Raw genomic sequence first — 72,089 nt, 5'->3', positions numbered from 1 at the left:
CCTTACCAGAGGCCCGAGACAAAAGCAATTAAACATGAGACCTGCAGTTAGTTTTTGTAAATGACAACAAGGAAAATCAAGTGAGTCTCAAACAGCAATTTCATTCATTAATAAACTATAGAGATGAGCATGTCAGGACTGTAGGAATTAGAAATGGAAAAATCCTACCTCAGTCAGTCATCTAGTCCATTCCCTTGCAAGTGCAGGGTATAACTCCCCAGACAGAAAATGCAATGCCTAACAGATTTTATGCTGGCTCTTAACCAGACTATCAGGAAACTGTAAGTTGCTGAAGGGATGAGAAGGGAAAAAATCTTTTCTTCAGTCTTCTTTTCCCCCATCCTCCTCCCAAAAGCTCCGGGCATTCTTCATGAAGCTTCTACCTCTTTCAACTTCTAATAAAAAGTCAAAATCTTCCTTTGTTGCTTCTGTGCTGTACCTAATGATTTGACTGCTGAGGGTGCTTTGTTGTCATGGAGCCTTAGGTGACTGCTCAGTGTCTCTAAATCCCTATATATCTCCGTGATAAGAGGCACTAATTATTCATTTTGAAATATCAGACTGATGATATCATGACCATGAGCTTTCTTGGCAGATTCTTCGCGCTTCCACCTTTTTGGTTGGTTGCTAATATGACGCAAATAACACTTTTCTCACACCCCCTTTGTCCTTACCAATTATCCCAAAGGCACAGAGCAACACGGCATTAATAAATGGGACAAAATATGTAATCCAGTCTCTTTCTGAATCTCAAAAGTTTTCATGATAATTTTGTCAGTGCTTAGATTGTTCTTTGTAAAGAATAGATTTTGTTCATGCCAGTAACAGAAAGTAATACAGAGGTTCTAAAAGCGCTGGCCTGATCCACCTAGGCTGGCATAATGACATTCAGATTTCACCTACCTGTGTCAGAAAGACACCCAGTCTCCTTTGTTGGATGGAATAAGCAATGTTGCTGTAAGAGCTCTTCTAGTGGAAGGCTCCTGATGAGACATGCTGGCTACCACACCAGTGGCTGACCTGTGAGACCTACCTTCAGGTTATGATGGCCTTTGGAAACAAAAAGGGGAGGTTACAGCCATTCTCTGTCATTGCAATTTCCTCCGTTGTGGGACTTTCCATTGCTATGAGGGGTGGGGGGATCCTGTGCTTTGGTTGAAGCCAGTAGAAGCCCCTATAAGCTGCCATGGGAATAGGACCCACTTATTAGCAGTTTTTATTTATTATTTAATATTTATATTAGGGTAGCCTTCAAATCAGGGTGATAAATAATCACTAGTGAATTTGCAACATATTGGGAAATTTAGAAAAAGATTTCTGCTGGCTCTAACTTGTTTTAGTGTTCAAGTAATTTACAGTATTTAAAGTTTTAAAGTATATTCCTTCAGTGATCCTAAGCATAAAAAAGCTTATTTTTATATGAAAATCATTATGTGAAATGTCCCCTTCCTAACACAGATTTGTCTAATTACAAAGGAAATGTTGAAGGTGGCGGGTGACTGACATCTCTTTGTTTCTACAAGTATTTTCTTTTCTTTACGTGCCATTTTAGTTATTTATTAAATGTTGAGATCTGTGAATGCCTCATAAAAGGTGTAATCAGTTTTCTGAATGGCTGAATAGAACAATAAGATTTTGTAACAACTGAGGCATCCTAGACCGCGTCAGTGACTAATGTAAGCTATAGAAAATCCTTTTAATCTTTTAGCAAGGGTCCATTATTTCTATGTATCTCTCTTCTCTGCTTTATGAAAAGGTTTCCAGTAAATAATGACTGACTATGTAGTAGTCCTTTCTTCTTTTGCCAAGCTCTTTTTAGCTTTGGCAACAATTCTGTTTTCCTTGTCATCATCTAATGTCTATTTATTTTACATTGCTACAAAGCCAGTGAAATTCCCTCATAAATCCCAGGTCCTGAAGATGAAGAAGCTATTCAATTTCTTTTAATAAAACACTCAGTGTCCTCTCTCCTTTCCCTCCACCCCCTACTCAGGTTCAGAGAGGCCATGGATTTGAAAACCCTCTGGAAAGGAAGCAACTGAGTTAACAGATTGCATACTGAATGCCTTGCATTTTTTGAGTATTGAAGATGGAGAGGTAATTCTACATCTAAGGGTATGTCTACACTGCAGAGTTTTTCTGGAAAAATGGACATTTTTCTGGAAAAACTACACTTAGGGTGTATCTAGACTACAGAGTTTTGTCGACAAAAGTGGACTTTTGTCGACAAAACTATACCTGCGTCTACAATACCGCTGAGTTCTGTCGACATAACATCGACAGAACTCAGCAGTTTTGTCGACGCTGGTAAACCTAATTTTACGAGGCATAACGCCTTCTGCTTACAGAGTTCTGTCAACAGAAGGTGTTATTGCATGTAGGGTTGTGTCTAGACTACAGAGTTTTGTCGACAAAGCAGCTTGCTTTGTCGACAGAACTGAATGTAGTCTAGACGCTCTTTGTTGACAGAAGCTTTGTCGACAGTATCTGTCGACAAAACTTCTGTCGTCAAAACCCTGTAGTCTAGACGTACCCTTACATCCACACTGCTATTGCATTCTTTTGACAGAAAGTTGAAAGAATGGTGGGGGTTTTCCACAGAGGTAAACCTCTTTCTATGAGGAAGAAGTCTTTTTCTGAGAAAGTTTTTCAGAAAAAGGCATGTGTGGATGTGGAAGAGAGTGTTTTTTCTAAAGAAGGGGCCTCCAGGAAAAAGCACAGGTGCCCTGGTTGCCACTCCATCCACAGTAATCACAACTGAAATGTGAGATAGTGTCCAATAACTGTGGATGTTATATTTCGGAAAAGCATATTGCTTTTTTGTTGCGCTTTTGCTGTGTAGATGCTTTCTTTCAAAAAAAGTTTTTCTAGAAGTTCTCTTCTGAAAAGCTTCTTCTGAAAGAAGCTTGCAGTCTAAATGAAGCCAAACTGATCTGGGTAGCCAGATGTGCCACTAAATGCTTTTTACTCACTCTTTATTCAAGCAACCTTATAACCTCTCTTCCCTTTCTCTCTCTTACATATATATATAAAACACACACATCCCTCCTTCTATTTCTTTATACCCACACAGAGATATCTACGAACAAGTGTCTTCCAGGATGATTTTCTAGGATGCACAATTTTGGCTCATTAGCATTGACAAACCTCTGCCAAAACACGAAGGTGAAAATAACAATACAGAAATATTGAGAGAGATTTGGGGTGTGGGATGCTGTTTCTGCTGCTCTGTGGAATTAATGGAGTAGATTCCTAAATGTGAAGTGGTTAAAAAGTAGCCTGTTCTGGAGATATTTCAGCAGTGGTTCCCAATGTGAACAAAAACATCTGATATTGCACTTTGAGGCCTATGTGCAGTTTTAGAGGTTTCAAGGGGTTGTTGCTGCAGCTTTTCAAGAAAGCTGGAAATTCATTGGCTCTTATACCACCTCATAATGCAATTCTGCTACTCTCATGGCTTTGGGCTCTTTAAAAAAGGGAAGAAGGACAATCCAGGAAACTATAGACCAGTCAGCCTTACCTCAGTCCCCAGAAAAATCATGGAAGGGATCCTCAAGGAATCCATTTTGAAGCACTTGAAAGAGGGGAAAGTGATCAGGAATTGTCAACATAGATTCACCAAGAGCAACCTGATTAGCTTCTATGACGAGGTAACCGGCTCTGTGGACATGGGGAAGTCAGTGGAAGTGATACACCTTGACTTCAGCAAACTACTTGATATGGTCTCCTCTAATATTCTTGCCAGAAAGTTAAGGGAGTATGGATTGGATAAATGGACTGTAAGGTGGATAGAAACTGGCTAGATTGTTGGGCCCAATGGATAGTGATCAATGGCTCGATGTCTGGTTGGCGATCAGTTTCAAGCGGAGTGCCCCAAGGATCTGTTCTAGGACCGGTTTTGTTCAACATCTTTATTAATGACCTGGATGAGGGGATGGATTGCACCCTCAGCAAGTTTGCGGATGACACTAAGCTAGGGCGAGAGGTAGATACATTGGAGGGTAGGGATAGGATCCAGAGTCACCTAGACAAATTAGAGGATTGGGCTAAGACAAATCTGATGAGGTTCAGCAAGGATAAGTGCAGAGTCCTGCAGTTGGTATGGAAGAATCCCAAGCATTGTTACAGGCTGGGGACCGACTGGCTAAGCAGCAGTTTGGCAGGGGACCACGGGATTACAGTGGATGAGAAGCTGGATATGAGTCAACAGTGTGTCCTTGTAGCCAGGAAGGCTAATGGCATATTAGGATGCATTAGGAGGAGCATATCCAGCAGACCTAGAGAAGTTACTATTCCCCTTTATTTGGCACTGGTGAGGCATCATCTGGAGTACTGCGTCCAGTTCTGGGTCCCCCACTATAGAAAGGATGTGGATGCATTGGAGAGGGTCCAGCGGAGGACAGCTAAAGTGATTGGGGGGGCTGAAGCACTTGACCTATGAGGAGAAGCCTAGTTATTTGGGTTTGTTTAGTTTGCAGATGAGAAGAGTGAGGGGGGATTTGATAGCAGCTTTCAACTTCTTGAAGGGAGGTTCCAAAGGGGCTGGAGAGAGGCTGTTCTCAGTAGTGACAGATGGCAGAACGAGGAACAATGGTCTGAAATTACAGTGGGAAAGATCTAGGTTGGATATTAGGAAAAACTATTTCACTAGGAGGGTGGTGAAGCACTGGAATGGGTTACCTAGGGAGGGAGTAGAATCCCTGGAGGTTTTAAAATCTTGACTTGACAAAGTCCTGGCTGGGATGATTGAGTTGGGATTGGTCCTGCTTTGGGCAAGGGGATGGACCTGATGACTCCTGAAGTCTTTTCCAGCCCTTGGATTCTAGGATTCTATGAATACTGTTTCCTGCCCTAGGTTGAAAGCAGGCCAGCTGACAGGAGAGGGAGGGGAAAAAAGGGTTCCTGGCCTCTGCTATTGTAGCAGTGGTGATGGCCAGAGCCCTGTGATCTTTAGCATTGCCACCATAGTGCTGCATGGAATGTTCCAGAGCCCCATGCTGTGCACTCTGGCCAGCTCTGAATTTCCTGGTAGAGGGGGACCAGGCAGTGCTGGGGTACTCCTCTGCCCGAGGCCCTGCCCCTTCCATAAGCACAGAGCTTTCCCCTCCATATTGTCCAGGGGCCCAATGATCCTGCTGGCTCCCCTGGTTGAAAATTTGACATAGATGGCCAGAGATCCTGCCACAGTGCTCCTAGATAGCATGAAGAATAGCCAATGTAGTAGCTACTGAATCACTGATGTACTGTTTGGGGCTCTCTTCTGATGTGTTTTAATAACACAGTGTGAATAAGCACTGTACAATCTTGGTTGGTGCTTTTTGGTGCTAGAGCTACTATTACTAATATGACTTATTTGTAATTAAGTCTGACGCATCTGGTACTGACTGCTGTCGGCAGACAGGATGCTGTGCTAGGGGGACCACTGATCTGACCTAGTATGGCCATTCTCATGTTCTCATGTAATATCTGAGGCCAAGTCTATCATGACTTATCAGGAAAACTCAAAACACATGTTTCTTTCTGGGAGCCTTGAGAGAGATCATATGCCACAAGAGCAAGAGAGCCATAACAATTTAAACCAGCTGAAAATCAGCAGTCCTGGGGGGTGGGGACTACCTGCCATCAACATCGGGGCCAATCCAGTGTGGAGTGGAATCTCATACAAGTATCCAAAGTACTCCATCTTTCTACAGGGAGTGTAGTGAGTGGCCAAGAGGCTAGAGAACTGGGACGCAGGAAATCTAGGTGTTCTTTAAGGCTCTGCCACTAGTCTGCTGAATTATTATCGGCAGGCTGCTTTGCCGCCCTGTGCCTCAGTTTTCCCATCTGTAAAATAATGATAATGATACTTCCTTCCTTTCTAAAGTGCTTTGAGATCCCTTGATGAGCTCCATGTAAAAGCTGAGTCATTTACATTTTTTTAATTTCTATCTTCCATCTAGACATAGAAACACTTTATTTATGAAATACAGATTGGAGTTTTTCTGAACTGGTGAATTTCTGAGCTTTAAAAAGTATGGGTTTTTGTAATATTTGGTGTGTGTTGACCTTTAAAGAGTGGGTTTGGATTTCTTCACTAAATTGCTTCATCTTACTACTAATTCTATAAAGATGAACTCTGCATGCCCTCTTTGAATTAATGAGTCACTTATGAAAGAGATGCCATCACAAAAAGCGAGGCCACTCAAAAGAAAAATAGAGGTTACTTTACACTAAATGTTTATTAGGTTGGGGTATTGTGACTATCTAGTTACAATGCGTAAACATAGAGTTATTCAGAAAAGAATATTAAATCAGATGAACAATATCATAAAGAAGGATAAAAGGACTCACCATATCCTGTTGCATAAGATAAAATCACTACAAAATAACTATACATAGCTCAGTTTTGCTCTCCTCTATAGCAGTCTATATAACAGTAGTAATTCTACTGAAGTCAGTGGAGACCAAGTTCATAATTATGTAACCAAGATCAAACCTCCAGTGCTATATGCATTAAGCTTATTTCAAGACTGAACACTACATTTTGCCTTTAGCTATATTCTCATTCATACACCTTCCAGTGAAGTCAATAGGAGCTGCAGTATTTTGCCCTTCGCCTGCTTAGGAACTGCCTGCAATCATTTGGGCATTATTTTTGTGTTATGATTGGCACAGTTTTTATATGCACCTTTCCTTTGGAAAAACAGTCATTGATCTTGTCTTTCTCCTTGTGATAATGTTTAACAACCAGCCTGAAGCAATTCAGGCATTGTGCCCTTTCTAGTTAAGAATTTTGTAGGATGTGAGCAAAAATACTGAATGGGCAGATTGTCTCTTTATGGAGAAGTGCTGCAATAGTTCTGTTCCATTAAAAGCTCATTCTTCAGTAAACAATAGTCTATGTTGTGGTCCTATAAGATAATGTAATGATCCAGCTCCTCTGTGAATATAGTTTAAATAGTTTTTCTAAACTTTCCGTCTATTTAACAGTTTAAAGAACCAACCCCCAATGAAATCATATTTATGGGGCATTAAACAAATATTTCAGGATTATCTACTCCATAAAAGGGACTTTTAAACCTAAAGTTATATTTCTTCCAGCCTAATACTTTAGTTTATCTTTAATCATTATATATTATTCTTTGCAAAGAGTAGTTGTTAGGAAAGTATCTGGCAGAATGTGTCACTAGGGTTTAAATGGCCTAATTTATTGAAAAATACTAAAATGTAAAATTCTAAAATGTTTCATCTACCCTTCCCCTCCCCCCCCAAGATAGCTGCTTGTAATGGTCTGTGTAAACTTATGATCAGAGAGGAGGGACCACCTCTGATTCCATAATAAATTTTCCATGAATCTCGGTGCCAGATGCATTTGTTTACTCAGATTTTCATTGAAATTATCATTTTTTTGGAAGGGAGCATTTCCACTGTGTGAAACTTTTGGAGGAGAAAGGAAGTGAAGACAGTGAATTCTTCTCATCTTAGGAGGCAACATTTCATACAAACAAGGAACACAGACTAAACCTTTTGAACAGGTCATTGTTTTTATTGCTGGTGACACCAGTAGCAAATGAATCCATATATAGTGACACAATGCAGATGAATTCCCAAGACAGACTCCTTTGATCCAAGAAAACTGACTTCCTTTGTTAAGGTCTTAGAACCCCAGCAGTAGGACCATAGTAAGCAGTATAGCTGTGAACTTTATTGACCTATCAAGAATGAAATCCAGGCCTCTCTCCATATTATTAGAGGTGGAAAAGACCTGTTAACTATTGTGGGTCTGATCAAAAGTCATAAGTAATAGATAAGCATAACCCACTGGTCAGTGTGTGCTCAGTATGGATCAAAACACTTCCTTATCTCAATGGCGTACAGTGGTTTTGAACTCTTCATACCACGTTTTCACTTAGCAAATGTTACACTTCTGGCTTCTCTTACAATGTTTCAAGTAGTAAAGGCCTATCTGCTGATCGCAAACAGGAGGTAGAAGCTGCAAGCAGCTTCCAAGCAGCTCCTCTTTGTCTAGAACTTGGAGTGATTGATAGCAAAGAGCAGCTCATTCACAGGCACTACTTGGGCTGTTTCTGAAGCCAGTGGCTTCAAGGCACGGTGCATTAAACCAAATATTAGTACCTGACTGGTGCTGAAGCAGAGAATTTGCCAGACCATGAGAAGTCAATATTGTCTAGCAGCATTACCAACATTTCCTCTGCTTACTGGGTTCTTAGAAGACTTTTAGGGGTAAATTAGAGCTAAATAGCAGCACAGAACAGTGAGAGCCAGGCCTGGGGGGCTGTAAACTAACTTTATGGGACCACAGGAAACTTGGCCAACCCCATGATAAGTGGACATCCAGTGAACTAAAATCATGCCAGACCACAGATGATGCTGGACCAGAGAGTGCCAGATTATAGAGGTTCAACCTGTACAGTAAATAAATAGGGCCTGTCCCAGTGTCTGTTAAAGTCTATGTAAAGCTTCTCATTGACTTTGGTGGACTTTGGATAGGTTCATAATTAAAAAAAAGTATTTTCTGAATGTGACTGTAGTAATAATCATTAGACAAAAATAAATATGACTTATTTAGAAAGGTTAATTAAGACTGAGGTTTTTGGGGAAAATCTTCTCTTCTGTTTACAGTGTGGGTCACCAGGACTTGACAGGCTGCTCTTAGAACTCTCATGCCAGTGTCACCTCTACTCATGCAACTCCTACAGATTGCTTCATGTCATTGTCATGCCATAACTAAACTTGCCCCCTACTTCGAAGTAGGGAGGCAAATGAAGCATACCGAAGTTGCAAATCAAGCCTAGGATTTAAATATTCCACGCTTGATTTAAATGTTCCCGGCCGGTCGCCATTTTAGAAATTCACTAGCCCGGAGTAACTGCCTGCGTCTACACGCGGCAGTGAAACAGGAGTCCGATGTAAAGCCCTAACTCGAATTAGCTGGTATTCCTCCTGCAATGAGGTTTACCAGCTAATTCAAATTAGGGGCTTTAACATTTCACTGCCGTGTGTAGACGCGGGCAGTTACTCCGGGCTAGTGAATTTCTAAAATGGCGACCGGCCAGGAACATGCAAATCAAGCACGGGATATTTAAATCCTGGGCTTGATTTGCAACTTTGGTATGCTTCATTTGCCTCCCTACTTCGAAGTAGGGGGAAAGTGTAGACATACCCTATGGGATTTCAATGGTCTGGACAAATACAGAGTATGCCATGGAGATCCACTGGGAAAATTGGAACAAGGCATTTTTCTGAAGTGATGGAAAATAATCCTCATTAACTGGTGTTAAAACTGTGAGGGTGATATTCTGACACACAATTATTAATCAAATCTACCATTGGTTTTCAGTTACTAAACTGAAACACATACTTCAGTGTTCTCTAACTCAGTTCATTAAGTTTTGTTTGGATTCTCATGGCATTACCGATTCCATGATGCTTTTAAAAAGAACAAGCCCTTTAAATAATTAGTAGATTCCGTCTTCCACAGCAGCATTTCTTGTAAGGGAAAATCATTTTAAAAATTATTTTAGGATGAAAAGGTTCTATGTGACTGCTGTTTATCCCAAAGGTCAGTGCTTTCTTAATAAATGCTTTCTTACCTATCTCATTAAGGCTTTGGCCTTTAGAGAAGGGTGTGAGTCATAAAGTTTGGATCAGGATACAATTGCTGATTAAGGGATTTGGTATGATGGTACTTGAGTGATACTTCAATTTACCCCTTCTTAGATGGTAAAATAATCACAGATCAATTTTGATTTCCTCTGTGTATATTATCATGGGCAAGTATTTTCTGATTATGAGAGAGAACTAATTTTGGGGTGTTTCTGAACTGTGTACTTGGATTGTTTGCTATTTGTTTCTCTTGGTGTGTGGCTGGTATTCTACATCACATATTGTTTCAGCTGTCTCTTAGGATGACAATCTTTTAAAACAAGAGTAGTATGACTTTCAGATGAATTTTCATTTGTGAAATGTTTGAGATCCAAACACATTTTCAGGAATACCTAGCATTTGTTACAGAAGTATCACCTCTTTGTGTTATGTAAATAGGCCTTATGAATATGCTTATCTCAAAGGCACTTTATGCAAAACAGTGAGTGGTCCTGTAGCAGCTTAGAGACTAACCTATATACAGTAAAATTCCAATAGTCCGGCATCCAATAGTCCGGCACTCCTGATAGTCCAGCATCAAAATGGCAAGAGCCTAGTGAGTGAGCTTCAGCAAAAAATAAGTCACAAGGTAACAGCAGCAGCAGCTGAACTGAGCAAAAAGGGTAAAAAAGGCTTAAAAAAACTAAAACATTACAGTATACTGTATACAGTATGTACAATAAAAAGGGTTAAGAACACTTTATATACAGTATATAATGTATACAGTATATATATAACCATCTTATAGTACCTTCTGATAGTCCGGCATATCTGATAATCCGGCACCACCTAAATCACATAGGTTCCGGATTATCGAAAGTCTACTGTGTATAATAATCGGCTTTTGAGGAAAAACCCCACTTAATCAGATTAATTGGAGTGAAAATAACAGAAACCAATATATATAGTAGCAGGAGAAGTACCTATTAATTGTAAGACCCATATTAATGAGGCTAATTAAGTGGTCTGGATGTGTCCCATACATAGCTTTTGATGTGGAGATGCAGTTGTTAATGGCAGGAGAAACTGGCTTTGTAATGCACCAATAGGTTAATGTCTTTGATAAGGCCCAGGGTAAGAGTGTCAAATCTGAAGATAAATTCCAGTTCTGCAGACTCTCTCTGTAACTGGTTAGTAAAATTCCTTTGTACAATAATACTTTTAAATCCATGGTACTTTGTAGAAGCTACTTTTAAATCCATAATTGAGTGCAAAACAGGTCATGTAGCATGTCATTTTGAAAGTTATAATCTGCACGTATGTGAAGTTAGAAACATGAAGTGTGACTCTGTTTTTAATTCTAAATGTGCTAATGAAGGCCATTAGAGATACTTCAGGAACTTCATGACTCAGTACTCATACCAACAACCTGTGAATGGTTTTATTTTTCTGTCTCAAAGGGGCAGCCATGTTAGTCTGTAACTTTAAAAACAAGTAGTCCTGTGTCACTTTAGAGACTAACAAAAATATATAGCATCATGAGCGTTCATGGGCAAAACCCACTTCTTCAGATGAGCTTTTTTTCCTGTAAATCCAAACTGTGGTTGGTCCTAGAAAGACCATGCCATGAACATTTCACCTGGTAGTGGAATCCATTTTAAATCTTGTATTTTCCCACTGGGACTCAGAGACTGAGCAAAGGGTTCCCACTCTTGAAAAAGTTAATTTAAGGAATGGACAACAATCATTCTTTTGCAGGATCTTCAGCAGGCTTTTGAAATTTCCTCACCATCTTAAGGGGATGCACATGAAGAGACCTGGAAACAAAAAACTGTAGCAAAAGGGTAAAGGCAAAGCTGCTGGGTCCAGGTCAGAAAAAAAATCAATTTTGGCCTGAGATAAGAACAACTGCTTAAGGTAAGAATTTGCATGTAACAAGTTTCTTTGTGGATTAGAATTAGTTGGTGTGTTTTGTTTATTTTGGTTTAGTAATTTACTTTGATCTGTTTTCACTTGCAATCACTTAAATGCTACTTTTATACTTAATAAAAACATGTTTGTTTATTATCAAGCCCAATGTAAATAATTGTTACCTGGGAAGAAGCAACCACTAAGCAACTCTCTTTCATAGATAAAGGGGGTGAACATCTTTATGAGCTTTCTGTGTGCAAAACTTTTATACAGAGTCTGACCAATTTATTTGGGGTTTTGATCCTCTTTGGAGTCTGTGTTTCTGACTGTGGTCAAAGGTCTCATAGCTGAGTCCTCCCAGAGTTGGTTGTGTCTGTATGGCTCTGCTGGGGGTGGTTACTCCAACTCTGTGCCTTGGCTGGGGGAGACAAGAGCTTCTGCCCCAGCAGGACAGAGTGGTTGGGAGCCCCAAAGGGCAGGAAGGCAGGCTCTGTGGCTTGATCAGTACACAAGTTGATAAGTCCAAGGAACTTCTGTGACTCAATCCATCACAAGCAGGAAGAAAGGAGTCCTGGAGTCTGAAAGCTCCTTTCTTGGGATGAAATCCTTCAAGGGAGAGACTCCCAGTCATAGTTCTGATTCTGGTATTGGGTGGATTGTCCAGCTCTACAGACTCAGTTTGTTTAATTTTAGGAGACTGTACCCTAAATACTAACGTAACCCTTCTGCCGGATAGGGCTGGCAGCAACCAGGGCTGGGTTCAACATCTAGGAGTCCATCTCACACAGAACCGGCTCAAGCTTCCCCTCCCCCCCAGTAGCCTGGGAAATTCACACACCCCTGGGTGCCTCTGAGAGGCAATGCTTTCCCACTCGCCAGCACAGAGTCTGAGTGAAGAAAAGAAACTTTTAATGAAAGAGAGAGAGAGAAGTGACATGGCATTATCTTGGGAAAATACCATGAACAGAGTTCATAATTCCCCACTTACAGCTCTGCCTAGTCAGTGCAGACCCAGACACATCACCCTGATGACTTCTTTCATAGAGCCTGATGTGATGCCACCTCTGTGCTGCCCCTGCTGCCCGCTTGTCGATCCCACCAGCCACTCCGCTGGCTGCCTGCCGCTGCTCCTACTGGCCGCCCGCTGGTCGTTCCCGCCAACTGCTCTACTGGCCGCCTGCCGCCGCTCCTACCAGCCGCCCGCCAGTCATTCCCGCCAGCCACTCCACTGGCTGCAATGGATCTGGCTCCAGGCCAAACCAGTGACTTCAGCTCTTAGTGTTTTCAACTCTTTAGCCACCAGCTAATCAGGCAAAAGATTCCAGCTTCCACTAGACTAGCAAAAAGACTCCTCATGGAGTCTGCTTTAGGTTTATCCTTAAAACAAGGGGGAAAGAGGCAGGTTGAGCCAGTCTTACAGCTCACTCCTGGCAGGCATGAAGCAGGCGGACTCAAGCCCTTTAGTCCCCCCTCCCCTCCCCCAACTCAGTTCACTCAACTCTGGAAGTGGGGAGGCTTGTTCCTCTTAGACCTCTTACAATGAGGGTGTCTCTCCTGCAAGCACTGTCATATTTTACAGTTCCCACATTTAGGGGTAGCATGATTTGTGACCACACACAACAGTTGCAATACACCACACTCCATTCCAACACTGATCCTCCATCAGCCTGGCTGAATTGGATTTATATAACCACACCTCGGATTCCTTCCCCCTCCTGGCATGAGCTGTATGTACATATCAACAGTTAATTATCTTGCAGAACTAAGCAATTGGAGTAAGCATGCCCACCCCCAGGGCAGCTCTCTCCTTTTAGCTGGCTGATAGCAAGCAGTAATTCAGCCCCTGCTTACACTATAAGTGAATGAGTTCGCAGATCCTTGCTGCATTTTATCTCTTTAATATTTCTAACCAATGGACGTTTATGCATTTGCCCTTATATCCCTGTCTGTGTACCTTTATATAGCCATCGTTGGCCAAATATATCATTTTTGAGCCATGTTAATTAAATGTTTCTCAATCTGAGGGGAATCTACTACATGGCTAATGATCAGGGATTGTGCCTACTCACACATTTTATCTCTTGTTGTCAGTTGGCGCTAGAGTGATTGCTTTCAGAAATGTCCAAATGTGTGGAGTGGAATGAGCAGCCATTGTCCTGACGCTTTGGGGCATTTTCTCCTGATACTCATTTGCACATCTGTAAGTCTATACGGAAGAGTTCATGCCTCTAGCTTTCCAGGGCTTAAGCATGGCTCTGCTTGCAGAGAGTGAGGGCAGACATAGTTTAGATTTCATTACAAACTCATCAGATTTGCTGGATCTGAAACCACTGCTGCCTTTGGCCAGCTGGAAAATACCTGCTTGTTGCAAGGAAACTCTAACCCACTAATTATCTTAAAAAAAATTGGAGGAACTCTCTCTTGACCCACTTTTTTCTGCTTCCTTTTTTCCCTTGAATTCATGGATCAATTACTTTCTTAGAAAATGAAGCGTTTCCCCCCCCCAAATATCTTTTGTTGAGGTTCAGTCATCACAAAGTTAACAATGTAGCATGACTATCACAAATTAACAAAGCAATAAGGAACTGTATACCCTGCTTGTATGGGTGTATGTGTCTGTCTGGAAAAAAGTAAATGCTCACTAAGCCTTTGCCTCATTTTTAAGTACGACTTTGAACCAAACTTTTAGGATCTGAAATATTCAGTTAATTATGTTTTTTATATTTTTCAATTTCACATGCCTCTGCGCTTTTGGTTTCCAGCAGGGACAGAAACCACGAGAAGCCAAAATGCCTAGACAGAAACAAAAAGTAGCCAAAATACTGAGACAGGAACTGATCAAGGTCAAAATACTGAGACAGGAACAGAGAGAAGCCAAATATTAACCAGAAGCAGGAAGTTCTGACATCTCACAAGACAGCCTCCATGTTCTTGTGAGAGTTCCAACCAGTGGTTCCGATTAAAGAGGCTCGACTTGGTTGGATAAACTTGTTAATACACATCTAAATAGATACTTGAAATTTGCCTCTCATTCACAGAAATGGTCATTTCTTAGAGATTAAAAGGGTTCTTGGAGAAAAGAGGAAACATAGCAAATGCTATCATTCTGATTTCTAGAATACTAGGACAAATAGGTGAAATAGGTGGGAACCTGCCATTAATTCAAAAATAACATTCTATAATAACGAATTAAAATATGGCCTAAAATCGTATTAATTCTGTGAATTTGAATCCATGTCAAGGTTTCTTGATGAACTTAAAGAGCCTGTACATTTTTCTAGTCGGGGACTTAGGCCCAGATTCTCAAAGGTATTTAGGTTTCTAACTTCTACTAGAAGATACAAGCTTAAATACTTTTGAGGATCAGAGCCTCTTAGCTCTTCTTTCTCATTTACACTAGTTATACTGGTGTAATTTCATGAAACTCCATTTAAGGCAATGAATCACAGTGGCATATAAGTGAGAATACAGTCAGTACCTTCCTCTTTTAATTTATTCAATAAACTTCTTACAACACTTTTAAGTGATGTAAAAATAAATAATAAGAATAATAATTTATTGAGTTGTGCACCACGGTCATACCAGTAAAATTATTGGAGATGAACTGGGTACCTCTATTTGCATTATATTATAATGACTTTGTAGCGAATTTCAATGTATGAAAAAGAATGTATCAAGAAAGTTTCTTAGCTTTAATGGACGGATTGTAAGGTTTGGTTTCTTTTGTATTTTGATGCATTTTTTTCCTCTTAGGACATGTCTACATAGCATTATTATTTTGGCATAACTAACGTTATTCCAAAATAACATAGTGCGTGTCTACAATACAAGCCTTTATTTTGAAATAATGGAGGACTTCTTACTCCAACTCAAGGTAACCCTCATTTTATGAGAGGTAAGAGAAGTTGAAGGAAGAGTATTCTTCCTTTGACTTCCTACTGCTAGAAAGCACCAAAAGCAGAAATAAGCTATTTTGAGTTAAGCTACACAATTGGGCTACGTCTACACTGGCCCCTTTTCCGGAAGGGGCATGTAAATTTCACGAGTCGTCGTAGGGAAATCCGCGGGGGATTTAAATATCCCCCGCGGCATTTAAATAAAAATGTCCGCCGCTTTTTTCCGGCTTTTAAAAGGCTTTTTTCTGGCTTTGAAGTAAGAATAAGAGCCTCCGGAAAAGGGCACTTTTTCCGGAGGATCGGGGCCAGTCTAGACGCTCTTTTCCGGCTTTTTTAAAAGCTGGAAAAAAGCGGCGGACATTTTTATTTAAATGCCGCGGGGGATATTTAAATCCCCCGCGGATTTCCCTACGACGACTCGTGAAATTTACATGCCCCTTCCGGAAGAGGGGCCAGTGTAGACGTAGCCTTGATGTAGCTGAAGTTGCATAGCTTATTCCGACTATAGTCCTGTGGTATAGATGCACCCTGAGAGAACACCAAATATCTGGAATGAACTTTTGCACAACAGAAAGAAGTATTTAGAGGCTGTCCCAGGACAAACCATGTATTAGACAAGAATGGGCTAGCTGACCTTCTCTTGTTTCCAGTGTTCCTTGCATTTGTATGAATGATGAGTGGATATCAAATCTCTGTACACAGCGGAATAGCTCATGCTGATCTGTGTTTTTCATTTGCTGTCTCCATATGACATAATTATGCTCAAACATTTAAGTGTCAGGCCAACATCTCATTTTGGTGAGGGAGTACAATGGGTTTAGGTAACTAAAGGTCTGTGAAATGGTCTGACAATTCATTTCCTTAAAAAATCTGAAATGGAGCTCAGAGTTCCCTTCAAGATTTTCTATCCATGAGTGGAGTGAGTTTTGGTTTGTACACCAGTATTGAGGTCATGTGTACTGGTTTGGATGTGCGCACAGTGTATTAGAACACACGTTCCCAACTGCCAAAGCTGATCCCACTCCCCCATCCTCAGCCATGAAGCATTTCCCATTCCCGGCCATTGGAAAAGATCCCAGCCCCACCCCTGCCATTCAGCATGTCCCATTCCCAGCCACCGGAGCAGACTCCGCCCCCCCCCCAGCAATGCGTCATGTCCTGTTCCCGGCCCTAGCTGCTACAACAGACTCCAGCCCCCCCGCCTGGTGACTGGAGCAGGCCTTCACCCCCACATGGCTGCAGAAGGCCTCCCTCCCCCACATGGCTGCAGCAGGTCCCCGCCCCAGCAGCTCCCTCACCACGCCATCCCAGCTGGCCCTACCCACTGGAGCAGCCACCTGTCGTGCGAGTGCTGCTGCACAGCTCTCCAGTGGAGGTGGGCAGGGGAAGAATTTTTTTGTGCGCAGCTGCGCAGGCACACACCATAGCAGGAACTATCATGGGGCTCACCAAACAACCTAGGTTTTAAAGACCAGTCTTCAAGTCCCTTCACTTCCACAGATTTCCTATGTGTCCTTGGAGAAGTCACTCCGCCGCTCTGTGTCTTGATTTCTACATCCATAAATGAGGGTAATAATACTTCCCTACCTTGCAGATGTGATAAGAAAGTAAATGCAATGAAACATTTTTTTAATGCCCAAATATGTAAGCTGAGTCATATAAGTACCTCTGACAGATAAATAAGTAGGGCCACGTAAATACCTTAAACAGATACACATGGGCTACGTCTAGACTACATCCCTCTGTCGGAAGTTGGATATAAATGAAGCACTTCAAAAGTGCAAATGAAGTGGGGATTTAAATATCCTGTGCTTCATTTGCATAATCAGGTAATGGCGCTCTTTCGAAAAAGCGCTATTTTGAAATTGAAACAGCAGTGTAGACACGGTTCTTAATGAGGTTTACAGGATCTTTTGAAAAAGCGCCCCATTTTTTGAAAGAACCGCATCTAGACTGTGGTTTCAATTTCAAAATAGTGCTTTTTTGAAAGAGCGCCATTATGTGATTATGCAAATGAAGCATGGGATATTTAAATCCCGGTTTCATTTGCATTTTCGAAGTGCTTCATTTACATCCCTCTGCTGACAGAGGGATTTAGTCTAGACATAGCCATGGTGTGGAAAAAGTAGTAATGGCACTTGGCTGTGTAGAAGACGGAAGCTGGTAATGCTTCCATCTTGTTAAAATCTGGTGAAACACTAACCTTAGAAATAAGCTCAACCAAACTCTGGATCCAAGCAGGGAAGGAGGAGTGGAATGTTGACCTCTGCCTGAATTTTTCAGCTGGATCTTGTACATGTGGTGGACCACAGTCCTCCATTTCTGAACTCTGAGGTGTTTGGGAATCTGAGTTTGTGGCTTAGACCCATGTCTACTTCAAATGATGTTTTATTACTGTAACAATTTCTACCTCACCCAACCAGTGTGGTAGACTTAGCATTGCTGAACCATTTGGCTTTCAACAGGAGTATAAAAAAAAACCTGAGGAGATAACATGCCACCTGAAAAACCATCATCCTTAGTGTGCACAAAACAGACACTTCCCTAAAGTGTTTCAATATTGTAACACCAGGGGTAACTGAAGGAATGAGGCCAGACCACATTGTGTCAACATTAGTTGTCAAGGGAGGCCTTGCATTTCTGTCCTAGTCACTAAAATGCACATGGAATAACTTGGTGGGATGGAGGCAACAGGTATGAGGCAACAGTATTGCTGTTACAATATGGGAACAATGAGGAAGAGACCCTTTGGCAACAGGTCAGTGCACATTGTTCTCAAAGTGATTACTCCATTTCAAAATGTTTTGGAAAAAAAATTAGGGGAAACATTTTCAAAGGAGCCTAGATGGTCTATGGACATAAATCCCCTGCAACTCAGTACAGAGTTAGGTTTGAAACAATGATTGAAAACACGAACCCTACACATTCTTCTCTTCTTTGTTGTTTACAAGAGTCCATGGGTAACATAGTACTCATGTGGTGAGTTATAATAGATGCCTAGTTTATACATACATTAGAACTACAGTACTTCGAACAATAGAAGTTCATTGAGTTTCTATTTAAATGGAACGGCTTGTGCAAGTAAAACTAAGTAGCGGGAGGTAAGTCAGGGTATAGATGTGCACTCTCATTGTCTTCAGAGTTGAAAAGTTTAATATAAACTAAAAAGTCTGAGGCAATTTTCAAAGCTGGTTTCATTAGCTAACTCCTATTCATTTCAAGTATTCCCAGTCGCCTTTGATAATCTCAAACACTTTCTTCCACTGTGTACGCTGGTCAATGAGAAGTCTCTCTGGAGTTTCCTTGGTTTCCGAACCATTTCTAGTTTTGGAGAGTATTACATTTTAATAGCTCATGTGAATAGTCCAGTAGCTCAGAGCAGAGATCTGGAATAGTCTAAAGCATGGCACTATGGCTTCCTTGGATCCCTGTGGATGATTTGAAAGAGATAAGATCTGAGAAAATAATATATTCAACAAGACAGGTGATGTGATCAAAATTACATTCTAATGGGTCTGTGTTTTTTGGCTGAATACCTCAAACTGAAGAATAGTGCATTTAAAAACCGTTATTTCCAATGCCTAGCACATTAGGAAAGGAACCTCTAGAGATGCTACTTAATTTTTACTTTGTTTTGATAAACTCAGGAATGTTACAACATTCATTTAATGTAATGGCACATCAAAACATTTGCTTTTTTGGTTCTTCATAATTTTTTATAGCAGTGGATTGTAATAAATGTCAATTATGTGCCAATATTCCTAAAATAATCATTGCTAAAACAGTACAGTTGAAATAATACATTTGTCCAGTAAATTGAAACGGTTGGTGAATATCCCAATTTTTAAAATAGACATATGCATTCCCTGTGCTTGATGGCACATTTAACTTGACTAGCTATAGAGAGTAGGCATTTGAGGACTGCACATGGAGGAGGGAGGAGAGATCAACAATGAGAATAGTTCCCCTAAAAACATTTCAATTGTATAGCCAGATGCTGTTTTCTTGAGATGGATCTGATCCAAAGCCCATTCACTTCAGTGGACTATTGATCACACCCTACTTGCAGTATTTGATCACACCCTACTTAGTATCCTTTTGGGAAAGGAGAACCCCTAAATCAAACCATGGGTAGCAGTATTGTATAGTGGCTTAAGAAATACTCAGTATAGGAATAAGTCAATTCATGTGCTGAGTTGGAAGAAGAAGAACATTTTTTTAAATTCTCCATGAAATAGAGTGGCAGCTCCAGGGCAGCTTACCTGGTGGGCTGTCCCGGAGCCAAGAAACATGGGAGCTGTGGATGCTGAGCAACTGAGTGCCTGGGAACTGGGTACCAGGCTTACAGGCTTTTGGCACCCCGTCAGCCCACTAAGCCTACAGAATGGCCCTGGCAGCCGTGTTCTGTTGAAATCCTTCCCTAATTTCTGTCACAGTTTCAACAAATTCAGCACATCTCCCCGGAATGTTTCATTTTTTAAGAATTGTTGAATTTCAACAAAAAATATATTTGTCCAAACTTTTCTGACCAGCTCCATTGATTATTTTCATCACTCAGCCACAGGGGCGGTTGGTTTGTATAATTTTTTATGGTGTCCAGAACAAGTCAAAATCTTGCTTTGTGACACTTGCCTTCCAAGTATATGTGTGTGTGTGTGTGTGTATGTATACATACATATATTAGAAATGTGCATTTGTCTGTGCAGCCTTCTGTGAGTCTGTTTGTTCATAAGTACACAAGAATGGCCATACTTGGTCAGACCAAATGATCCCTCTCCTGTCACCCATTTCCATCCTCTGACAAACAGAGGCTAGGGACACCATTCCTACACATCCTAGCTAATAGCCATTGATGGACCTAACCTCCATGAATTGATCTAGTTCTTTTTTAACCCTGTTCACAAAATCCTCCTAATGGTATGCAGCTTCCTCTTCTTAAAGCAAGGTCAGGGTTTGGTTTTACCAGGAAAATGGGAAGTGCATGGAATAGAATTGTTTTCCATAACAGGGAAATGGGAGGGGGCTAACACCAGTGCAGTGTGGCTACTGGGGGCAGCCGCACCATCAAGAGCAATTATTTTTGAAGCGGGGGGAGTCACTTCATGAATTTTGGAGTGCTCACGGGCTGCCTGGCAGGCCTCTAGTGGAAGGGGGCAGTTCCCTCTAGGTGCGGCCCACCCCAGATGGGGGGAGGAGACTGTGTATGCTCTCCCATCTCCAGACCCTGATTGGCCTGGGGATAGGGGAGTGCTTGAAGTCTTTGCAGTGTTTTGAACAGCTGGAAGTTCCCTCTAGGCATTGCGTACCCCTAGCAGGGGGAGAAGACTTTGCATGCTCCTCATGCCAATCAGGTCCTGGAGGTGGGGAAGCACATAAAGTCTCTCGCGCCCCTGCCCGAGGTGTTCGGTGTCTTGAACAGCTGGTGGTTTCCTCTAGTGCTGCGCATCCCTGGCAACAGGAGGAGACTTTGTGTGCTATCCCTGCCCCCAGGCCTAACAGGGCCTGGATACAGGCAAGCATGAAGTCTCTTGCCCCCTCCCATTCCATCCTGCCAGGAGCGCAGGGCACGGGGTGTTCAGAGGAAACCACCAGCCATTTTGAACAGCTGGCACTTCCAGGCACTGTGTGCCCTTGGCAGTGGGAAGAAACTTTGCATGCTCCCCCGTCCCCAGGCCTTGATTGGCTTGGTGCAGAGGGAGCATCAGGGTGGCCACAGGCTGGATCAGACAGGTTAATGGCCAGATTCAGCCCATGGACCCTATCTTGCCTACCCCTGACCAAGAGAGTGGCCAGCTGGGATTGCTGCTCACCCTTTTGCTGGCCACTGGACCAGGTAAATGACCCTCCTGCCCCAAACCTCACCCCATCCCAAAGTGCTTGGTTGTAGTGCCAAAGTGTGTGTGGGGAGTGGTAGCCAGCTGGGTGGAAGGGGGAAGCCCCAGCAGCTACCCCCTTGCCAGCCTACGTTAAGCCCCCTCTACGTTCTGGCCTGTTCCCAGGGAACACCTGCCATGAATCTCCCTCCCCAACCAACCCCTTTCCCTGATTCATGCACCCTCTACCCTTTGCCCCCTGCTCTGAGCTTCTCTTCACCCCCTTCCCTGACTCTTGCACCCTTTACCCCCTGCCCTGAGCCCCTCCTCATTTCCCCAAACTTCATTCTTGCCCCCACAGTCCCAGTCCCTTGCTAGGAGCCCCTCTTCAACCTCCCATTCCCCCACCCCTGACTCCTTCACCCCCCCCATGCCTCCAGCCTCCTGCCCTGAATCCCCATGTCCTCAAGGCCCTGCCCTGACTCCTGTACTCCTCCCTCCCTCTACATCCAGTCCCTATACAATATTTAAATGGATTAGCAACAGTACATTTTTAAGAGTTTCTCTATATTGCACAATGTGCGGTATGTGGGGGATGAGGACTCTGGAGAGTGGGAGGGGGATCAGAGATAGGGCAGAGGATTGGAGTGTGGGGGGATAATTGCTCTGACTGGGAGTGCTGGCTCTGAGGTAGGGCAGGACTGGGTTTGAGGAGTTTAGGATGCAGGCAGGCTGCCCTGGGTTGGGGCCAGAGAAGACTGGCAGCAGCAGCAAGCTCTGGTGGAGGCCCCCTGTTTCTTCCCCAGAAATACACTCACTTTGCACCACCATCACTACATGTGTCCCTCTCAGGTCTGCGGGTTGGTGGTGGGGTGAGGGAGCAAGAAGTCCTTATTGGAAAAAAAAGTGAAACAAACTTTACCCTACCCTCATTTCTGGAGAGAGATTACTGGCAGGGTATGTGTGTGTGTGAGACTTCATGCTGAACCCTGGGAGAAGCCCTAAAAGGAGTTGCTGATGTCCAGGAGGTGCAGCGAGATGTCCTGCTGGGCATGGGGGAGCAGAGAGCTACATTGACCCAGAGAGGAAGACGCTAACTTAGCAGAAGCGGGGAGGAGGAAAGGTGGTGAGGTTTGCAGCAAGGAATCAGGAAAACAGCCCGAATTTCTCACCCCAAAGTGGAGATGGGGAGGAGAAAACATGTGTGTGTGGAGTCAGAGTGTGTGTGGAGTTTTTGTGGCTATAGCCATAAAGAAGTGACACTAGCAAAAGAGAAGGAAACCTGAGGAGAGGAAGGGAAAGACGAATCCCAAAGCAGGCTGAGCAGCCACATGGGGCCCCCGGAGTGGCTGCCGTCAATCTCCCCCTCGCCCCCCATGCCTCTGAACCTCCACTCAAGCTCCTGAAACTGCTGCTGGGGCTAGAGCCACTCCCTTTTGTAGCTGGCAGCAGCAGCTGAGAGAGCCCAGAGGAGCTACAGGGCAGTCACCTGCTCTCCAAGGTGTAGGTGGAACACTCTGGGTGGGGCAGGTTGGGGTGGCAGGCAGGGACATGGGAGAGAGACCTGGCCCCAAATATTTGGTGGACCCCTGTGCCCGGATTATTCCTGTAGGCTAGGCACCACGGGCCCATAAAACTCGCTGCCTCCACTACTATGCCCACACTCCATCATTTATTTATTTTTGAGATGGAGTGATCAGAACCAAGCATAATATTCTAAATAAGTGTGATGAAGTGGTATCAGTCAGAGCATCACAAAGTCAGCATCATTCTGTTTTTCATCCCTTATTCATGTCACCATTTTGTTTATTTTTTACCTCTGTTGCACATCGAGGAGAGGTCGTTGTTGAGTTGTCTACAATGATGCCCAGATCCATTTTTTTGATTGCTACTGTTAACGTAGAACCCATTAACTTACTTATATTGCAAACCACAAATCATATGTTCTTTAGGCAATAGTCTGATTGGAATTCCCATTGGAACTTCATATATGATGTAGGTGCAGAAAATGAAATGGAAAACCAGATTGTGGCTTAGTTACAAAATTACTTTTCTGAATAGTAGAGAGATTTTCCACAGGCAATACATTATATTAATGAAAGAACCCAACGATCTGAGTGTTAAGATTCAGTATTTGCAAGGTTTTCTAACAAGGACAATGCAGAATACTCCTTTATATGGGATGGCAAATTACCATGGAAGAGTGAATTTGTAAACTTAAATTGAATTCTTAAGGGTAAAGCACTGATTTCAGATCCTCTGGCAAGAGTGAGGAAATAACAGGAGTCTTTATGTTTTACAGGTTATCAAGAATATTGTTTTAACCTTCTGAGTAATGGTCTTTTCAACACTGAAAATGTGCATGACAAATTCACACTAGCAATGAATTATGATGGTTCTTTGGCATATCACTATCCACTATGGTACAATCATATTAATTTAAGGGGGCTAGTGAGATGAGCTAAAATGGATCATTGAGGTTGTTCCCCCGATGTAGATTAAGATATAAAGTGAAATAAGGTTGTCTCTTGCCTCTGCTTTTATTTCTCACACTCAAATCAGATTGAAAGAGATGTTGTTCCTTTGTATGAAGCACATATGGGGACTGAAAATTTAAAGTAACCCAGTGGTCATTTAGGCCATGTCTTGACTTGCTGTGCCGGAAATCCATCTTCTGGTATTTGATTTAGAGGGTCTAGTAAAGACCCGCTAAATCAAATGCTGAGAGCGCCCCCGGTTGGTGCCAGTACTCCTCGCAGTCGCAAGGAGTAAGGGAAATCAACGGGAGCATTTCCTCCCATCGACTTCCCACTGTGAAGATGGCGCCAAGCTTGGATTAAGATATGTCGACTCCAGCTATGTTATTTACATAGCTGAAGTTGCGTACTTTAACCAACCTTCTGGGTCTAGTACTGACCTGGCCTTAGATACCGTAGAAATCAGATGGTGGATGTTCTTTCTGTTTCCTGTCTGGAAATATAATTCCCCTTTATTTGTTTTTTATGGTGCTTTCTCATATTAATTCTCCATGTGATCACTACATGGCCTCTCCAAGAAGACCAGAAATTCAAGCAGTCGTTCAGAGAATGCATGTGTCTTGGCAGCTGTGATCTGTGTCTATTAATATATAATGTGTTTGCTCGAAAGTCCATTTTGGTAAGAGTTATGTAGTTTATACTGCAGGCCTTATGGCCTTTTCTGGAAGTCCTATGTGAATCCTTAATCACAGAATGTCCATTCCAAATAATGGACTCTGCACCAGGAAAATTCAGCTCCCAGAGCCATGTGGTTAACTTCCCTCAGCCCATCTCTGCTCTCCAAAAATTCAGCAGTGACTCTTTGCAAGTGACATTTTAAATGATAACTCTGGGGGGAGTGTTTAATTTTTAATGGAAGAGGTGCAGGGGCTCAATCTATGTTTTTAACTGAGGCAGTAAGTCCAGAGGTGCTGGGGCTATGAACTGTCAAGCTTGGAGGTGCTGGACTCATCTCTGGCAAGCCCTCGTACAAATTCAGCATTGACCTGGGGAAGTAAAAGCAGGAGAAAACATCTGTTTATGTTCTTGTACAAAAGTAAACAGTACCAGACTGAAGCCAGAGGGAAAGAAAGGCTTTCTGATCAGTTAGTATATTGCTTACTTCACTACTCTGTTTGGAGCAGACTGCATTAGTACTGATGTGTGGGTTGAAGCATTGTTCCTTCCTCTGTAATAACATGACTACCCACAAGTAATTACTTAGAGATTTTCAGTGAGACCTCCTCTACCAATTAATACTAGTTAGCATGTACAATTCCACAACCACTTAGTCTAATTCTAATCTCAGTTATAGCAGTGACAAAATCACATTATCTCCCTAGTTGCACAAGAGTTAACATCCTTGTAAATGAATTCTGGATGTAACCCAATATATCTATTACCTACATTTAGGGTGGTAATAATTTAATAGCCTCAAGATTAATGCAGACATCATGCCAGACAGAGAATGTTTTTCATTTATATTAGATCTGAAACATCAAGAGTTCGTAGTAGACTAGAAACACAGCTGACGAAATTAGAAGTGAAAGGGCAGAATTAGTATTACATGGAATTAGTTTAAAAGTAACGGGTCACTGTTAGCAGCAGCAAATGTACTACTATCTCTTTGAACAGATTGTAGAAGTTCTGCATGTTCGGCCTTTTTGGTACAGGACAAGCCCATGAAACCAAGACCCATGCTAACAGATCACTCTTGGGAGAGGCTTTCTTTTTGAGTCACCTCTTTCTCTCTCCTCAGGCATGCATTGCAGATGTGTGCTCTAGTTTTAAGGCCTATCGTCTTAAAAATTACTCTCAGAGGGTTTAATTTTAGCAGTTCTCTCTAGAAACATGGGCAGCCAGATTGGCTTGAGGAACAACATATTACTGATCATAATAAATAAGCTGAGTTGAAGGCTTATTTGTAAATGGTATGTTTTTAATGATTGTGTGGTTTCAAAGCAGGGAAATGTATTGTTAAGGAAGGATATAAAACTGAACTTTGCTGGTTTTAGTTGCAGGGTTGTTCTTATTCAGGTTTCAGAAAACAATATTATTGAAAATACTGTATCTGTTTTTTCTGCATAAATTTTGTGGGATATAGTGTCATGTCTTCCAACATGCAGAGTACAGCATTACAATTGCCTTCAGGGGGATTTTTACAAAAAAAGTTAGAGAGTTCCTAACTATGAAACCTCTAGATTATTCCTTGTCCAAGAACATACTGAATGTGTATTAGTCAAGTATGATAATAAAACACAGATTATCCTTGGCCTTCATGGTAATACACTGAGTTGAGAGGCTAGCCTTTGTTTCCACTGGCAATACACTGCATACCTTCCCCTGCATTAGACAACTAAGTAGTAAATTTGTTTGGAAGAGATAATAAGTAAAATGATAAATTTTGGCTTGAATTTAGAATTAGTGCTATTCAATTAATCAGATTACGGGAACATGCCATTGCTGAGGGGGAAATATATGAAGCCAACAAACCATTGTGCTATTTAAGTGACAGCTTTTGAGGCAAGAACCTTAAAAAAAAAAAAAAAAGATTGGAGTGACGCTGAGGCTGTGAGAATTATATGTGGCTTAGTACACTCATTTTTCTAGCTTAGTTCAGTCTTGGTTGGCTCGTGGTTCCTACTTGCTGCTGATTTAGAAAAGAAGATGGCCAATCGTTTCCATCAGCAAGGTAAATAAAAAGAACTTTAGAGACACAGAAAAAACTCCATTATGCTTTTCCAGTACTTTTGTAGGGATCCCAGGATGATAAATAAGTTTATGCAACAGACTGGGAAAATTATGATCCACTTCACTTAATAGCCCTTTTTAAAAACATGCCATAGAAACAAGGGCTGATATGAAAGATTTAACCAGAAGAGAGCTGCTGTTTCTTAAATCAGTCTGTCTGTCATGGCCGCTAACTTCTTTCTTTCTTTCTTTCTTTCTTTCTTTCTTTCTTTCTTTCTTTCTTTCTTTCTTTCTTTCTTTCTTTCTTTCTTTCTTTCTTTCTTTCTTTCTTTCTTTCTTTCTTTCTTTCTTTCTTTCTGGAACTACATAACCACAGAGTTCCTGTTTACTGTATTTCTTAAGGATAAAGTTTGCAATGGTAAAAGACACCTAAGACCATTAGGCACGCAGACTACAGATCTAAAGGAAGTCTGTTTACCAAAGATTCCAGGAAAAATATTGACTGGGCAGTAAAAATACTTTCCTTGATCACTCAGGCTCATATTTTAAACCTGAAATTACAGGAACTTTTTTCTTTTAGGAATTTATTTTTAGCTTCTGTATTTTTTTTCTTTTTCTTTTTTTTTCTCACCTTTTAAAACATGGCACATTTCCATTGATTTTGCAAACCAGAGTGTTTGGGGATGAGGCTTCTAAAGTGTTTTTATCACTGTTTTCCAATAGTTTTTTTTCTAGTCATTAGGAAATAAAGGAGAGAGTAAATTACCTTTCTTTAGGCACTCTCCCAATAGAGACAGAGATCAAAGTATTATGGTGTATTTTAAAAAAAATGTTCTGTGCTGTACTCCTGCTTCAAGGTATATATTTATACCAAATAGTTGGTGATGAGATCCATGTGGGGCATTTCTTTATATCTGCCGCTTAACCTATCTGATTTTGGATATCCACATTTAAAGAATGAGCTGCCTCCCACCCTGGAGATACACCGCTATGAAATTCCAATTGTAATGGATCTATGGAGAGTAGCACAACTAATAGGAAAGTGTATCTGTGCTTATTGTACATTTTCTTTTCTTCAAAAAATAAGATTCATGCATCCTGGTCACCCTGGAAACAAATGGAACATCCTGGTGGAAACTGACATTTAAGGAAAGGGACGCTGGAAAATACTTTGTAGTACAGGCAGTCCCTGACTTACGCAGATCCGACTTATGTCGGATCCGCACTTACGAACGGGGCTTTTCTCGCCCCGGAGCTCACGGGCGGCGGGTCGCCACCCGTGTCCTCCAGGGCGAGAAAAGCTTCTCCCTGTCTCCCTGGTCTGCTGGGGGGGTCCAGCAAAGCCGCTGGACCCCCCCAGCAGACCAGGGACACCCGAGCAAAGCCGCCGCCGTTTGCTTCCGGGCAAACGAGCAAAGCCTCCCAGGCGGCGGCTTTGCTCTGGTGTCCCTGGTCTGCTGGGCGGGGGTCCAGCGGCTTTGCTGGACCCCCCCCCAGCAGACCAGGGGGACAGGAGCAAAGCCTTGGAGCACGCCCGCAGCGGGCGTGCTCCGTGGCTTTGCTCCCCATCTCCCTGGTCTGACCAGCAGACCAGGCAGATGGGGAGCAAAGCCTCGGAGCACGCCAGCAGTGGGACAGCTGCGGCGCGCCTGGACTGTCCCGCTGCCCTCGTGCTCTGCGGCTTTGCTCCGCGTCTCCCAGGTCAGCAGACCAGGGAGACGGAGCAAAGCCGTGGAGGACTTGGGCGGTCCCGCCACCCCCGTCTCCCTGGTCTGCTGGAGGGGGGTGCAGCTAGTGCCCCCCCCAGCAGACCAGGCTTTTCTTGCCTACCCCTGGGGTAGAGCAGCTGGGGGCTGCCGGGTTGGTCCCGCAGCGCCACTCCGGACCAACCCGGCAGCACCCCAGCTGCTCTGCCCCAGGCGTCCTGATTCAGCCGCTGCTGGTCAGTTTCAGCAGCGGCTGAATCAGGACGCCTGGGGCAGAGCAGCTGGGGTGCTGCTGGGTTGCTCCAGTAGCGCCGAGGAGCCGCGCTACTGGAGCACCCCAGCAGCACCCCAGCTGCTCTGCCCCAGGCGTCCCCAAGTCAGCTGCTGCTGAAACTGACCAGCGGCTGACTATAGGAAGCCCGAGGCAGAGTTGCTCTGCCCCAGGCTTCCTGGAATCAGCCGCTGATCAATTTCAGCAGCAGCTGACTTGGGGACGCCTGGGTTTCTTAAGTTGAATCTGTATGTAAGTCAGAACTGGCGTCCAGATTCAGCCGCGGTTGAAACTGATCAGTTTCAGCAGCGGCTGACGCCAGTTCCGACTTACATACAGATTCAAATTAAGAACAAACCTACAGTCCCTATCTTGTACGTAACCCGGGGACTGCCTGTACAAGTGCTGAAAGCCATGAATAAAACTGTAAACCCTGCGTATAATGGAAACCAGTTTAAGCCAGGAAGTGTGGTAGCACCTCTAATTCCAGAACCTCTGTCTAAGAATGTGTTTTTTGTCATGAGGTGGAATTTACCATGCTTTGCACTTCAAGAAACGGTGGGGCTTTTCCTTCAAAGTAAGTACTCTGTAATTCAGGAAAGTAGATTTGAATGGTCTTGTCTGTGTAAAATGTATCTTCCAGAGCTGGGATATTCCTATGCTGCCAGTGACCAATGGGTCTGATTCTGCCCCCAAGCGGCAAGCAGGCTGAAGTGTTCATGGTAAAAGATCTGTGAATCTCATCCCTCGAAGGATGGACTTGATGAGGTAAACGTAGATACGCTTTACTATTATTCTAATTTCCCAGAAGGGAAATTAGGACACAGAGAGTAAGGGTGAAATCCTGGGCCAACTGAAGTCAAAGCAACATTTCATACTTTAGTAGGGCCAAGATTTCACCATAAATGACTTGTCCAAAGTCATATAGGAAGTATGTGGCACAGATGGGGACAGAATCCAATCTTTTATGTTCCAGTCCAGAGCCCTAAAAACAACTCCATCCTTCCTTTCTCACGTGTACAATCGTGTGAGAAATTTTTGCATATTTAACAACCTTGCCTGCCTTCTTTCTACTAATCAATATACAGTACATTAAGACAATTTTGAACACTCCAAACCTTGGATCATCTTCATATAGCTGTAATTAAAAAAAAATACTACAAAAATGTTCTTTCCCAATGGGAATTCCCCATTTCAATGCACAAGGCCCAGGGTGCACAATATTCTCTCTTGGAACAGTGTCACTTTTAAGGGCCTTATCTTGCAACCTACAAGGCTAAACATGGAAGATTTATACTGTTGGAAAGGGGGTATTCTCATGTGAGATACAAAACTCCAGCTGTGGAAAGTCCAGAGAGAAAGAATCTTAATTTTTGGATGTGTAGGGAAGCTATTCAAAGTACATTTTTAGAGTGTTGTTGTAGCCATTTTGGTCCCAGGATATTTGAAAGACGAGGTGGGTGAGTTAATATCTTTTATTGAACTAAATTCTATTGGGGAAAGAGACAAGCGATTGAGCTTACAAAGAGCTCTCCTTCAGGTCAAGTCAGGTCAGAGCTCTGTGTAAGTTTAAAAGCTTTTCTCTTGCACCTACAGACCTTGGCACAATAAAAGATATTACTTCACCCTCATCGTCATTTTTAGACTTTTAATAGTTACTGCTGAGTCCCATATCAGGTGGACTCATAGTCTACTACCGCACATGGCTTTTTAAGCAAATGAATACACACAAAAAAAGGCCCAAATAAAACACTCAAAAACATTTGTAAGATAGCTTCCCTCTTGCATAATGTATTGTATACAGCATATACAGAATACATGCTCGAAGGTGTGAAGGTGAATCTGAAATAAAGGTTTGTTTTCCTGGTGTGAGTTTTCGATGATTGTTACTTACAAGTGGTAAATCTTATAGCATTTCAAATGAATCTTTGTATTACGCCACACCACACCATTATGCATTTTGTATAGAGCTGGGTGATCTACTTGCCATGCCATTCAATAACAACAATGGTTTTTTTCATTTCCTGGATTACCTGTTAATAGATTTCAATTCAAATGAAATCTCAATTCCTGTGGCTCCCCTTGGCTGGAAATGGTGAACTGGAGCCATTGGGAGCTACGAGGCTCTGTGGCTATGGATCCTTTAGGTAAACGAAGTGGTGTAGGCCCGCTAGCGGCTTTCCCAAAGTGGGCCTATGGCCCACTTTGACAAACACTGCCATATCACTAAAGACTGTGGGTATGTCTACACTACCCCGCTAGTTCGAACTAGCTGGGTAATGTATGCATACCGAACGTGCAAATGAAGCCCGGGATTTGAATTTCCCGGGCTTCATTTGCATAAGCGGGGAGCCGCCATTTTTAAATCCCCGCTGGTTCGAACTAGCTCGAGGTGTACCGGTAGTTCGGAATAGGAATCCTAGTCCGAACTACCTAGTTCGTGCCCCGTGTAGCCGTGCTACACGGGGTTCGAACCAGCGGGGATTTAAAAATGGCGGCTCCCCGCTTATGCAAATGAAGCCCGGGAAATTCAAATCCTGGGCTTCATTTGCACGTTCGGTATGCATACATTACCCAGCTAGTTCGAACTAGCGGGGTAGTGTAGACATACCCTGTCAAAGGGAGCAGAATGGAAGTTGCATGATCTGCCTTGATAGTGCCATGTCTTCAATTTTGAATGATTTTGAAATCTTTTAATATCTGTGTTTTCTTTGGAATAATATTAATACATATACTGATCTTAATAAATTGTATTTCAAGGTGTGATATTAATTATTGCTTCACTTCAGTATAGAGAAAACATGAACTATGAAGAGAAAATGGAATACACAATGAAGAAAAAATCAGATGAAAACATGTATGTAGGGTGTTATTGCCACACCTCTTTCAATCATTATGAAATTTTCTACATCAATAGACTCTGCATTTTTCCTCCAAATTTCTTAATTTTTAGAGACGCAGTTCTACCCTCTCCCAGTGTTAGTGTTAAATATTATTAAGGTTCATAGGTAGTTCACTTTAATGCCCTAAAGATTGTACCACCAATGCAGTAAATATGTTTGTGTATGGAGGCATAGCATGCTTATGTGAGGTCATAAACAAATTCATGTTGCGTATCACAAACGTTTTAGAAAGAACCCAAAACCCAAACTCACATCTTAAAACCTCAGTCAGCTATGTTGAAATTCATATTCAGGTTCATCAACCCATATATAAGTTAAGCTGCTTGTTTTTTTCCCATCCCTTATACCTTGTTTTAACCAGAGATCTTATGGGATCTTGTCTTCCTAGCTCTCTGCAAAACACTTAACACATTGGGCTGCTCTATTATACTCAATATGGGCTTTCCTTTGGTGAACTGGCTGCTTTAGACTGTACTGCAGATACATTTTGGTCACAGAAATTTGCTAAGAGGCCCAGAGAAGTTCATCCTAGAGCAAATGTGATCTTGTAATAGCATGCAGCTGGCATAGCCTCCATGCTGTCAGAAGAATGAGGCTGTGGTTACTGAAAAGAGGATTACATGCCTATTGTAAGTATAGTGTAGGTTGGGTGTTACCTGCCTCCATTCTCTCCTATTGGTCTGACTCCTTGGCCTAACTATATCTTCCATGATGTGCTGCACTCTCCCTTGTAACAGAGCTGTCTGGTGCATTGTGGGAGTTTTCTGACTGTGATACATTATGGAACATATACTCCAAGTAGGGTGCCAGACCCTCAGGAAGGAATGGCACCAAACTACAATTTCCATGATGTATTATGATATCTCATTTTTATAAACTCTGAATTTTTCAGGTTTTCATTAATTTTCCGTTAAACAAACTTATTTTCAGTTTCCCCTGTAAATTTAAGTTGAAAATATTTGACAATAGAAAATGTGCAGAGAAATTTTTAAATTTCAATAAAATTCTGTAAATAATTTTGCAAAAATTCCATGAAATTTTGTAGTGTATTTTTTTATAGTTACATTAAGGAGTTTTACTTTTAAGGAATTAGTTGTTAAACATGTAGGCTACGTCTAGACTGGCCACATAAGACGGAATAGGCATGCAAAGCAGGCAAGTCAGAATAGGAAAATGCGCGGGGGATTTAAATATCCCCCGCGGGATTTAAATAAACATGGCCGCCGCTTTTTTTCCAGCTTGGGGAAAAGCCAGAAAAGAGCGTCTAGACTGGCGCGATCCTCCGGAATAAAGCCCTATTCCAGAGGATCTCTTATTCCTACTTTCCTACTTGAAAGTAGGAATAAGAGATCCTCCGGGAAAGGGCTTTATTCCGGAGGATCGCGCCAGTCTAGACGCTCTTTTCCGGCTTTTCCCCAAGCCGGAAAAAAAGCGGCGGCCATGTTTATTTAAATCCCACGGGGGATATTTAAATCCCCCGCGCATTTCCCTATTCCAAAGTTCTAAATTAGCATGGCTATTCCGAAGAAGGGGCCAGTGTAGACACAGCCTTAGAGTTTTAAAATTTTCGAGAGATCAAGAGGACTATGTAGGGATCAACCTATCTTATATCAGGAACTCTCAGTTCCTAATTCTGTGCTACCTATCCAAAAGAGGTAAAATATTGAATGTGATAGCTTTTAAAGATCTATATTTCAGTTTATTTGTAGAGCAGTTTATGGTGTTCATCTAAAACCCACTGGAGACATTGGAAGTTTTTTCAATGCCTCCAATGGGCTTTGGATCAAGCCCTACAAAAGCAACACTTCTAAAGGATGGTGCCAATAAACCTTTGCTTTCCAATCTGCAATTCAGATAGCTCTGCTGCATATTTTGCACACCCTTTAGGCAGGAATCAAACAGAGACTATGCGGTAGATATTTGCATTGCAAACTGAGTGAAGACTTGTGCCAGAGTTAGACATAAAAGTTGATTATTTTGATTTTAGCTCCTGGGACCAAATATTTCTCTCTGATATGCATACACAGCCCCATTTGACTTTATTATTGGCATTGTTTAATATAATGCTGCTAATGAGCCCAGTGCTACCAAAGCTAGTCAGAAGGGAGGGAGGGTATGTGGATGTGACAGGCAGAATTTTGTTTATGAATTTACTAGATTGAATTGTGTTTCTAAACTGTGATTAAAAATGTTGCTAATGTACGGCCCAATCCTCATGGGTAATGAGTCTCCTGAAGAGTTTTGAGTGCCTGCCACTTACATTTACATAATTGGAGTTGAGGCCCTTATGAATTGGGCCCTTAGATAAGATTCATAAAAGCATTAGTTCCAGCAACTGAAGAAAATATAGCTTGGCGTATGCAAGATTACTGAGGCTCTATTCTAGTATGCCAAACATAGCAAAATAAAGCAGAGGGAGTTTCAGACACTCAGCCAGATTGTCATATAGGCTTTTCTTGTCAGGGAGCTTGTGTTTATTGAGCAGCAAATTTTCCTGGTGTGGGTGGGTAAGGGGGCGGGGGAAGAGAAATGGCAGACTGGAGGGCACCAGGTAAAGGTTTATAGGAGCCATGTAGAAAGACCTTGTTGGTTTTTCAGCTTTCTGACTCTGCTAGGGTTCTGAAGTTGGAAAAGTAGGAAAAACTCTGATTATCAAATGTAATATTCACACACAATTTTTGTGGTGCAGTCTGATCTTTGGCAGTATACAGGCTTTCAGTGTTCCTTAATAAATTACCTCTTCTTGTAGCAATTAACCCCCTTCTATGAGGATTCAGTGTTTACTTGGGACTGTGCCAGTGCTAACAGTTATGGTTTAACATTCTTTTTAATGAGTTGCAATTACGATTGAGAGTGGGAGCAACATAAAATATTAACACTTAAGCATCTTTTACTCTCCTTTGAACATGAGATTGTCTCTAATATCAGTGACTTTTCATTCTTACAGCCCTGTTGTTTGTTTAGAATTCCACTGGACCCATGAAAATGTTGCATTTAAGTGGTTTCTGTTAATATATTGTATGGAACCACTTCCCTCAGACTTTGACAGACGTTAATAAATCAAGTGTATTTTGTTCTTTACACTGTTTAATAGTATTGCCATTAGAATAAAAGTTTCCACATTTTTAAGGAAGGTAAAGTGACTTTGATAATAACAACCAGTGTGTTTAAATTTTTCTCCTACTGTGCTACCCATTAAAGAAAATAACTCAGAATATAGCAGCCATATTTGTGGGATGAATCCCAAAATTGCAGATTGTGTCACAGCAGTGCAAAGTGGAATGGATAGTAGATTAGAGATAGGCTAAAACTCTGTATCCAAACATCCACAGACATCACTCAGATTCAGTTGTGGATTTGGATCCAAGTTTTGTAATCAGATCTCATCTTATAAAGGAGCAAACCAAAATCCTGGATCTGGTTATCCTCCAAACTTTGGATCTGGGTTTGAATGGATAGAGTGTATGATGCTTGTGCTTTTCTTTGTCCCTCCACAATGCAGAGGCTACCCTTGATCTCAATACAAATCCCACCTGGCCTCTTAGGGTGTGTCTATATTGCATCATAGGTAAAAATAAGATACCCAATTTGAGCTATGCAAATTGCATATCTTCTTTCAATCTTATTTTGAAATTTGGTGCTGTTTACACAGGTGGAAAATAGCTCAAAGAATCTTTTTCAAGCTCATCTTTTTAAGAATTGAGGAATAAGTGGACCTCCTCCCCACCAGAACAAAAACAAACAAAAAACCCTGTGTAAGATAGGACTATTCCTACAAAAATATTTCTCAGATTTCCATGAAGCACCAGCAATTCTTCAGAGTGTTTACATATGTGCTTAAGTACATCCCTGCAATACAAACCACTTAAGCATGTGGTTAGCTTTGATGACAATACAGTGCTAAAGTGCTGCGCTGTGTTAAAGTGCTCTAACCCAAATGATCCTGTATGGTATATACTTCACGCCCTGCAGTCATGGTACAATTTCTACAGAAATTGTGATAGTAAGAGGAAAAGTCAATTCTTTTCTGAAATTGATAAGGCAAATATAGTTGAAAGGAATATAAATATAGACAAATGATACAGGTATAACTCTTTGCAGTTGGGGTATACCTTCTATCTCTATTTCATGCTAATAAAAATGGTATCCTATTTCCTGTGAGTTCTCATTTAAAGATGATGTTGCATCCATGGCAAATCTGTTATTTCACAACCTCCAGCTCAATAAATCTGCTGTTGCCAGCAGAAGCAACCATTTGAATGATTTTATATTCTTTTTTTAAAGGCTCTGTGTTCAGTACTATTATTTCTCTAGCTGCAGGTTAAGACAACATACTTGGTGGTTTTTCCTGTCAGTAAGAGATGCCATGCCTGTCCTATTACTCCCTGTGTAGTCACTGCAGCTCAAATGGAAGGAGGAAAAGGAAAATATCATAAGGAAAGAGGGGTGAGGAATCATACCCAGAGGAAGGAGATCCAGTGAGAACATCTAGAGAGAAAAGTCCAGCAGCTACTCACATTTAGGCAGTCAGTTGTGTAATTCTTACAACCACATTCATCTTTAAGAATAATCTAGCAAATAAGTAGGTCTAAGAGCTAAACGGTAGTTGCTTTTCATATTGTGTCTACTTTAATCTTCAAGTATGCAATGATAATTACTTTTGCCCCATGCCTATTTAAAAAAAACATCCAAACGTATCTGGAACCCATTGTAATCCACTGTGGTATTAGCAAGAAAAAAAATGGATGCAATTCCACAGAACAGGAATATGGTGAATCTAGATTTTTTTTAGCAAAATAGATTAGTATTTTTGATTGTGTACTTCTGTAAGTTGAAACATGTTCAGCTAGGTAAGGCTCTGTTCTGGCCTAAATCTAAGTGCTTAATTTTATGCGTTAGGACAACTCACTTACATTAAACTAAGCACGTGCACAAGTGTTTGCAGGACTAAAGCCTCAATGATATTTGCAGTTAGTGTGCACATTACGTTCTCATAAGCCAAAGCAATATATATGTAAACAAATAATTGTTTTATTCAATAAAGTAAAGAGGACAAGGAATTTGATCCTGCAGATAAGGCACAAGCCAGGAGAAGTGTCTTCTGTCGCTGGCTGTGCCATGGCCTTGGTGAGTTATGTGGGCTAACCACATAACCAATCAGTGCTTCTGTTTCCCCATGTGTAAAATGGGGTCAATAATTGAGAGTGGTTTTGAATTTTCTATCTAAACTGTTTTTCAACAGAAATTTGGGTATTCAATGAAACAAAGTTTCTCATGGAATGTTTGATTTCTGGGGAAAATTTTGGTTTTTTGTCATTTGTTGACAAACCAACACCCAAACACCAAAACATTTTGATTTAGACTCCCCCTTTAGGGATGGATTAAGGGTATTTGACTTTTGTGGGCCAGACTCCAGTGATGAAACCTGACCAGGGACTCTCATGTTACAACCACTCTCCTTTGTCATGAGGGGAGATCATGTAACATGTAGTGTGATCAGGTACAAAGCCTTTAGATCATGCCTTTAGCTCTGGAGGTTCTCTCTTTCATCCTCTATATCAGTCAGGGTTATGGTCATCACATGTAGGACATATGTGATGACCATAACCCTGACTGATATGGACTGACTGCTAAATACTGACTCAGTATGATTCAAACGAGACACCTCAAACTGCTGAAGGCCCAAGATTTGCAAAATCCATGTTATATCAGAGAGTTGTATTTAGTTAGCCATTTTTTAGCTAAAAGTAAGTGATTAATTTCTTCTATGTTAAAAAAAACCTACGAAACCTCCAAATTATATGCATAGGTCCTGATCCAAACTCCATTACAATTAACAGAAAGACTCTTTTTGATATTGGGGCATTGGATCATTAGTATATTCAGCTGTAACTATAATAACTATCACCTTTTTCTTTCCTCCCTCACACCTCCACTGAGTTCTTCGCCCATTATTTGCACCTTGTCCTTATACAGAGGGTATATTATTTAAGGGAAAGGATTGTTATTTGTTTTATGTTCAGTGCCCAGAATCACGGGGCCTGATTCTCATTGGGTGCTATGTTAGTAGCAATAGTTCTTCATTGTACAAGTTATTTTATACCATAAACAGCAAAAAAAGAGAATGTCACATATTCAAAACAAAGGAATATGAAAAATATGGGACATTAATATGAATCTGCCATCTCATTCTGCAGTCATCTAGCTAGCTTGTTTATAGAGTGATCCTTCTAGACCAGGGGTGTCCAAACTTTTTTCAAAGAGGGCCAGATTTGATGAAGTGAACATGCGTGAGGGCCAACCATTTTGCCTGACATTCTTTGAACCATTAAAATTAAACACAAATTAACTATTTTATGCAAAGTTTATTGCAAACGGCATACTTTTCATTTCGTCACATGGATGACAAATCTAAACAGGTGTTAAATCACTCTGCCTTTCATATCTGAAGGCCAGATAAAAAAAAATCCAGGAAGCTGAAATATATGTCAGGAACATTGTAAAGTACATTACATATTATTGGTAATAGAGGTTGTCTGTCAACTTTTAAGTTCAAAAAGTATGAACAGGAACATAACACCAAGTATACATGTTGTGTCCAAATATATTTATAACTGATTTAGACCAACTGACATTAACTGAGATTTTACAATGTATTCATCTCAATACATATGGATTCGTTGGGGGCCATAAAAGATAGATATTGCCAAATTACCTGTGGGGCCGTATTAAACTGGAACACGGGCCGCAATTGGCCCGCGGGCTGGACTTTGGACATGCCTGTTCTAGACGGACTTCTTTGTGTTAGTTTCATTGTTGGGTTTTAGAATAAAGCTGTCCTCTTAGGAACTTGTCCCAGCACCTAGGAATGATAATCAAGAGCTTGCTTAGTTGTGTCAGGAATATACACACCTACTGAGTGCAATGGTCTTGATTCAGCAAACCACTCAAACTCATGTTTTGATTTTATGCATGTGCTTACAGCCTATTAAAACTGACCACACGTTTAAATGCTGAGCAGAATGGGTGTGTCTACACAGCAAAGTTATTTTGGAATAACAGCTGTTATCATATATATAGAAGCCCAGTGTCTGAGTCTGTAATGCCGAAATGCTGGCTCTTCCCTCTGGGGGGCACTGTTGCCTGAAATGCTAGCTGTTCCCTCTGGGGGGCACTGTTGCTGAAATGCTGGCTGTTCCCCCTGGGTGGCCCGTGCTGCATGGGGAGTACGGGGCCCAAACGGCCACTTGCGCCACTTGCTCCCCTGCGGCGGCCCGGCTGAGTGGCGCAGAAGTCAGCCAAGTGCCACACGGGAGGGGAAGAGGGGCGGGGCAGCGACGTACATGGCCAGAGGGCGGGGCCTGGCCATGTACGTCACCGCCCCACCCCCCCTTCGCCTCCCGCCATGGCGTTTGGCTGACTTCTGCACCGCTCAGCCGGGCCGCCACGGGGGAGCCCAAATGAACACTTGCTCCCCCACAGTGGCCCGGCTGAGCGGTGGTGGAGGTGCGGGGCGGTGATGTGCGGCATGATAGCGGCTTCAGGCCCTGCCCCCTGGCCGTGGATGTCACCGCCCCACCCCCCTTTTCCCTCCCACCATGGTGATCGACTGACTTCTGCGCCACTCAGCCAGGCCACCATGGGGGAGCAAGTAGTACAAGCGACCGTTTGGGCTCCATGCTCCCCATGCAGCATGGGGAGCGTGGAGCCCAAAAGGCCATTTGGGCTGTGCGGTCCCCCGAGTGAGAGGCAGGAGGGGGAGGAGAGCTGAGAGAGAGGTGGGGGGGAGGCAGTAGGAGGAGGAGAGAGAAAGAGAGAGGGAGACGGAGCGAGAGTCCGGAGGCTCAGGAGAGAAGACCGATGTGGAGGAGAGACCTGAAAATCCCATCTTATGATGGGCTAATTGGCTAGTTCCAAGGCTAGTTCCAAAATAACTATGCTAGTGTCTACACAGCAATTTTGTTATTTTGAAATAATTTCGAAATAGAGGATGACTTATTCCTACTTCTGTAAGCCTCATTCCACAAAGAATAACGCCTATTCTGAAACAGCTATTTCAAAATAAGGCATGTTTTGATGCTCCACTTATGCTATTTCAACATAGCCCCTCCCCAGGGCCATTCTAAGTTATTCCTCCCCAATGCTTCCTGGGGATCTAACTCGAGGTAGCACGTCTACATTAGGGAAACCTGCCTCAGACTAATTTTGAGGCTTCCCTGCAGTGTAGACATGCTATTTTGAAATAAGTTATTTTGGAATAACTATTCCAGAATAGTTTATTCCAAAATAACTGCAGTGTAGATGTAGCCAATCAAACCTGTTAGTCAAATCAAGGCCTTTGTGCCTTTAGCTGCCACTGAAGTCTATGGGAGTTGAACACATGTGGGATTCATCAGATTCGGACCCTATATCAAAAATATATCATGCAGATATATTATATAGCATTCATAGAGTAAGATAATTAATTAAAGTAACCGAGATAAAGATTAGCTCATCAGTTTCCCACATTTTGCAGGGGAACTGGGGCTATTTTGTGGGAGTAAAGAGTTTGCACTTTTGGTAATAAATATTTTTAAAAGCTCTTTGCATTCCCCAAGATTATTTTATAAATATAGATTTGGGAGTCTGCTACTTCAAGAAAGCTCAGAGAAAAACTCATGTACTGAAAAAAAAACTGTTGAGTATTTTAATGAGGATCTTGCACTTAATTTTTTCTCCCTTGTTCTGTGATTTAGCTTTGTTGTACAATGAGCTTGCTGAAAGGGGAATTGAAGATTTTTTTCCTCACAGACACAATGATGTTTTCTCAGTACGATAACAAGTAGGCAAACAAATACAGAATTCCCCCTCACCTCCTCCAAAAAAGCCCTACACTGACTATATTAATAAAGCAAGGAACAAGAATCAGATGAAATGAAGACGAGGGATGGATTTATAGGCGTTCCTGGGGTATCTTCCTCCAGGAATGTCTAGGGAAATTTCTGACACTTGGTTAAACTCTGGTCCATTCCAAAAGCAAATATTTGCTCTTCAGAAGTATTTTTATGAGCCTAGGGCCACATCTGTCAAAGTTGATTTAGCAATATCCAAGAGGACGTGAACTTCCTCAGAGAGAGGGAATTCACTGGAATTTTCACAGTAAGTCCCCACCAGCCTCTGCCAGTCTCCTCCAGTGTAGCACTGAAAAATACCATATTGAGAAGAAAGGGGGTGATTTGTACTTCTATAAAATCTATCTCTGCTACTTGGAAATACTGCAAACACAGTAATATAGGGGCATTCAGAGTGCTGCAAGAGTGGCTTTTCAGAGATTTTTTCAATCATACTGAAGGTGTGCCAAGGAAAATGCCTGCTATATAACAGTTTGAGATAGATACTTCATACTAGGACATATAGACTTTGTGGACCACATTATTTATTGTGGTCTTCTAGCTTCTGGAAAGTTGCCATGTGATCCTCTGTTGGCCTCAGCTGGGACACCCTGTACACATACAAAATGGGAAATGAGTATCTAGAAGGGTGTATGGCGGAAAGGAATCTAGAGGTTCCTTTCAGTTCTAGCATTCAATGATTCCATGTATGATAATGCCCAGTAAAATGCAATGTGCTGCCAATACAGAAGATGGCACACAGACCTGCGGTGGCTTTCACTAGGAATGCCATGAGATGGCATAGGCTGTGTATATTATGGTTTAACATTTTAAAAATATAAAATGTTCGGTGCTTACATATGGTCGTAAGGTCTGTCTTCATTTTCTGAACATAAACATGGATTTTTTCCCTTTGAACATGTGAAATCATGCAACCATAGCACTTAACGGAATAAACTTTTAAAAACCCTATTGGGGACCGAAGAGCTATGTTGATTATTTTTATGCAGGACGTAAAAATACCAGACATGGATTTTTTTTATCTCCCTGTGAAGGAATCTGTGGCCCAAAGGGCAGGCTATAATATTTTCAAAGAACCTTGGAAAGTGAGAATTATAGGCACTTGAGAGAATTACCCATATTCCTTTAATAAATTCCCCGGAGGGCTGTCTGAAGATGGTGGTGGTTCTTGAGAAGGCTGTAAAGTTGCCAAGGGGACATCAGACCAACACTTACTTTCCCTGCAGCATGCAAGTGGTGGGGTGGGGTGAGATTGCAGCCGTAATGGCACATATTAGGTAATACTCCCCCCATCAGACTGCAGATGTGTGAATTAGTTTAAAACTTTTATTAGGGTTTTTATTAGCCTATGATACAGTCCCAGCCTCTTTGCAGTTGCTAATTTAGCCAATTCCTCACAAGTCATAACAAATTAAGAATACCTAATGCTTAAGCTATTCTACACTTTGGGGGCAAAGTACCAAACAAATAATATTCTGTATCCATGCTCTCCCACCTAGTGATCATGCTTATGAGAACAATGGCATTTCAGATAGGGCGTCTTTACAGTTTTGGAATAGCAATGGAGTTTAACCTTTGGGACTATATAACCTCAAATCCCTGATTGCTCTCTGTTTGGCTTGAAATCCTTCCTTTCTAATGCCTTTGATAACAATCCAATCCTGCTTATTTTGTTTCATGCTAGGTTTTATTTATGTTAATGTAATTGATAACTTTGATATCTGAAGACTTCTCTTTATCCAAATAGCTCATGCAAAGCCGGGGTTGCTTACTGATGTTATCCAACAAATGTACTTGGTCACTAATCAATCAGGCCATCCATAAGATCTAGCGATCTTCATGTCCATCTGTAGTGTCTGTGAATAGACTGTTGATTAGAATGCCCATGCTACCTGTGCTGCTGATGTATGTGATATTAACATGCATTTGATGGCAATTGAACTGAGAGACCCCCAAATGGTACTTAAATGGCAATAACTTCATGTGGAATGATTGCAGGACTGGATGAAAAGGAGACTGAGTATGGAGAACCAAATCTAACTTGCTGGACCCTCCATAAAAACTGGGTAGTGTTCTGCCCTCTGAAATCTAGACATTTTATCTGGACGGCTAGATCTGGATTAAGCTGTCCAACTTTAGGCAGAAAGTTTTAAAATCTTGCTTTATAGTTTTTAGTTTATGCAGTAGAGATGAAATGTGCTTCTAGCCCCCCAATTCCCATTTATACTAATTCCCCTTTTCACTGCCAACGTGGCCTGGCTGCAAATGAGAATTCAGCCCAATGTATGTCATTATGAAAAATAGATGGGGCTTACAATGAAATCTGACTTAATATGTTTTAGGAATAAATTAAAACAGGTCACTTTACACATTTGTTGTCTTTTTAATAACTGTAAATACTGTACAGTGCTACAGAAATGCAGCTGCTCCTGGGTCAATCATGTAGGATCAGGGAAGTTTTGTCCAGGAGAATGAGGCAACTGCTAATTTTTACAAAAAAGAAAATTATCATCTTTGCTCTACAAGGAAAGGTGACAAGACTTTGGATTTCGAGATCTTATCTGAAAACCCTCACCCCATTTTCATACACTATAACTGAAGGGACCCCAATTAATCTACCTGGTAGTTAAATCAGCCCTTGCCAGCATTTGAACCTATGTTTCTAAGAAGCATAAATATTTCAAATGTGAGGCTTTGACTTTTAAGTCAATCTTCCAGTAATACATAACTTTGTATATCTGAGGGTATTCAGTGAGCATGGCTAAGAGATTTAGTTGGCAATAAGCTTTCATGGGCAAAATCCCACTTTCTTGGTTGTAGCTGGGGTTTTGCCCACAAAAGCTTATGCCCAAATCAATCTGTTATCCTTTAAGGTGCCACAGGACTCCTCACTGTTTTTGCGGTTACAGACTAACATGATTACTCCTCTGATACTTGAGCGTGACCATGTTTGCAAATAATCTTTAAATATTGCATATTCAAGTTCTGTTTCACATCTTGGAATGAGTATTTATTTTTACTTCATAATTTTTTTTAAAAAATTACATTTGATATTTGGAAATGTCTGTTCTGACTAAAACCAAAAATGCTCTCCGTCTGCAAACACTAGGGCCGTGTCCAGACTCAGAGGTTTTTTCGGGAAAAGTAGCCTTTTCCCGAAAAAACTTCCCCTGCGTCCAGACTCAAGCCGCGTTCTTTCGAAATTATTTCGAAAGAACGCGGCTTTTCTTTCGATGGCGGTAAACCTCATTTCACGAGGAAGAACGCCTTCTTTTGAACGTTCCTCTTTCGAAAGAAGGCGTTCTTCAATGTAAAGAGGCCGTCTTCGAAAGAGAGCATCCAGACTCGCTGGGTGCTCTCTTTCGAAAAAGCGGATTTTTCTTTCGAAAGATCCGCCTGCAGTCTAGACGCGATCTTTCGAAAGAGGCTCTTTCGAAAGATGCTTTCGAAAGAGCCTCTTTCGAAAGAAGCCTGCAGTCTAGACATAGCCTAGGAGAGATTCTGCTCCCCTTCCTTATTGAAATCAGTGAGGTTATTGACATGACTAAAAGTATGCACATGGTTTTAGGAGTTACATTCAGATTGGGTTATATATCTATCATATGTGTGCATAATGGCAGAGGCTGCATAATTATTCTAATAGCTTCACTTTACGGAATGAATAATTTAGTCAAGGAAAAAAAGAAAAAAAAAAACCAAGCAAGAATGGAACTTCCTGAATGAACAGGACATTGATGTCATTTCTATCAATACAGCTGGAAGGACATTTATCTGGTGATGGAAAACCTGGCTTTTAAAGAAGGTAGTTGAGTTGATTATGAATGTTTGGGGTACCTTGGATATGCTTCTTTTTAAAATTTAAGATGGCCCCTACAAGACTGAATTCCTCATATTTCAATGGAAACATGAACATCTCTTACATGCAGGCAAAGACTTTGCATTTCCTCATGTTGGTACATACTTGTCATCCCCATTAATTGGCTCAATTTCTAACCAAAGAGGCTGTTCAGTGTACGGATATATATATTCTACATGCATTGGTTTTTCTAATTCCAGTGACCCCAGGTCAGCAGGAATTTAGGAGGAAGGAGATAAATTGAAAAACAAATATAAGCAATGGATGACATGGTAAGCCCAGTGGAATACTGAAAGTGAAATCCTGTTTCCATGGTAACTATTCCTGGAGTGACCATAACTCCCACTGACTTAACTTCAGTGAGACTGCTGGGTGCACAGATTCAGAATTGGGCTTTGTGTTTGTGTAATGATTTTGGCTACTGTACTCAGGCCTGGCCTTAGGGCAAGGTGAGCGATGCAGGTGCCTTGGACCCCGCTCATTCAGGGCCCTGTGGCCCTGTAGCCAGACAGGAACCCTCCTGTAACATCCATTTTTGCTTGCCTGGAGCATACAGGGCACACAACAGTAAAAGCCTTGGAGCAGGAGGCTCAGGATATGCAGGCTCAGTGACCGTGAATGGCTGTAAACAGAGATATGCCAATTGCTGACCAAGAGGCTGCCGAGGAGTGCCCTTGACTTAAATCCATATTGATATGAACACACAGCCCTCCGCAGGGGGAGGAATCTCTCGCCCAGTAAAGAATGTCCAGTACTCACAATTTAGTTATCTCTCTTGCAAGTGTAAATTAACTTGAAATTTGCTTGTAAGAACTGGCGCCACAAAACGGACCAGTACAATTTGGCATCTTAAGATAAGAAAGAGGATACGGGCCCCCAGGGGTATAAAGATGGGTCCAGCAGCACATTTACTCTGAGTGTCAATCTACCATCTATCTGCTGGTTGGGTTAGATGTTTGACCTCCCGAGGTTCCAAGGGGACGCCCACCTCGTATTCGTCTTTCCTAGGAATTGAGGAACCGGCCCTGGCTTGACCCGCTGGAGTCGAGAGGCACAGAAGGGGGTTCAATTTTTACCTGGATGTGGTCCAGGTACAATTTTTACCTGGATGTGGTCCTTTGTCTTAAGTGTACACAGAGACTTAGAGCTCTTTAAAGATTAAGCTGTCACTTGGTACCATTATTTCTATTTTCTATCTTTATTTTCTTTGTAACCATTTTTAAGATCTATATTTGCTAGCAGTTAAGAAATAGAGCAATAGCCATTGTAACCATATGATTTATAAGTTTTTTTTAATAAACCTGTAACTGTTTAAGTTTTTAACCTGACTCTTTCAGTTTCTGTAACAGAACCAAGCACAATTTAAAAGAACTTCAGCTGGTCATAAGGGACAATTATAGGAGGAGGTTGGGCGTTTGGATCGTGTCACTCCCAGGTCACAGATCCGTTGGGGCATCTCTCAGTCTTCCCTAGACTGCCCGCTGCGAAGGGATCCTGTATCCTAGCAGCTAAAATCTGAGGTGTAATAAGCTCTTCCTATAAACAGGGGCATCTGTCAGCCTGTTGGCTGCCCTCTGCGACGGGACCCCGGTCCTAGCAGTAAAGTCACGGACGTTAAACCTTTTCTCAGCACACACACACACACACACACACACACACACACACACACACACACACACACACACACACACACACACACACTGCCCTGACCTTCGGCTGACAGGCCCCACGCATTCAGGGCCCCAGAATACCTGGCTCCTAGCCCCACTCACCCGGCTGCTCACTCGTTGCCCTGACTGGGAGCCACATGACCTGTTGGGCTGGGCCTGACTGTACTGACATTTTGAACTGCAAGGAAAACACTGGCCTCTTTTTTAAATAAACCATTTCATTGGTGACCACCCGTGGGTCAGCGATTAATAGTAATAATTGACCTTGAGGCTGGATATTTCTGGTCAGTCAATGGTTTGTGCCTGCAATGCCTTCACTTGATCAGTAACTTCCAGGAAAAGACCCCCTTCCCTCCATCACATATTACCGCCAAGAGTGTAGTTAATTGATCACTGAGACCAACATCCGGCTTTCCCATTGGATAGTGACCTGCAAGGGAAAGGCCTCTATTTTTTTTGTGGCGACTTGTGGTTTGAATTTGTAAGTTTTCAACACACAGAACAGGTCTTATTTTATATCATATTTTTATTTTCACAGCTCGGAGAGTGAGCTAGATTCTATTTCTTCTTGGGCATCATTAGCAGAATTGTTTATAATATTCCAAGAATTCACACATGCTTAACCCTATTTACAATAGTGAAATTACACATGTCACTGTTGATGTAATATGACAACAGTGGGATTAAACAGTGTATGTGAGGGTCTTATTTGGTTCACAGAACCTGTATTTGCTGATGATGTGCAAAAAGGAAAGACCACAGCTTGATTTGGCTGAATTGGCAGCACCTGCAATTAGAGGAGATATCTTTTTAGTGGTGCACTGAGCACATTAGATGCAGAAATAACCCCAGGATATCATTTATATAATCACTTTCTAGAACATCACTTTCTCTCTCTCCCATTGTTTAAAGGGTCTTTCCTCACATTCATAATTTTGGGTGCTAATTCACAATGAACCTCCTAATGATTGTCTCTAATAAATGAAGAACCATATTAAAATGGGACATTGAGTGGAAGTGTACTGTTAAAAGTAACATTAATGTGACTAAAAACAGGACTATGTAGCACTTTAAAGACTAACAAGATGGTTTATTAGGTGATGAGCTTTCGTGAGCCAGACCACTTCCTCAGATCAAATAGTGGAAGAAAATTGTCACAACCATATCTACCAAAGGATACAATTAAAAAAAATGAACACATATGAAAAGGACAAATCAAATTTCAGAACAGAAGGGGAACGGGGAGGGGTAAGGTAAATGTCTGTGAGTTAATGATGTTAGAGGTGATAATTGGGGAAGCTATCAATCATCTGGTGATGCCCAACAAGTTTCTCTGTGTTACCATTTTGAATATCTGATTTGTGTTCTTTAACCTAGGTCTGTGGGTGCTTTCAGAACAATATAAAATGTTTTGCTATAATTTTTGCAGCAAGGCTTAAGCATGCCAGTGAGTCGAATTTAATTCTTATTGTGTTTATTTGTGGAAATTGGTTTTAGTAGATAGCTCATTACCAACTAGCTTATTGTGGTGGGACAGAAAAAGAATCCCCGAGATAGGAATGTTTCTTCTGCTGGGCTAAGAGTGTGGTTGGATAGGTTGACAATGTTGTTAGGTGACTGGAGGGTACTGGAGTTGTAGTATCCTGAACTGGTTAACATATTATAACACAACTTTTCCTTACATTCAATGCCCTATTGACATCAAAAGTTAAGTAGGGGACACTTCCAGCCTACTCGATTAACTTTATTGACACCACGACTACAATTGAGGTAATTTTTTCTCCCTCTCCCTTCTTATTCTGAGGGTCCCCCTTTTATATATATTTAGAAATTAATAATACATATATATTAGTTAGTCTCTAAGGTGCCATAGGATTACTCGTTTTTAAAGTTACATACTAACACGGCTACTCCTCTAAGTAATTTACTTTACTGGCCAGGCAATTCATTTCTAAACCATAGTCAATGGGACTAGTTGCAGTGGGTTTAGCCTATGGTTGGTCTTTGCAGGACTGGGATTCAGTTTAGTATTTAATTCATTTTCTAAATGAATGAAATGCCAATTGAACAGAAACAACATGCCTGGGGGAGAGAGGGTGGTGGGCACAAATTTTAGTGTCTGTTACTTTTAATAACTTAGCCTGTGATCCTGCACATACAATAACTTCTTTCTTAGTCATTCCGGTTAACATTGATTTATTATTAGGCTGCTGATCTATTAGAGCAGGGGTGTCCAAACTTTTTTCAAAAAGGGCCAGATTTGATGAAGTGAACATGCGTGAGGGCCGACCATTTTGCCTGACATTCTTTGAACCATTAAAATTAAATGCAAATTAACTATTTTATGCAAAGTTTATTGCAAATGGCATACTTTTCATTTCGTCACATGGATGACAAATCTAAACAGGTGTTAAATCACTCTGCCTTTCATATCTGAAGGCCAGATGAAAAAAAATCCAGGAAGCTGAAATATATGTCAGCAACATTGTAAAGTATATTACATATTATTGGTAATAAAGGTTGTCTGTCAACTTTTAAGTTCAAAAAATATGAACAGGAACATAACACCAAGTATACATGTTGTGTCCAAATATATTTATAACCGATTTAGACCAACTGACATTAACTGAGATTTTACAATGTATTCATCTCAATACATATGGATTCGTCGGGGGCCATAAAAGATAGATATTGCCAAATTACCTGTGGGGCCGTATTAAACCAGAACACGGGCCGCAATTGGCCCGCGGGCCGGACTTTGGACATGCCTGTATTAGAGAACATGCTCTTTTCAAGATGTGCAATGTCCTAATGTTATTTGGCTCTCCCCCCTCAGCCTGCCTTGTGTTCCATCCAGGAGGTGGGCAAACCTCTGCCGCCACCCCAGGAGCACTTGCAGACAAAGAGGGGCAAGCCCCCACACCCTGACCCCACTAAACCCCTGCCTCAGTCAAGCTTTATAGCCATCACTGCTGAGCTCGGTATTAAATTTTGTTTAAAATTATTTAAAACGTGTACTGTATAATGTATATAATACATTTTGTCTGGTGAAAAAAATGTCCCTGGAACCTCACCCACCCATTTATATAATTTCTTATGGGGAAATTGGAGTTGCTTAACATTGTTTCACTTAAAATGATATTTTTCAGGAATATAATAAGCAAGGAGTTATTCTGGATATGCTAGGCTGCGCCCAGGCACCCAGCATACTTTCCATTATCTTAGCTGGGGTTTGAACCAGGCCCAAGAGCTGCATGGGAAAGTAAACATATTGTAAAAAACATTTTTAAATGCAATTTTTGTATGTTAGTGGGAGCAAAAGCAAACCCACAAGAACATGCTATATAAATAACTAATTATGAAACACAATTTACTTTTTGTTCAAAAGTAAAATAATGAAGGGATTTTTAAGGAGATTTGGTCATAGCGGAAATGTTTAAGTTGTCCATGTGAGACCAGTTGCTACTTACCTAGGTTGAACTATAATTAAAGAAAAACAGACTGACTTATAGTCAGCTTATTTGGATAGGTGAGCTTAGTGATTAGATGTCAGTACTTAGAAGAAACCCCAAAGCAGTCATTTGGAATTCATTCTCTGGGTAGTCTCTCATTAAGGTATGTCTACATTACACAGCTTTTTAGTGACACAGCTCTGTTGCTAAAAGGCAGTGTAAACTCTATTTGTTGGCACTTTTTCCAACAAAAAATTTTCAGGGTTTGCTTTGTCAGCAGAAGAGTATTTTTTACATTAGTACTTGCCTCAACAAATATTTTGTATGTGTGTGGGAGGTGGGGATTACCCACTTATGAACCACAAAAGCTCTGTTGCTTAATTGCCAATGTAGACAGTAAATTAGAAAAATTACTCTCTCGCATCAGAAAATTGGTTGTATTCATGAATTATTTCCTACCATTATCAATATTTTGAATAGTAGATTTGCTTGTATGCCTCAGGAGTGTTTTAGAAACATTTTAAATCACTTAAAGCGAAAATATTGTAAAAGAAAACAACTCCCCCAGCCTTAAAATACATGTTAAAATAACATGAGCAGTGTTATGGTTGTGTTGGTTGGATGTAGTTAGTGGATATTACAACAAGGAGTCCTGTGACGCCTTAAAGACTAAAAGATTTACTAGGGGATAAGCTTTTGAAGGTAAAAGCCCACTTCATCAGATGTTTTTTACCCATGAAAGCTAATGACCAAATAAGTCTGTTAGTCTTTGAGGTGCCACAGGACTCTTCATTTTTGCAGATATAGACACGGCTACCCCTCTGTGATGGTTGATAATAGAGAGACAAGGTGTATGAGGTACTATGTTGGATTGGATCAACTTCTGCTGGTGAGAGACACAAGCTTTTGAGCTTACACACAGCTCTTCTTCAGATATTACCTCATCCACCTTGTTTCACTAATATTAAAATAATGATTTTAACCTAAGTTGTTGTTACTCTTTCACTTCAGAGTAAGAATTAACATTATAGAAAACTAAGACCTTTAAAAGAAACAAACTGTTGAAGAGTTCTAAGCTACGTAATATAAATTGAAAAGGAAAAAAAATCCCTTTGAGTCTTTAAAATAATATTAGTTTTGTGTGTTAGTTTTTCTTTAACATCAACTTTTTGGATTGTTTTATTGAAACTTCAACAGACAGTAGCTTATTTTTCCACAGACTTAAGCACCTGAGATTTTTGGCTGATGGATATAAGACCAGTAAAATTTCCTATAAAATGTAACTTTATACAAGAATTTACACAATGTTTATAAAATATGTTCCAACATTTGCTTTTCCAAAGTCAAACTTCTCAGTATCCATAGAAAGAAAATTAGTTGTATTGCAACAGAAAACTGAAAATTGATCAGTCTGCCCTTTCCCTGATGTGTAGCTTAGTTTCCACCGAAAAAAATCATAAGTACCCAATCCAAAATTTATTGATATCCTGATTACTTCAGTGAGCTTTGGATCAGATCCTACATTTGAATGAAAATACAAATTATATATCAGATTTTTATACTGGAATATCCTGTTGGAAATGCCTGGAAAATTGCAACTGTTATACTTCATTGTTCATAATTCTAGGTGAAAACACCAGTGGTCATGAGCTAATTAATATTATACCATTGGATGGCTAAAGGCAAGAGTTTTCAACTAATATGTATTTGAGAGAGTTTATCTGTCTATTTGTGTGTCTGTCTGTTCAAGAACTCCTCCTAAACAGAAAGAGCTAGGACCACCAAAATCTGGTATGCAGCTTCCTCTTATCATAAATTAAAGCAAGGCAAAGGGTCTGGTGGTGCCAGGAAAACAGGATGTGCCTGGAATGGGATTGCTTCAGAAAAGAAACAGGTGAAAGGGATTAGCAGGGGGTGCCCCCTCATCTGGAACTTCCCCAGCCCTTAGCTCCCCCCCACCTCATTTATAGGCAAACATTGTTGGCTGTTCCTCTTTGTTAGGGAGTGAAAGGAAAATGCACAGTTTGCTGCATCATTCAACATTCTGGCTGGGGCATGCAGGGGCTAGATGAACCTGGACCTGCCACAGCGGAGGGACATATACTCCTCTCCCAGGGTATGTCTACACTACCCTACACACGGCACCAACTAGCTAGTTTGGATTAGGCTTCCTAATCTGAACTAGCTGTACGCCTCGTGGAACGAGGAAGCCTAATCCGAACTAGCTAGTTTGTGCCGCGTGTAGTCGCGCGGCACTCAGTCCTAACTAGCCGGCATTTAAAAATGGCGCCGGCCGGCTTTATGCAAATGAAGCCCGGGAAATTCAAATCCCGGGCTTCATTTGCAACTCCGTATGACTACATTACCCCCCCAGTTCGAACTAGGGGGGTAGTGTAGACATACCCCCAGTTGTGTTTGCTGGAGCTGCAGCAGCTATGGAGAGGCATTTCTCACCTGGCTTCAAGCAGCTGCAGTGAGTGATGGCTGGGTGTAGTCCTCTCTCTCCCCAGGGACGTCTGCATACCGAACCCAAAATCCCAGCCTCACTCCAAAGCAATGATTTAAATGAGTTAAAGACCAGAGCAACCCCGGATAAATCTTTTAATTTTATATAAAATGTATAATAGTGTTTTCAAAGTCTAATATGACAAAATCAGAGATGTGTAGGCATGGGGCCCATCAGACTTGTCAGGTCCCTGGGCAAGATGTGGGGGCAACTCCTTGCTCCTTGAAGGATTGAGGCCTCGCGCAGAAGGGATGGAGCTAGGAGCAGCCAACCCTCAGCACTGCCCAGAGCCCTGCCCCCAGATAGCCTTCAGTGTCTCTGTAACAGGGGAAGGGAGCATCCTTGTGCCCGGGACACGCCTTGCCAGTCCTCCCAAAGTACAGCTTCTACTGTTACAGCAAGTACAGCCTCACAGGTCTAGGCCCCAAGTCTAGTTCACCCCCACTAGGGTAAATACAGCCACTCTGGTCTAGTCAGCTGGTAAGCCTCCCAAGGGCCTGTGAGCGGTGTTACTGCAGGGTTGGGGGGGATGGTTGGGGGACCCAGGCCCTCTCTCTCCACTGGGTCCCAGCCCAGGGCTCTGTTGGCAGGGGAAAATTCCATAGCCAGCTCAGCAGGGATGTCGGCTGGAGCGCAATGAGCTATTGGGGCAACTGGGGCTGCGACTGCTGCTGCTGGGGAGGCTGATCCTGGGGCGGCTGTGGCTGCGACTGCTCACAAGCTTGGTCCTGAGCTCCTTCTCCCCCAGCCACCCACCCCAACTGAGCTGAGGAGTTCTCTTTTATCCTAGAGCAGCCGGAGCATGGCCAGTAAGCTAAAGGGGGTGTGGCCTCCCCTGCACTCCAGATTGGGTTAACCCCCATCTGAACTGTGCTCAGGGGGGATACACCCTGTTGCAGACTCCCAGAGTGCTCCACATGTTGCTCCAGTGGCAATTTAAAGGGTCTGGGGATCTAGACACTGCTAGTGTCGTGGTAGCTGTGGCTGGGAGCCCTGGGCCCTTTTGAATCACTGGGCCCCAGGGCAGTTGCCATCTTTGGCCTCCCCTATCATTGGGCCTGTGTGTAGGTACTGAATCCATCCTCCATGAGAAAACAGGACTGGATAATCAAAATAGAATGCAAAATAGCCATCTATTTGTAATAAAACAAACACCTAGGTTGTGATGCTTCTCCAGTTTTGCTGTCTCTCTATCAAAATGTGTTTCCAGCAAGGTATCTTAGACAGGAAATGGGGAATTAATTAAAATGGGCTAATAGTGGAACACCAAAAAATGATGAGTTTCATTCTCCTTCATATACTTTCCAAAGTACAGAGAAATATTGTGGAGAGAGAAAGAGAGAGAGCAGGAGAAAATGATTGAGAGTTTTTGGCATGCACCCAATTTTGGCTTTACTGTGTCAAGGGGTTTTGATCGATTGGTTTTGAGTGAGATCAGATATTGTGGGGTTTGTAGCTGTAGTAGTAATGCTAACTCCTTTTTTTTTTCTTTTCCTTCTCCTTTACAACCCTGCTAAGGTATGATATTTGCTCAAGTATTAGAAAACAAATAGTAAAGACAACTGGATTTTGAAAAGCATGACTGTGGAAGGTGATTGATCCTTTTACGTTTTTTGTATAACATTCTCCAACCTTAATGATTGCAAAATATATACAGACAGTACCTCTGACCTGCCACCACCTCTGGGTTGGGGGAGAGCAGCCAATTGAAATACATTTTGTAGGGGGAAAGAAAAAAATTGGTAAAGAACACCAAGGCAAACCCATAGCCTTGTAAAACTTCCATGGAATTTCAATGTCTACTCGGAGAAAACAGGCCCCAATTTTTAAGGTCTCATCAAAAGACACAATGTTAGTTAATTTCTTGGGGTGAAATCCTTGTCTCATGGAAATCAATGGCAAAATTCTCGTTGATTGTATTGAAACCAGGAATTAACTCATTGTACTTCATTAATCTGCCTTGGGATAGTACAGGGTCAAGTCATGTCTACTGCAATATTGAATCTGTGAATCCAGGAGTCTAAGTACATTAAATCAGATGGTTGGACACCTAAACAATCCTTTCTCATTAGAAAACATGCAAGGTTTAATTTTTAAGTGATTAGCCATCTGGTATTTTGGTTTTCATAAATTGGATTGATTTTTAGAGAGCATTGCCCTTCAAAGTTCTTTCAAACTGCACCTGTGTCACTAGTCACTTTTAACACTGAGCGTAAGGTAGTGAGCGGTCCTGGAAAAAGCAAGGGATCATAGAAAAATGACCCAAGTGATTGTTTCTGACCTTCTTATCCACTGGCCTAATCCTATCAGGTGCTGAGCACTAAATCTGAAATTGAAAATCCTGAAACTTCTATTGAAATGAATAGCAGTGAAGGGTATTTTTCATATTTGTTCATTTTTTTTAATTGTATCCTTTGGTATATATGGTTGTGACTACTTTCTTCCACTATTTGATCTGAGGAAGTGGGTCTGGCCCACGAAAGCTCATCATCTAATAAACCATCCTGTTAGTCTTTAAAGTGCTACATTGTCCTGCATTTTGCTTCAACTACCCCAGACTAACACGGCTACATTTCTATCACTAGTGAAGGGTATGGGCACCTTATTGGCTCTGATCATGCAAAGATGTACACATTTGTTTAACTTTACTTGCTGATAGTGGTCTCTTTCACTTCAATGGAGCATTAGAAAAGATAAAAAATAGCCCAGCATTTGCTTCCAAGACTTAAAAATGTGATTGCACACAAAGAAAAGAAAAGAAAAGAAAAGAAAAGAAAAGAAAAGAAAAGAAAAGAAAAGAAAAGAAAAGAAAAGAAAAGAAAAGAAGTTGTAAGACCATGTAACAGCACCATCTGGTGAGCTCCAAACATGGTGTATCAGGAGCTAGACCCTTGAGTGCTAAAATGGAGGGAAGGGTAAAAGGTTGTATGCCACCTACAACAGCCTCAGGAATGCTCAAATTTGTGCCCCACTGAAATGTCCCCTGCCTTCCACCCTTGCGGTTGTTCCAAAATTCTTCTATGTGCATTTTAATATTTCACTTGCTTCATTTCCTTTTACCTCACAGAGCATATTTAATGTGATTTAAAGTCTGTTCCAATCTGTTTCTGAAGGACAGATCAATAAAATACAGAACTTCATTTCAATATAGGAGGAGGACTGGCCCCATACATTCTGTTTAAGTATCTTTTTTGACTCTGTATAGCGGGATATGTATGAATTCTACACACTCAATAACAAATAATGCAAATAAACAAACATAAACACAGTAATTTAGCCTCCAGACAAAGTCTGAAAGTTGATCGAGCTACGGAATCAGCAGTATGTCATAATTTTGTATCCTTCCACAGTTCCGCTATCTTCATTACAATTAGACACACTGTTTAGAGTCAGTGTGAGCTTCTGCTGGAAGAGTAGCACAATGAAACAAATTCTCTGTGTTGGTCTTTAAAGGGGATTTAAACAAAGTAATGGAAAAAGCAGATCCCATGAGATTGATTAAAATAGAGTTACATTCTTCTCATTTAGTATCCAAAGCATGGTGATTAGAGCCTTATCTGGCATGGTAACAATATCCAGTTTATCACACATTCACATACATGGACTTTTGTTTGCTGGTTAACCAACTACAAAAATGTTCCTTTCATCTGGTGGAAAAGCATGACTACATCAGGAACCAAAGACGCTTCATACTGAATTCATATACGTTCATTCTCCTTCTTTACTGTAAACTGCTATTAATCTGGAGCACGTCATACCCTGTTGAAAATTGATCCGATGAGTCCGTATTTTATGTTTGAGCAGGCCACAGTGATTAAACTCATCCATGCTTCAGTTGTTTCCCACTGAAAACCATTCATCTAACCACTGTCTGAATGAAAGTGTAGAGGTGAGACACACACACAATTACCCCTTTCCTCCAGACTGGGAAAGTTGATCCAGCAGCGTTAAGCAAGAGCCAGACCTTTCCCACATTTATTGTCACACCCATTGTAGCCAGTAACGTTTTTTTTAACAATGGCCGATTACAAAAAGCTGCCATTCCATGGAAAGATTTACGAACAGCCTTAAGTGGAGACTCCAAAATAAAACCAACATGTTCATGGAAATATTACTCCAAAGACTTAAAAATAATGTAAAAAAGTGACTCAGTAATGCAGTAATTGTAAAATCAGGAGCTGTAAAAAAATCACTAAATGTCCTTTTTGTTTTCATTCTTCATACACAGAAGTGACTTAATGGATTACAGTCTAAAAAAGCCATATTGTGATTGCAGCAAGCAGTATTTTCACATTTTGCCTTTCCGAAGCTCAACTCGATTTCAGTTCCACAAAACAGAATTCTATCTGGCAGTGTAATGAAAACCAGAAAACAGTAAAAGAAAGAAAGAGAGAGAAAAATCATCAGGGGTGAATAATACTGACTGATTTTCTGTCATTCTCTCTGCTCCAGTTGCTGAATGCTAAAATACTAAAAGAAAACATGCAGATGTCTCCAGAGATGCTGTGTCAACAAAACCTCCCTCTGCTGGTGCTTTACAATATCTGTTTAACTAATCATAGGGACATTTATCATACAGGATTTGGTGGGGTTGTTTATGGAGTCTTTAGCACAATGGTGCTTGGACTTTCAGATGTCAGTTATGCTCCTCAGAAGGTGAAACACCACAGCTGGTTGGGAAATGAGTGCCAAAAGTGGAATTTCAAAATAGAGGGATTTATATGAAAAATACTATGTCTAACATTTTGTAGGAAGATTGGTTTTATTTTTTAACCCCAATGTATAGAGCAGGTGCTGAAAAATATTAAGATGCAGTTGATAATCTTGAAATGGCTGGTGTCATTTCTTTTACTCTGAGTTCTGGCAGTGTAAGAACCTGAGTATTGGTTCTAAGAGCACTCCCAAAGAGTGTGAATTATAAAAATCCAGTCTGGACCTGGTGAATTTGTTGTTCACTGTGCCACAATTTGGCATAAGCAGGTGGGATAAAATCTCCTACAAATGGGGCCAGAAAAAGACCATTGATAGTAACTTGGCTTCTGGGAATAGTAAATGCAGCAGATTCTGGATGAGGTCAAAGGCCCTTAATGACAGAAAAAGTTCTGACTTGGCTAGTTAAAATGGCTCCCCTTTCCTGTTACCACCGCTTATGTTTTGCCTGGATTCAGTTTAAGCCAGCTGTTTTTCATCCGGGTGCTGTAGGCACTGGTACAGCTCTGTGACGATCTTCACTGCACCAACTGAGAGAGAAATATGTCAATGGCACGCAATTGCGTATTAGTGGTTAGAAAGCCCACAGGGCTGCCAACAGAATTGCTGGGCCCCTAGGCTAGAGATGGGTGGAAGCTTCAGGCCTGCAGGAGGGGCAGTACTGAGGACTAGCGTCCCCCAGACAGCCCTTCAATGCTGCCCAGTCCAGCTTTCCAGAGTTCTGGTGATGATTTAAATGGCCTCTTTTGCACTCCTCTTCTCCCCACTTCCCAGTTGGCAGCCCCAGAAATCCAGGTTGTGTATCATGTGATTTTTGAATGGAAAATTAAGTGATCCTTGTGGGACTGGATAGATGAGTATGAAGCTTCTTATGCATGTTAGCCAGTTAATTACAGAGGACCTGATCATGCCCCCTTTCATCCAATGTGCGGATGCCTTGTGAATTCCAGATCCATCAGGAGAGAGGAATTCAGCTACTGGTACGTTGGATTATGGACGAACATTTCAACCCACTGCTTCTGTGAGGTACTCCAGGTAAAGGCATTGATAGTCCAAAGCGGTATTAATGTTACTGCAGAGTACACCCTGCAGAGATTATATCCTGAAGCAGTTTCCCATAGTCAGCTGCAGCTTTTGGTGACGTCTTAGGGTGGCTTGAATACAGCCATACTGCCTAAGAGCTGGAGGGGAGATCTCTAGAACCAGTATAAAGGTGCAGAGCCCATGAATGGCACCCCACATTTCTGCCTTGGGAGGTGTAAGATTTAGGTGCTGGCCTGCAGGCTATGGAATCGATCAGATTGCCTCCTGCCCTAGCAGAACAAAGCAGGAGGGACCCCCTACTGAGATTTCTTTTCCTCTATGAGAGGGAAGGAACTTCAGGCACCCAAATGAATACTTCTGAATCAGGAAGCTGAACAGCCATGGGGAATGTAACTTGCTGCATACCAATTTCTCCAAGTATGTGTCACCACTCAAGTTCAAAGGTAAACACGGGATAAATCTTGTTGCATGCCCATGGGGTCAGCAATCCACTGCATATTGTAAACTCCTCAAAGAAACATACAATAAAAGAAACGCCCATCCTGTGGTTATGGTTATGGCATGCTTCCTTTAATAGCTCCTCATTCGGTGATATCAGGAATCGTATCACTGTCTGCAGGGGCAGAGAAAAACATGCAAATTGTTGTTCTTCAAGCTAGCTTTGTTACCATCCACTGCCTTAGGCTACTCTGTCTGATCCAGTCCAAGTAAGATGGAACAAACACTGGCTTTCTTCCCTTTATGAAACACAGAAAGTACTGAATTTGTACTGCACTCTTTCTCCTTTTTCTCATGCTGTGAAATACAACTAGCTCTTCAACTTCCCAAATACCCTTTATGCTGCTTCGTTAGGGAAAAACACAGTGTATGGTCCCTTTATTCAAAATGCTGGGGGGCAGATTTCATCCTTGTTGTTATCCCCCCACTAAAGGGCAATGACAATCCACCAGGTATGAATTTGGATCATGCTGTTTATGTTAAAATGTGAAAGGTAACACATCTCACGTGTGCCCCATGGCAGTGTTTTCCAAACACTGTGGTCTAGTTTGTGCTATTAAGGCAGATCTGTAGGACCAAAGAGGCATAAGATTTGCTTTATCAGCTCAGGCTTGTGGTTTTATTTAGTTCATATCCTGTTTCAAAAGGAGCTATGCTTGTGAAGAAAATGTATGTACCCTTTTTTGGGACAACTATGCAATGAAATGCCTGTGGGGAATATTTCTTCCTATCTTGAGACAGCTAGCGGTTGGTTTATACTTGGAAGCATGAGGATTTGTGTCCCTTAATAAAAGTTTAATCCAGGCTGTATAACTAGGCGTATTTGTATTATTACAGAGGCACAGATTGCAGCTCTCTAGGTAAGGCTATGTTTAATTAGGCATGAAAACAAATATTAATTGAAACCAAAGTTGCCACAGTTAGGGATAGATCCGTTCCACCCATTTTGTGCTTTGCAACTGGACCAAAGCAGCCGGAAAGTTCTTGGAGGCAGATTGTTGGTACAGGGACACACAGCACTGGCCAAGGATCATTTGGTGGAGTAGTGCAGCAGCAAGGGAAGTGCCGCAGCCAGTGGAACCTCAAGCAGCTGTTAGGCCCCAGTCAGCGCCAGGATTGGAGGAGCAGAAGGTGGGCGAAAAGGCTTTAGGCTGACTACCCTTCTCTTTGTTCTTCACAGCTGGACCAGCTGCGAGTGAAGCGCCTGCAACACCTTCTGCGCCAGCCTCCCAATAGCATGGGAGCTGCCACCACAGGACGAGCCTGTGAGGACCTTGAGCGGGAACATGCTGCCTGCCTACTTGGCCTCCAGCACTCTCTGGACCGGCAGGGCTAGCAGTGGGAAGCAGACCAGGAGCTGTGCTGCAACACCTGGCTGGAGTTAGCCCCAAAAGCCCGCAGCTTGTGCATCACATACATAGCTGCCATGGACCACATGTGGGTCACTGCCACAGAGCAGACCAACAGCCGCCCCTCCACTCCTTGTTACTGTTAAATTTATCAATTTGTTCTGAAACCTCCTCTTAATGACTCTTCAATCTGGGACAATTCCTCAGATTTGTCACCTAAAAAAAATGGCTCAGATTTGGGAATCTCCCCAATATCCTCAGCTGTGAAGACTGAAGCAAATAATTCACTTAGCTTCTCTGAAATGACTAATTCTTATTTGAATCTACTTACTGAGCAAGGAACCTGGGGAGTCCTGTTCATTGACCTCTGCACATTAACAACTACATTTGAGATCTGTCATTGAACCATTTTTAATCCATCGAATGTGTATCCTCTGATGTACATTTAATGCAGGCTTTCTGATCAAAAAGTCATGCATTAATAAAGCATGGAGAAATGTGGTGTTCCATGAATTGGAGTAACCAAGCACTCTATTTCCACAATTATTTTTATTAACCACACCTATAATCCTGTGTTCATTCAAATGAACAAACTTCCACAGATTTGCTTGACAAGACTGACTTTTCATGAAACCCACTTTGACTTGCATGAATTATATTTTTTAGCATCTAATTTTTTGTTAGAATCTTGAATGAACCATGCAATTATTTTACATGGGATCAATGTCAAGCTAATCAGTCTATTATTTCCTGCATCAACCTTTTTACTATTTTAAAATATTAGAACTACACTGAATGTCCTCCAAGTTTTGTTAAAAATTAACATTTAGTGATTTGGACAACTCCTCAGCTAGTTCCTATAAGATTCTTGGTGTAAGCTAGCTGGATCTGCATTGAAAATGTTTAATTTTAGCAGATGCTGCTTCATATCTTTTTTTAAAGAGATGATAAACTTTCTGTTTTTAGATACATCCTCCTGCTTCATTCCAAACATACAACAGAAATTTTTGTTGAACATTCCTGCCTTCTGTACATCACCATTTACTATTTTAGCATCTGCATCTAGCAATTGACATATACCCAAGTTTAGTTATTTCTTGTTCCTAATATGTTTTTTAAAATGACATCTCTAGCCCAACTGACCACTGGTATTTCATTGATTCCTTTGGCTTCCTTTATCAGTTACCTATAGTTTTAAACTTGTAATTTTTTTCTTCCTTTAGTATTTATTTATTTATTGCTCTTTCCCTATCTTCTTTATACCGGAATAGCTTTCCCAATGTAACTTTATTATTATTGATTTGGTTTTATTAAACTTTACAGAAAGCTAACAAATTTCAGTGACATGTCTTCTCCTATGTGTGCAGGAAATGAACAAATTTATCTTCCGAGGACCTTTGGAATCTATGGAAAAGGACATCTCCCTCAGAAGCCACTTTGGCCTTTGGTGACCTTACAGGTTGTGCAGAAGCAGGGCTCCATTCTCACAGGCCTCCCTAGGTCATCAGGAGAAGAGCTTTAGGAGGGGGATCATTGTGCCTAAGTGGCTTCAACGGTGCCATGATTGGGCCTAAAGCTTTTTAAACTAGAAGGTCGAGTGTATTTTGTATAATCTTTTCACAACCCCCTAGCAATGGAATAATCTGTGTTAAATTGGCTATTTATTACACTGGACACAGTGGAAAGATCTCTGTTGTCACTTTGCACGGTCTCTCTCTCTCTCTCACTGTGACAGAAGAACTCCCCAAGACTGGGTTTCTCAATGATTTGGATTTCTTTTAATCAGTCATCACATCCATCCACCATGCACAGAAACATCTGGGTAGGCCAGTTACTCTATAGCCAGCTTCAGTTAATGTTAATAATTAAGCCATGAGACTCAACAAGCAGTGCATTTCTGGGGGATTATCACACACCTCAGGTGCCGTATGAGGCACCAGCCAAAAGTGAAGTGACTTCAGCTACTCACAAAGTGCAATAATCCCTCAGAAATCTATTAACTATGAGTGCCTCATAGTTATTATGATATGGAAACACCAAGGTAAAAAGGTCATACCTGTACTTTCAGTAGGAAATATTAACACATGTATTACATCACTGTCAGCCAATCAGAAATCTCCATTGTTACCCAGCATTCTTGAATGAGTCTGTAAGAGCCAAATGTTGTAAAGCAGTTTACAGTGTTCTAAAAGTTACAATATTTGAACATTCACTTGACATTCACAGTGAGTAGCATTTTTGTCTTTCGGAGGAGAAAGTTGGATACCAGGTATCACATCCTGCAAACACTTATGCATATGTACATTATCAGATACACAACCATATCTGATCAATTTTCATGACCATACTGAAATTAATACCTACCCATTATCTACATACGGTACTCTAATTTTTCATAACAAGTCATTTACTTTAGAATACTGAGAAACTACATAACACTCCTTTCAGGATTAGGTAGGAGTCAGTGGTCAACAACTGTATACACCTGAGTAATTCTGATGAGGTCACTGGAGTTATTCATGTATATAAAGTTAAACGTGTATCTTATCACGCTATAAATGTTTATTTTTTGTAAGATCGGATGTTTAGACTAATGTGTCCTTTCTTTCAACATTAGCATTCTGTTTCTGATGACAGCATTGCTTCACTGTTGACCAGCAGCCAAACTCTGAAGCCTTATTCACTTGCTTCTCAATAGAGGAGAAATCAGTTTAACTGAAGTCTTTGTGTGTTCCATCTAAGTGTATTTTATTCTCTCTCTCTCTCTCTCTCTCTGCCAGCAGTCCCCCCTTCCAGAAATCCCAGCCAATGCACCAATATCTGTTTTCATGAAGCTTCTGTGTCCCAAGCATTGTCCCAAATATAGAAAATGATTCAGAGAAGAGAGGTTGTGATCTGTCACCATCCCTCTCCATTTTATATGTGAAGTTGGGTTTACTTTTTCCAATCTGCATTACTTGACATTTATCAACATTACATTTCATCTGCCATTTTGTTGCCCCATCATTCAGCTTTGACTGATCCTTTTGTGGGTCTTCATAGCATTTGTAGCATCTTATGGGATGTTAGAAAGTTTGTCAAGACAAAAGTCTTGAAATGATTAAAATTTATGTCCCATAGTCTTTCAGTTTCTAAATGTATCTATTCAGAACAAAAATTATCATTTTACCACTGATAAATTCATTAAAACTCTGCACCTTCTTTTTATTTGTTGATCCAGCATTCATAGGCTATGTCTGAGAAGCAGCTATTTAGCTAACAGGGAAGCTAAATAGCAAACTCTAAGTCTCCAAACTGGTGTGGTGTTGCTGCTGATATGAATTTATATCCATTGCATCAATGTAGTAACTGGGGGAAAGTCATGTTGGCCTGTGCTCCAGAACAAACAGTGAGATTAAATCAATATTTGTTGCATAAAAAGGGACCAAACCCCAGAAAGAAAAATGTTGCTTATAAGCTCCTAAGAGAGCATCATAAATAGAAGCAGTGAAGGATTTTTTAACTATCTAGCTTCCTTTTTGTACCCACAGTTTGTAGACACAGTACTTGTTGGGGCAGTTGTACGTTAATGTGACCTAACATCTAAGTCAATGACAAAATTCCCATTAAATTCAGTTGGACCAGGCTTTCAGTATTTGCATCTGTAATTCTGTGGATTCAAAAAGCAAAATAAGATCTAAAAATCAGGCCCTAAACATTTGTATAATTAAAAAAAAACTATAATAAGTAATTGACAGTATCTATACCAAGGAATTACTGTTTAGTGTAAAACTTAGTTTTCCTACTTGTCACCTCATCTAGGAAAAAAAGCTATAAAACCTTGCTCAGTATGAAAGATGAATGTTGGCTCCATGCTGCTGTATTGTTAATATGTGCAACTAAGAGAAATCCTATAAGATCTAAGAGAACTTATTGTGGATGGATAATATTGATGGCACCATTATAAATTGCACAATATGGTTAGTAATCCTTCAGCATATTTCAGGGGTTTCTCTTTGTTTATTTACTAGATTCCCTCCCTTTTTGACATCTGTTTTGGGTCAACCTTGAATCCCACTTTCTTATCCAGGAAAGGAATAATATACTATGCTCCCCTTCTCCCCCAAAACACGCATTCTCCAAATGATAGATAATCTCCACATATCTTCTGGGAACAATAAAAATCCTTGGATGTGCTCCCAGAACCCTCAGGAAGTTCAGAAATCTTAAGAGGGGGCCTTGGATTGAGGTTTTATCTCCAGAATTTTACATAACCAACTTAGTAAGCATTGTATAACAGTAATGCATATTCAGCAGCAGCAAATGACATTAAAATAACATTGGGGGAAGGTCAAATGAGTCAAAGGCTGACATGTGCTGGAATCAATCCACTCCAACAACTTTTTCTACTACTTCATCACATTCATACCTTGTTGCCTGGTGTTTTGGAACCACTAGTGAGTCTGAATGATAAAGTGCTGTTCATAAGTAAGCTGCTAAGTTTCAGGCATTTATTTATGCAACCGAATGATGTTCACACTCCAAGACTGAATATCTTGAACTGAGGGTATGGCTAGACTACAAGTTTTTGTTGGAAAAAGGTACACAAAATGCGCTTCGCATTTTGCGTACCTTTTTTTGATTCTTTTGTTGGAAGAGGTTTTTCTGACATTTGGCCTGTCTATACTGAGCCAAATGTCGGAAAAAAACCCTCTTTCAGAAGCCCCCTTCTTCCTCGTAGAACAAGGAATACAGGGGCTTCAGAAAGAGTATGTTTGCTCTTCTGCTAAAAAAAGAGGACAAGCAAACACATTCCCTGGACGTGGTAAGGTTTTTTTGGGATACCTCTGGTATCCCGAAACCCCCCTGCAGTATAGCCATACCCTGAGTCTTCATCTCATCTTCCTGAAGTTAAATGTCTCGAAGACAGAAATGCTGCTGCTGGACAGGAGGGACATCCTTATACATGACTCCATCTTATATTTCTCCTTCTTTGACTGAGATGTCCCTTTAGCCTCCTCTGTCTATGACATTGGCCTCATTCTTTGATGCTGATCATTCCCTGTCCTCCCAAGTCCCATACATTATACAAACCTGCCTAGCACAGCCTTCACAACTTTGTCTGACAAAGTTGGCCTTCCTGTCCTTTACACTGGGGCTACTCAACTTTGGAAGCTCCAGAGGCCACAGTGATACTCACAGCACATGCTGAGGGCCGCAACTTAAGTTGAATATATACGCAAATAGCTTCTTTCACACTGACCGGCATGAATACAAAGATTAAGGCACAACTACACAACACGCAGGTCCCATTTAAGTCTGTTATGCTGATATTAATACAATGCAACATTTACCTGACTTCCACCCATATGACAGCACTTTTAATGAGCAATGACAGTCCAGGAATTCAACTACTAAAACGCATATCAACAGAAGACCATTATATTGACTTGCTGTCCCACCTGTGGGCTGCGTGCTGAGCCCCGTGTAAACCCAAACCATATCACGGGCAGCAAACAAACAGGCTGTGGGCTGCATGCAGCCCATGGACCGCACGTTGAATAGCCCTGCTTTACACCTTGTTCTCATTGAGATTTTGAGACTCTCCCATCACTACTCCAAAATTCCTATAGTGGGTCTGCCTCTTCCTCTTCCATTGCCTGATGGGTAGCCCGGGGCTCTGTTCTTATTTGGCCATTTCTCTTCACAACCTCCTTTCAGGCTACTTTTCATTTGACATAGCTTCAAGAATTCACTCTGTGCTGATTACTCTCAACTTTGTCTCTTGGCTACTACTGAAATGTAACCAGTCTGCCAGGTAGTGCCAGCAGCAGCCAGGGCCGGGTTCAATATCTAGGGGTCCCTTTTCATCCATCTCACATAGAACCGGCTCGAGCCCCCACCCAGTAGGTTGGGAAAATAACACACCCCTGGTTGCCTCTGAGAGGCAATGCTTCCTCACTCGCAAGCACAGAGTCTGAGTGTAGAAAAGAAACTTTTAATGAAAGAGGGAGGGTATGTCTACACTACCACCCTAGTTCGAACTAGGGTGGTAATGTAAGCAACCGGAGTTGCAAATGAAGCCCGGGATTTGAATTTCCCAGGCTTCATTTGCATAAAGCCGGGCGCCGCCATTTTTAAATGTCCGCTAGTGCGGACTCCGTGCCGCGCGGCTACATGCAGCATGGACTAGGTAGTTCGGACTAGGCTTCCTAGTCCGAACTACCGTTACTCCTCGTGAAACGAGGAAGCCTAGTCCGAACTACCTAGTCTGTGCCGCGTGTAGCTGCGCGGCACGGAGTCCGCACTAGCGGACATTTAAAAATGGCAGTGCCCGGCTTTATGCAAATGAAGCCCGGGAAATTCAAATCCCGGGCTTCATTTGCAACTCTGGTTGCCTACATTACCACCCTAGTTCGAACTAGGGTGGTAGTGTAGACATACCCGGAGAGATGTTACATGGCATTAGCTTGGAAAAATACCACAAACATAGTTCCTAACTCCCCCATGAGTAACCATCCCAGCTCAAATGGATTGAGCAATGACCTTTGCCCCTCAGGCTCCCTAGTCCAACAATGTAAGGGGTCCATTCATTACTCAAATTTTCTCTGTACCCCACTTCAAATGCCTCACTTACAGCTCTGTCCAGTCAGTGCGGACCCTGACACATCACCCTGATGACTCCACTCATGGAGCCTGAGGCCATGCCATCTTTGTGCTGCTCCTGTGGTCCACTTGTGCTGCCCGCCGGTTATTCCTGCCAGCCGCTCCTACCGGCCACCTGCCGGTCATTCCCACCAGCCTCTCCTACCGGCCACCTGCCGGTCGTTCCCACCAGCCTCTCCTACCGGCCACCTGCCGGTCGTTCCCACCAGCCACTCCCACCGGCCACCTGCCGGTCGTTCCCACCAGCCACTCCCACCGGCCACCTGCCGGTCGTTCCCACCAGCCACTCCTACCGGCCACCTGCCGGTCATTCCCACCAGCCGCTCCTACTGGCCACCTGCCAGTTGTTCCCACCATCAATCTTGCTGGCTATAATGGGTCCGGCTCCAGGCCAAACCAGTGACTTCAGCTCTTAGTGATTTTAACTCTTTAGTCACCACCTAGGCTGGCAAAAGATTCCAGCTTCTACTGGACTAGCAAAAAGACTCCTGATGGAGCCTGTTTTAGGTCTATTCTAAAAACAAAGGGGAAAGAGACAGGTTGAACCAGTCTTACAGCTCACACCTGGCAGGCATGAAGCAGGCTGGCTCAAGCCCTTTCCCCCCAACTCAGTTCACTCAACTCTGGAAGGGGGAGGCTTGTTTATCTGAGACCACTTCAATGATGGTGTCTCTCCTGCAAGCACTGGTGTCATATTTTACAGTTCCTACATTTAAGGGTAGCTTGGTTTGTGACCCCACAACAGCCCAAATTAGTTACAATACATCACATTCCATTCTAACAACCGATCCTCCATCAACCCTGGCTGAATTGGATTTATATAACCACACCCCAGATTCTTTCCCCATCCCAGCATGAGCTGTATTTACATATCAACAGTTGATTGTTTTGCAGAGCTAAACAACTTCACCTGGCTGCATTGCAAGCAATCCTTCAGACCCCTGGCTTACAGAAATATCCCACTGTCTGGCCCCCATACACACACACTGCTCCACCTTGAAATCACCAAAGTCAGCACAGGATCTCACTGGAGTAACACAGTGATAAATCAAGCCCTTTTGAGTCTTATGTGTTTATTTGTTATGTGAAACTGTTCGGCATACATGTTTATGGGAACATATTGCTCTTTATGGAAGATACCACATCATTAAAAGCATTTTAAAAGTGGTTAGCACCTGATGGGCCTCTAAATGTTGTTGTAATATAACTACGTTAGGTTGAAATGTTTCCATAGAAACTGTTTTTGGATTTTCAACAACATGATTTTTTCATTAAAAGTGTCTATTTATCACAGGAAGAGTTTGATTTTTTTTTTTGTTGAAAACCAAACTCCTGAAAACTAAAAAAAATCCAGCTGAAAATCAAAAAAGTTCTAAATATAACTAGTGGTGCTAACTCACCCAGTTGGATGGACTGGAGGTCATTTGTGGCAACGGTGTCTGGTTTGGGACCATTGACAATCCTAAATACAACTACTGAATAATATTTCAGACTAGTGTTTATTAACTTTCTCACCTTTTATTATATACTAGCCAATTAGGCTGTCATAAGACATGATTTTCAGGTCTCTCCTCCATGTTGATCTTCTCTCCTGAGCCTCCTGACTCTCTCTCCGTCTCTCTCTCTCTTCTCCTCCCCCTCCTGCCTCTCACTTGGGGGACTGCGGACCCCAAACGGTCACTTGTGTTTGCACCTCCCGCACAGAGGCCAGGCTGAGCGGCTCAGAAGTCAGCCGAGCGCCACAGCAGGAGGCGAAGGGGGTCGGGGTGTTGACGCTTATGGCCAGGGGGCAGGGCCTGGATCCGCTGACACACCACACGTCAGCGCCCCGCCCCCCTTCGCCTCCCACCAGGGCACTCGGCTGACTTCTGCGCCACTCACTTGGGCCATCACGGGGGAGCAAGCAGTGCAAGCGGCCGTTTGGGCACCATGGTCCTCATGCAGCACCTTTTGCTGCATGGGGAGCATGGGGCCCAAACGGCCGCTTTCACCGCTTGCTCCCCCCGTGGCAGCCCAGCTGAGTGATGCAGATGTCAGCCAAGCGCCCCGGGCAGGAGGCGAAGGACGTGACTCAGGCAACGGCACCGCCCAGAGGCAACAGCCAGGATTTCAGCGTTACAGAGTCACAGACATTGGGCTACTATAAATATGATAGTACAAAACCAGCCATCTGACTCACATAGTGCTTTTGCCCCCAGATTGGATAACTGATACTTTGATAACTCAGAGTAGTTTTCAAGATGGCTTCATAAGCACTTCCAGGGTGAATATTTACACTTCCTGTGTATATGCTCACACACAAATCTGTGCGATTTTCACACCGTGTACAAAATAAAATCACTCTGGTGAATTTTCATGGAAAAAGAAATAAAGAAAACAGAATAACAACCCTTTAAAATGGAGTAACACGCTGTTGGATCATTTGCCAAAAAGAAAAAAAGCAGCATTTGAGAAGATAATTATTCACTATGGCCATTTCACTTGCTTCTCATTCTAAGCCTACTAGGTAAATGGGTTGTCTGTCACAGAGATATCCTGTGGAGAAATTCCAGGAGCCGGTGTGCTATTGGCTATCACCTAAATGACGACTGAGAAATGTTCACTTGGCTGAACAGTATTTCGCGTTCAGATAATTTATTATTCATTTTTCCCAGCCTACTCCAAATGTCAGGTTGGATGCATAGTCAGAGGACTGAAGGGCTAAGAGTGAAACCCAACCAAACTCTGAAAGAAAATACCCTGGAGTGTCTCTGCCAAGAATTCCTGCCAAGCTGAAACCACCTCTGGTAATAATTATTTCCACCATGCGACAGTCACTATGTGTATTTCTGGTAAACTGTTCTGCACAGTCATGGTCATCTGATGACTGATTCATTTTACAGTAAGTGAAATGAATCACGGTGCTGATAATAGTATTCTGATTGACTTTACCAAGCTAGTGGAGAGTTTCTTACTCTACCCTACCTGAGTCTGTGAGACCATTGGAAAGAGGAAAGCCTGACAAATTGCTAAGGGTGAAATTCACTCCTACAAAAGAGCCAGCTGCAAGACTGAATGGGACTTAAATGGTAAGTAGTTCTGTGCCAGCCCTCTGCCTAAGTGTGAATTTCACCCTAAGGGCATGTCTACACTAGGAAATGATTTTGAAATAAACAATAACTCCCAAAATAACTATTTCAAAATAGCATGTCCACACCACAGGGAAGCCTCGAAATTAGTCTGAGGCAGGCTCCCTTATGTGGATGTGCTACCTTGACTTAGAGCTCCAGGAAGCACGGGGGAGTAATTACTCTAAATGACTTGGGAGTAGTTATTTCGAAATAGCAGCAGATGAGCGTCCACACTGCCATTGCTTCAAAATAACTATTTTGAAATAAGCATTATTCCTCGTGGAAAGCAGGAGTTATTATTTCAAAATAATGGGCTTAGCAGTGTGGACGCTCCACTTGTTATTTCAAAATACAGGGAGTTATTTTGAAATAACTCCCTGGAGTAGACTAGAGCTAAGAGATTATAAGAAGGATTTGAGGGGACTCTATGGCTACGTCTAGACTGGCATGATTTTCCGCAAATGCTTTTAAAGGAAAAGTGTTTCCGTTAAAAGCATTTGTGGAAAAGAGCGTCTAGATTGGCACAGATGCTTTTGCGCAAAAGCACTTTTGCGGAAAAGTGTCCGTGCCAATCTAGACGCAGTTTTGCGCAAGATAGCCCTGATCGCCATTTTCGCCATTGGGGCTTTTTTGCGCAAAACAGTTCACAGCTGTCTACACTGGCCCTCTTGCGCAAAAGCATTTGCACAAGAGGGCTTTTTCCCGAACGGGAGAGTCATTGTATTTGCGGAAGAACACTGACAATCTTACATTAGATCGTCAGTGTTCTTGCGCAAATTCAAAGCGGCCAGTGTAGACAGCTGGCAGGTTTTTCCGCAAAAGCAATTGCTTTTGCGGAAAAAATTGCCAGTCTAGACACAGCCACTATGTTTAAATTGACAGCTTTGATATTCTATATTAGCAGCTGAATTAGTAGTGCTGCAGCTGGTCCATACCTCTCATGTGCATACATCCACATGGCGCTATAGAGAAAGAAAAGGGAAAATGAAACCAGCTATCCCTCTTCTCCAATGACAAAAGAATATCCTCATGATTCTTTAACTATAAGGAGATTTCCAGCTCAGTGCTGAAATCTCAAAATACCTAATCTTTCACATAGCAAATGCAGATTTTTTCCTGTGACTTCTGAAAATTAAAATCCTCGGTTTTATGGCTTAAATTTCACATTTTGGGAAACTGTTGGAAAGAATGTAAAATGTAGTTGTGAAAACAGAAGGAATCATGACACTGCCCTTGTTTTCACAATGAAAATAATGTTTCTTTTAAAAAACATCCAATTCCACTAACGGTGTGCTCCATTATAGAATGGAGCCTCTCAAAACTGAGTCCAGTTTTAAAGTGGCAGAAGTGAAAATGCTCAATTTTAAAGTTCTAATCACAATGAAGGTTGAATGAACAATTTCATCATGGTTGTTTGAGTGGAATTGTAATAAAAAAAAGTGGCTATGCACTTATTTTTCACACAATAAAACTATTAAAGATGAATCATCTAGTCTGGCGAAATTTCCTCTAGTTTATTTTCCTCATCAACTCAATCAGGGTATGTCTACACTACCCCGCTAGTTCGAACTAGCGGGGTAATGTAGGCATACCGCACTTGCAAATGAAGCCCAGGATTTGAATTTCCCGGGCTTCATTTGCATAAGTGGGGCGCCACCATTTTTAAAACCCCGCTGGTTCGAACCCCGTGCAGCACGGCTACACGGGGCACGAACTAGGCAGTTCGAACTAGGCTTCCTAGGTCGAACTACCATTACTCCTCATGAAATGAAATGAGGAGTAACGGTAGTTCGACCTAGGAAGCCTAGTTCGAACTGCCTAGTTCGTGCCCCGTGTAGCCGCGCTGCACGGGGTTCGAACCAGCGGGGTTTTAAAAATGGCGGCGCCCCGCTTATGCAAATGAAGCCTGGGAAATTCAAATCCCGGGCTTCATTTGCAAGTGCGGTATGCCTACATTACCCTCCTAGTTCTAACTAGGAGGGTAGTCTAGACATACCCTCAGATATCAGCTAATGGCCTGGCGAGGAGTAGCAATTGAACACATTACAAGTACGAGGCTAGTGGCTTGGGGGTTTATGTTCAGAGGAGATCTTGAAAGTGAAATTCTCTTCCCTGACTTCACAGGCAGTAACTGATATTAATTGAACACATATTTTGCACATTAATTGCATTAGGGTATGTCTACACTACAGCACTAATTTGAACTAACTTAATTCGAATTAGTTAATTCAAACTAAGCTAATTCGAACAAGTGCATCTAGACCTAAACACTAGTTCGATTAGCGTTTTGCTAATTCGAACTAGCATGTCAACATTGAGTGGACCCTGAACTGAGGTTAAGGATGGCCGGAAGCAGTGCCGGCAGGGCATCAGATTAGGACTTAGAGCGTGGAGCTGCTGTCTCAGGCTAGCCGAGGGCTGTGCTTAAAGGGACCCGACCCCCACCCCAGACAGACAGTTCTCAGAGGTTCCCCGCTCGCTTGTCTAACTTGATGAGGGACAGCAAAGCAGTCCTGGCTTGGAGTGCCCTGAATGCCCACACTCGGCATATCACAGGACTCGGCCATCAGCCCGGCTGCACTTGCCGCAGGCTGCTATCTGGAGGGGGTCAATCGGGGGGCTGCAGGAGAGCTTCCATCCCGAGGAGCCCGCAGAGCCACCCCAGTCCTCCCCATCAGGGGCTCGTACCCCATTCCTCCCTCACCTCCTTCCACTTACCTCTCCCTAGCCCCCCTTCCTGATGTACAAAATAAAGGACACGTGTGTTCAAAAATAGAAACTCTCTTTATTGAACAAAACTCGGGGAGACTGGGAAAAGGAGGTGGGAGAGGGAAAGAGAGAGGGTGGGAGAGGGGAGGGCAACTAAAATGATCAGGGGTTTGGAACAGGTCCCATATGAAGAGAGGCTAAAGAGACTGGGACTTCTCAACTTAGAAAAGAGGAGACCGAGGGGGGATATGATAGAGGTCTATAAAAGCATGAATGGTGTGGAAAGGGTGCATAAAGAAAAGTTCTTCATTAGTTCCCATAATAGAAGGACTAGAGGACACCAAATGAAATGAA

The 72,089-nt window shown here is 42.0% G+C and overlaps 1 long non-coding RNA gene across 1 annotated transcript; it reads left to right on the top strand.

Annotated features, from left to right (window-relative positions):
- Positions 1–26,211: 26,211 nt before the first annotated feature.
- On the top strand, positions 26,212–59,388 carry LOC142828025 (uncharacterized). The gene is made up of 4 exons (XR_012902934.1): positions 26,212–26,416; positions 29,036–29,160; positions 57,331–57,415; positions 59,103–59,388. It is a non-coding gene; the product is annotated as an uncharacterized LOC142828025 (long non-coding RNA).
- The last annotated feature ends 12,701 nt before the right edge of the window (positions 59,389–72,089 follow it).

The sequence above is a fragment of the Pelodiscus sinensis genome, chromosome 3, assembly GCF_049634645.1.
Source record: "Pelodiscus sinensis isolate JC-2024 chromosome 3, ASM4963464v1, whole genome shotgun sequence".
Taxonomy (NCBI): domain Eukaryota; kingdom Metazoa; phylum Chordata; order Testudines; family Trionychidae; genus Pelodiscus; species Pelodiscus sinensis.
This window is presented reverse-complemented; position numbering and strand designations above follow the sequence as displayed.